Raw genomic sequence first — 71,819 nt, 5'->3', positions numbered from 1 at the left:
CCTTTGTGTATGGCCCATCAAATGCTCGTCGGAAAATGTCACACAAAAATTATACTGTAAATGAATCTTTAATATGCAATTTATCTTGGTCCATATACACACACACACACATTTTCTGAACCGCTTGTCCCATACAGGGTCGCGGGGAACCAGAGCCTACCCGGCAACACAGGGCGTAAGGCCAGAGGGGGAGGGGACACACCCAGGACGGGACTCCAGTCCGCCACAAGGCACCCCAAGCGGGACTCGAACCCCAGACCCACCGGAGAGCATTGCTGTTTTTTCTAATGTTCAGAAGCTAAGTGCTTCCCAATGGAATTTGTTTGGGTGCGATTATGTCTGCTGTCGTGAATACTGCGAGGGGAAAAAAAAAAAACACAGGGATGCCCTCTGAGCTTGTGCTTTTCTCTCACTGTCACTAAGTAGTTTTGTTTCTGTCTCTGCCTGCTGGTCACCATCAAAAGGTTAGAGAAATACATGTTATTCTTGAGACCTTTGCACTTTGCATGCTGCGTTTTAGCAGAACCTCATGCAAGAAAAAAATGCAATCAACCCACTCTGCTTTTACCATCTTCTTTCTTCATGCCCAGTTCTGTCAGATATAACAGAAAGGCTGAAACAAAATACAGACTTGTTTTGTTCTTTGTAACAAAATATAGTTGTTGGGTGGTCCCAGAGGAAATTTTAAAGTCTTGGGACAATGTGAGCTAGAGCCAGCTCATCCAAAGCAATCTGTGCATGAGGACCATTTGTGAAACTGAATGCTGTGTAATTTCATTCTTGCTCATAACACAGTGCCATCATCAAAGGTCTACAGCAGGTCTGAGCTGTTAGAGGAATTCTATCATGGCAGGGCTTTCAAATCTGCCAGCACCAAGGCCTGAATGAGGAGAAGTGATCCTTATTTTCTCCATAACACAGCTCACATTAGTGAGATTTTCCAGGGATAGATGGCAGAGATGATATGGGGCAGGAAACATGTTCTATTGTAATCCATCCAAGAAAGTGGAAAATAGTGCTGAGGTCTTAGTGTAGACTGATTGCATTAGGAGTGATCCACGATCGGGTTGCCGTAGATTCATTTAGTCAAACTGCTTCTTCATTCGTGTAAAATGATTTAAGTGGCCCTGATGTTGCAATTCATTGGACACAGCTGGTGTGTTGACGGCCATTTCACATATTCAGGGTATTGTCCTAGGGTCCAGAAGTGTGGTGCGCAAGCTCAAGGTAACAAAGTCTGATATAAGATGACAACAGAGAAGGCGCTGTCTCCTAAGCGAAAGAGATGAGTTCGCACTTGACATGGTTGACGGTGAAGATGAGTAAGAGGTAGGTGGGGAAGGCTGAGCTTTCTGCTGCCCTGTAACTGTCTTTTTGAAATCCCAGCAGCCTTTGAAGCCTAACATTTAGAGACAAGAAAGGGAATCCTCTCACAGACACCCTCCAGCCCAACCTTTAAAAATGAAACGGGTCATCTACCATATGGAACACCCCCCCAGTTATGACCTGAAGCCACATCTATTTGTGGGGTAATAAAGGTACCGGTACCGGGAGAGCTATAACTATCAATCAAACCCAGGCTGACACAAGGGGATTCCATAACTGTTTCAAAGCAGCTTCTGAAAGAAGATTAAAAAGTGGAGAGCTGAAAAGGAGCTCAGAAAAATGAAGAACAATTAAAAGCAGAGAATAAAATGTACCACCTAAATCCTTCAGCAATGCTGAGGACAGTGCAACTGTTTTATAGAACACAGCTGGCTTGTTGTATCATGTTATTGTAACATTTCAACAGTTTGCATATTTACTTGCATTTACTACAGTTCTTTCTACGACAAAACCCTATCACAGTAAAACTGAAGTTAACTTTTATGAACACAGCAGATGCATTAAACAAACACGTTTGTCTTACGTCTGTTGTGTGCATCTACTGTCCATCCTAAAGTTGCTTGTGCTAGTTGTTTTTAAATATATTTTTTACTGTTGTTTATTTATTTATTTTCTTCAGAGGATTTGTCTTTGGCTCTTGCACCCCATGAACACGACATATGAGAGCTTATCAGCGCTCACCAGATGGGTTTTCTCTCCAGTGAACCCCAACGCTGAGTAACTGGAGTACAGATCTTACACGATCCTGCAGGCAGCGTGGCTTCAATTACATCGATGGCATGTTCCTTGCTGGCAGCTGAGTAAATGCATACTGGTCATATGACCATGAAAGATAGAGGGACAATCTCTTAGAATATTTAAGAGCAATAAAAGGACACACAACGTAAACAAAAGAGCAGATTGATTTGCATCTGAACAAGCATATGACCAGACCTTCAAAATCTCAGAAGGGAGCTCTCTAAACGGAACTCTTCACCCATAAGTGTCGGCCGCAGGCGCAGTAGTGGCTGACCATTTTTTTTACACATGGACAAAAAAAATTGCATTTTGTTTAAGCCCCAAAACACTATTTTCCTCAGTCCTCATCCTCCTCGATTTGTCTGCAGCTTTCGACACTGTCAGTCACCGGATTCTACTCTCCTCTCTTAACCAGCTTGGATCAAAAGTGTAGCACTAAGATGGTTTGAGTCCTACCTCTCTGACAGATCCTATCAAGTGGTCTGGCGGAGCTCTCGTTCTTCTCCTCTGCCTCTCAACCGGTGTTCCGCAGGGCTCGGTATTGGGCCCTCTTCTTTTCTCCATCTACACCTTCTCCCTTGGTCCGGTCATAGACTCCCATGGATTCAAATACCACTGCTATGCTGATGATACCCAGCTTTTCCTCTCCTTTCCACCTGGTGCATCAGACATCTCCACACGAATTGCTGCCTGCCTATTGGACATCTCTTCATGGATGTATGATCACCACCTCCAACTCAACCTCTCCAAAACAGAGATTATTTACCTTCCAGCAGGCCTGTCCTCCTGTCATGACCTGTCGATCAAACTGGACAACTCACTCATTTTGCCTAGCTTCTTCGCTAAGAGTCTGGGAGTAACGATTGATGCAAGTCTGTCATTCTCTCAACATATCGAAGCCACAACCCGGTCCTGCAGATACATCCTGCATAATATTCATAGGATCTGTCCCTACCTCGCTACTGACTCTGCCCAACTACTTGTCCAGGCCATGGTGACTTCCTGTCTGGACTACTGCAACTCTCTCCTGTGTGGCCTTCCTGCTAATGCCATCAAACCTCTGCAGCTTCTACAGAATGCTGCTACACGAGTTGTGTTTGATTTGCCAAAGCGCTCCCATGTATCTCCTCTACTCATTTCTCTGCACTGGCTTCCTATAGCTGCCCGAATCAAATTCAAAACCCTGGTTACTGTGTACAAATGCATCAATAGAACTGCTCCCAACTATTTACAAGACTTAAACCCCAGCTAGGTCCCTCTGCTCGTCTACTTCCGCTCACTTGGTGGTCCCACGCACAAAAGGCAAAGCTCGAAGGTTCTCAGTTCTGGGTCCGGTGTGGTGGAATGACCTTCCCGTTACTCAGAACTGCGGAAACTCTTGTCTACTTTCAAGAAGAGTCTGAAAACTCATCTTTTCCAGATCCACTTCACCCAAGATCTCTCCAGATCATTTATGGTGTAACTGTTCACGCATCGTAATTCCATAAGCATCCCCAGATACAACCTTTATTCAGCCACTACTCTGGCATTGTACTTGCTTATTTGCGTATCTTATAATATTAAAAAAAAAAAAAATGGTGGGAGGGTATCGGGATTTGTCTATCCTGTGTTTTATGCACCTACTTGATCGATGAACCTCGGTGCAGCAAGTGGTAGGTAATGAATTAGGTTTGCCTGAGACTTTGTCTGCAGCTATGTCTCCTTCTCTTAATGTAATACATAAAATGTACTTTTGCTGAGATGTACATTGCTTTGGTCAAAAGCATCTGCTAAATGAATAAATGTAAATGTATTTAAAATTGAGGTAAATATTGAATGACATGATTCTGATGGACTGTAGATTGTCCACTAATGTTAATTCTTTGCATAGTATCAGAATTAGCATTTTACTCTGAGGTTGTTTACCCAAAAACCTATTTCTGTTTACAATTATTTTTAAATGTACTACATACACAATACTGTGTAAAAGTTTTAGGCACTTAGATCTTTCACAAAAATATTTGTTTTAGAGTGTTATTTAATGTCTTCTGCGTTGGTGTCAATAGGAAAGAGCATATTTTGGATTTCCAAGCACTCCTTTTGAAGAAAGTTACAGTATTACAGTAAGGGTTTTATATGTCGTTAAAGAAAGTACATACACACACTGACTGAAACCACTTATCCCAAGTGGGGGTCACGGCGAACCAGAGCTTAACCTGGCAACACAGGGCACAAGGCTGGAGTGGGAGGGGACACACCCAGGGCGGGACACCAGTCCATTGCAAGGCGCCCCAAGCAGGACTCAAACCCAAGACCCACTAGAGAGTGGGACCCAGCCAAACCTGCCGTGCCAAGCTGTTATTGACAATGCATGGTTACTATGCTTTGTAGGAAGTTTATTAATTAAGAGCATTATTTTTGGAAGCATTCTCACTTTACAGCTTTTTCCCCAAGTGCCTAAAACTTTTGCACAGTACTGTATGCATTGTTACATGAAGTTTTGTAACTTTTATTCCTCATGCTGGATTGCTAATTATGGTTAATAATCCTAAAGACTCAGTTTCTCCCAGGAGACAGCATGACTTTGCGTTGACTTAATTATATAGATGCAGTATAAGGGACTGTAAATTACTATTTATTAGAATACAGGAACCCAAAAGGAGTGTTGGATGCCTTAACTATGAAATATTAGTCGTTCGCCCTTGGACATTGGAAGTCCTCCACGGTATTTAAGGCCGATTTCCACTTTCTTATCAAGTACAATTATAATGGACAAGGAACATCTGATCTGATAAAAAGGTTTTTTTCTGCCTCCATCAATATACTGTGGCCCAGTATTACAGCAGGAAAATGTCTAGATGTGTGACTGCATCATTTACAATAATTAGCAAATGTATGTTGACATTTTGTCCAGTGAGAAGAACATGTCCTGTTCCAAGTCACGGTGTAATGCTATTACATTGCTGCCACTGAGGCTGATGCAGACTTCAAACATCCTAACTGCAAATCTCATCTGCGAGTTACCTTACCTCAGTTTGCAGTTCATAAACTCAAAATGTGCAAAAAAAAAAAATCTGTATCGTCCCTGAAGTGCAAAAATGTGAAAACTAATTTGCTTTTACAAATGAAAAACTGAAATGAAATGAAAAAATTTGTCAAAAATTTTTAACAGGAAAAAGTATCTGGGATATTTGTTTCCACTGCATTTTCTTCTCACTGACATCTTGTCAATGCAGTCATTTCAATATTAGCTGGTGATATAGGAAGCAAACTTTTAATGAAGCTAGATTATGATTACGATAATGACTATTATATTCAGCACTGAGTGTATTACTTGTTACTTCCAAAAAGTACTATAACTTTCTATGAAAAGCAATATCTCTCATACGTCCTTAAAAAAGAAATTTGGAAGACAATTGGTTTAATTATAAAAACATATAACAATATCAATAAGTATTTAGTTATTATTATTTACTGTGCAAGCAGTAACAAGAACAGAAACTAAATTTCATTTTTCAGTACACTGTGCTTTTGCCTGTAAAATATTAGATTTGCACTTTAAAACACATACACACACACATTGTCTGAACCTGCTTATCCTAAGGGGGGTTTGCAGCAAACCGGAGCCTAACCCGGCAACGCAGGGCACAAGGCTGGAGGGGGAGGGAACACACCCAGGATGGAACGCCAGTCCATCACAAGGCACCCCAAGCAGGACTCGAATCCCAGACCCGCCAGAGAGCAGGACATGGCCAAGCCCACCCTCCCCTTAAAAAAGAAGGGTAAGATTTTGGTATATGGATAAAAACATATAAAAAATACATACAAAAAAAAATGCTAAACTGAAATCAGTACTAACCAAGTTAATTATGTGGTTAAATCTGCATGCTGAGTAGTGTTTCAATATGTAATATGCTCCGATTCTATGAAAAGAACAGCCATAAGTTTTGACCGTATGATATAAAAACATCTCAGACACAAGTCTTGAGAGGGCAAAAAAAAAAATTCCTTACAAAATGTTTCTTGTCTATAGAAAATGTCCAGAAGACATGCTGTCCACTGATAATTAAAAAGAAGGACTTTGATGACTTCCCATGCTGTCTGGATAATAACAAATTACTGCGATTCCTCTACTGAAGTCGACAAAGTAGGCTCTCATTTCCCGTTGACAAAAATCTATGACTGAAGAGCTATGAGGTGGCCACATCACATTTTTCATGGTGGGCACTTCAAAGACATACAGTAAGAACAATCAATTATTCACCAGTCTTGGGCTCATCAGGGTTTAAAAATAGTCCTAGTAAAGACGCCCTGTAACTGTGTGTATGCAGGGGCCTCCATTTGGCAAGCTGCCAAATAAATGACGCTGTCTTCCTGTGTGCTGTTATCTTCAGTGGATTGGCTGGAGCAACGGTACCCTAAAGAAAAGCCCTTTTTGAAAGTGGATGCGCACAGATGGGGTAGGTGAGGAGAAGGGCTTTTCAGTGACAGTGTAGTGGCCGCTCTCTGGACCCCATCTCTGCGGATGATGAGTCCTCCAGTTCTCCTCCACTTACACTCATCAATCACTGCTAGACATCGGGACACTTGATGAAAATGGAAGGGAACGTTAAAAATGAGGCTCCCTGACGATCTGACACACCGAAACCCCTTGACCATACAGCTGTCCGGAAGCCGTTTTCCTCTGCTTTTAGGTGCTCAAAGTTGATTCTCCAATTTTCTATACATACAAAAGGCATAGCTATGTCATATTTCAGTGTGCTAATCACCATCAGCCGATCAACACTGGTTTGGAGACACACACAGTCTAAAGCCACTTGCCCCAAGCAGGGTTGCAGTGAACAGGAGCCTAACCCAGCAACACAGGGTGCAGGGCTGGAGGGGGGAGGGGACAGGACGGGACACAAGTCCGTCGCAGGGCACCCCAAGCAGGACTCAAACCCCAGACACACCGGAGAGCAGGACCTGGCAAAACCTGCTGCGCAACCATGCCCCCCTGGTTCAGACATGCTTTCCATTTATAGGACCAAAGCTATATTCCATACTGGTACAGTCTGGATACTTTAAAAGGCAGTTTTATTGTGAAAAATAACTGACCCAGTTGCAAGCTGGTCAATAATGAACAGTGTAGATCACCACTGATGTCCCTGTAGCAAATTAGTTCACCTGTTTCAGTTTTCAGTTAGACAAGATGTGGTGGAATAACCTTCCCCTCTCACTCAGAACTGCTGAAGCTCCGTCTACATTCAAGAAGGTCTGAAAACTCACCTTTTCCAGACTCACTTTGCCCAAGATCTCTCCAGCTCATGAATGATATAAATGTTCATGCATCATAACTTCATGAGCATCCCCAGATAAGCCTTTACAGAGACGCTACTCCGGCATTCTATGTGAATGTTTGTTTGTGTACCTTATTGTATAAAAAAAATGTAGGAAGGTTATTAGGATTCATCTATCCTGTGTTTTATGCACCTACTCAAGCAATGAACATCGGTGCATCAAGTGGAAGGTAACAAACTAGGTTTACTTAAGAATCACGTCTGCAACTATGTCTCTTTCTCCTAATGTAATGTACAAATTTCAAGTTCAAGTCGAGCTTTACTGTCATTCCACTACATGTGTGGACATACAGTGGGACGAAATGTTGTGTCTCGCAGGACCACGGCGCTGCATAAATAAGCATAAATATAAACATACAACACTAGACATAAGGACAGTTTTTAGACCTATATAGCTAACTTACTAAGTCGGTAATCTAAATATACATATACTATAAACAGTTATGGGGGTGCGGTGGCGCAGTGGGTTGGACCACAGTCTTGCTCTCCGGTGGGTCTGGGGCTCGAGTCCCGCTTGGGGTGCCTTGCGACGGACTGGCGTCCCGTCCTTGGTGTGTCCCCTCCCCCACCGGCCTTACGCCCTGTGTTACCGGGTTGGCTCTGGTTTCCCGTGACACTGTATGGGACAAGCGGTTCTGAAAATGTGTGTGTGTGTATAAATAGTTAACTATACATACACATAACCTAAGACAGACTATACAAGTACTTACATAATAACTGTACATGATATTGTGCAATAGAGGTATTTAAGAAGGAAGTAGTGCAATATGATTTGTAGTGCATTCACAAGTAAACATTTGTGTTATCTTATTAAGTCCTTGTAACATGGGGGGTTTTATAAGAAAGTGTCTGGTGCATATAGAGAGAAAAAAGTGTGTTTCTACAGGTGGTTTGCATATAGAGAGGAAAAGAGTGTGTTTCTACAGGAGGTTTCCAACAGTTTTCATGTGGTGCGTGTGGTGTGGTGGGATGGGGGGGAGAGAGGATCCTAGTTTCAGGAGCTAAGGTTGTGGATGAGATTTCAGAGGGGGTTAAGGTGATTGGAATTGAGGGCTCTCACAGCCTGGGGGGAAAAAGCTGTTGAGCAGTCTGGCAGAGCGGGCTCTGATGCTCCGATATCGTCTTCCTGATGGCAAGAGGAGACTGTGACAGGGATGAGTGGGGTCTTTCACGATACTGGTGGCTTTACTGGAGCATCGTGCAAGGAAAATGTCCAGAATGGAGGGGAGAGGGGCACTGATGATCTTTGCAGCTGTGTTCACTGTCCGCTGTAGGGTCTTGCGGTCTGCTGCAGTACAGTTCCCGTACCAGACAGTGATGCAGCTGGTTAGCACGCTCTCAATTGTTCCCCTATAGAATGTGGTGAGGATGGGAGGAGGGAGACTTGCTCTTTTAAGTCGGCGCAGGAAGTGGAGCCGCTGTTGCGCCTTCTTGGAGAGTGATGTAGTGTTGGTGGTCCAGGTGAGGTCTTCTGTAATGTGCACCCCCAGGAATTTAGTGCTGCTGACTCTCTCCACAGTCGAGCTGTCGATGGTCAGTGGGGGGTGGTCAACAGAGTTCTTCCTGAAGTCCATCACAACCTCCTTTGTCTTACTCACATTGAGGGACAGGTTGTTTGCACCACACCATTCAACCAGTTGTGCTACTTCCTCTCTGTAGGGTGTTTCATCATTGTTGCTGATGAGACCTACCACCGTTGTGTCATCAGCAAACTTGATGATGTGGTTGGAACTGAACTTGGCAGTGCAGTCGTGGGTCAGCAGCGTAAAGAGCAGCAGGCTGAGCACACAGCCTTGTGGGGCACCTGTGCTCAGTGTGGTAGTGCTGGAGGTGTTGTGGCCGACACGGACTGACTGAGGTCTTCCGGTTAGAAAGTCCAGGATCCAATTACAGAGGGAGGCATTTAGGCCCAGCAGGTTTAGTTTGCTGATGAGTTGTTGTGGGATTATTGTGTTGAATGCTGAGCTGAAGTCAATGAACAGCAATCTAACATAAGAGTCTTTGTTTTCCAAGTGGGTAAGAGCCAGGTGGAGAGTGGAGGAAATGGAATCGCCCGTAGAGCGGTTTAGACGGTATGCAAATTGGAGCGGGTCAAGTGTGTTGGGGAGATTGGATTTGATATGGTGCATGACTAACCTCTCAAAGCACTTCATCATGATTTGTATTTTTGTATATTTGTATTTTTGCTGGGTTGTACGTTGTTTTGGAGAAAAGCGTCTGCTAAATGAATAAATGTAAGATTTACAATCTTGATACTATTCATAAACCATGTTCAAAATCATGTCCTGCCTCAGGCTTTTAGATGCTTTGTCAATTTATTTTCTTATGCAACCTAGTATAATTATTCTTCATAGTGGTGGATGGTGCTATATGTACAACTTCACGAACAATGTAATCATATACAAGGTCTGATAATACATTTCCAAGATTTGATTTTTTTTATTTTGAAAAACAGGCAGAAATCACAGGAAGCGAGAATGGGTGAATATGGATGTGTGGTATCAAGGGAATGTTGTTTCTGTCAAAAATTCTTGTATGGAGACAGCGGTGTTGGAAGGAGCATTGTCCTATTGTACGTGTGGCTCCTCCATTCCATCCATTTTTATTATGACAGGGTCAGCAATATGTCTGTCTTTCAAGACACCTTTCTCAATACTGACACACTGGATGAAGTAATGGCTTCTTCCAGGGATCTGTTCATATTTCTGTGTTGTACACACCTCAGTGCAGCTCACTGCCTCCATATCGCCACCTGTAACAGAAAAGATCTGAATTTTTTTTGTGCAGGGCTTGTATTAATGTATCCTCTCCAGGTTTCAAATGACAAAAACTGTTATTGTCCCAAAGTGTATGTTTTAAGGGTCCCTAATTTTTGTCCTGGAGAGCTGCGGGGTATGAAGTCAACAACAATCTCAGTACTGGGGAAGAAGGCTTAATTACTTCAATTAAGGAAATAATTAGCCCGATCATAGGCTGAAGTGAAGTGGGACTTTACCCCACTGTGCTTCACAATAGCAGCTGCAGAGCTGAGAATTAAAAGACTTTTTATGCTTCTTCCTTTCTTTCCTTCTTTATACATGACTGAAGACACATGAAACAGTTGCATTAAAAGGAAGTTGCCGTATTGTAAGATTGTTCCTAACAGGGTCAAGGAAGGGCTCGTGAACAGTGACAGGGGAAAAAATATATTTTTGAATGCTCTGTGAAATTAAAAAAAAAAACCATTCAGTTTTGCCTTAGAGACTGTAGATAATATAATGAAATGTTTACTGAACAGAAAATAGATGTGCATCTATATTCCCTCTTCACACACCCTCCTGGCTCTGGAGGTATTTTTACAGTAAGGAAAAAGCACTGAGCCAATGATGTTAGAAAGTGAAAATTAGCAAAAAACAAACCATGTATCTGTTTACTCTGGTGAATAGCCCATTTGATCAAATACTAATATAAAATGTGCCAGGGGATTTAATACTGCAGCAGATGTAATGCCAGTTCAACTATACAGGTTACAAGACCTGTATTAATTCTTCATTTGAGAAGAAGGTCTTTGCCTTATTTATGTTCCTGTCATAACATCAGAAAACTCAAAAGGGGGACCTCCGACAGATGTGTCACTTTATTAAAAAGAAGGATATAGGTTGGCGAAATCTAAATGTCCAGATTGTCAGAAAGATTGTACCAGAAGTGTTAACAATAGAGCAGAGCAAAAGGCATTTGTGCAATTTTTTTGAAGAAAAGCCAATGGAGTGGAGGCTCACTTTGTATTTCTTGAACATTTCCTGCTGATAAAGACAGGATCCCTTCTTAACCTTTACTAAATCTGAACTCGAAACTTTTCTCAAAGTCATTGTGTAGGTTTTATCAGTTTTGTTTTATCTTATTGAACTTTTAGCATTATCTTTTTGTATACATGCAACTATATTGTGTTTAACAGAGATTTAGCTTTCCATTAATATTCAGTATTTAGCAATATTCTTATTGTTCTCTGGTGTGCAAAAATTGAGATATTAGGTTGAGATATAATTATATTTTATTTATTTATTTATTTTATTTTTTTAACTCATATTCCTAAACTATAAGACCTAAGCACTATACACCAGTGTGGCCAGATGTGTCCCCCAGGTGAGGATCTCATTCAATTCCAGCAGTTTTCCTTTCACTTGCTGTGATTTTGATTGCTCACACCACTCAGGACCTCAGTGGGGACATGCTGATGGCACCTCTGGCAGAGAAGAGTGAGAAAAGTGAAAGGAGACATTAAGACTGACAGCCGACCCCGTTCTTTTGTCTGATTTCTCATTTTTTTAACTGCTTCTTGAGGGGGAGAGTGGCACCTACCTTGGCCAATCTACTCAGTGAAAGTCCAGGATCCAGGATATTGAGCACACCCAGCTGCAATCCACATTGCATGGTGTTACATTTACATTTACTGATTTAGCAGACACTTTTTTTCCAAAGCACCGTACAATGTTAAGGTACTTATAGTTATTTACCCATTTATACAGCTGGGTAATTTTACTGGAACAACTTTTTATCGCAAGTACCTTGCTCAAGGGTACCACAGGGTGGAAATCAAACGGGTTGTGGAAAGCAACCTTTGGGGCCAACATAAAGTAGCACTAACCAGCATGCTACCAGCTGCCCAAGTTTTCCCCAGCCAGCACAGTAAGTAGTGCTGCTCTCTCACACCACCTGAGTAGTGCCAGAAGGCATGGGTTCAAGCCCTGCTCAGTCTGTGTGGAATTTGCATGTTTTCCCCATCTCTGTGTGGGTTTCCTCCCACAGTCTGAAGACATGGTGTTCAGCCATAGTGTGTGAGTGACAGAGAGAGCATGTGTTCCACTGATGTATAGATGAGTGACCCATTGTAAGTCATCTTGGTGAATAAGGTATGTGGGCTGATAACACTACATAGAGTTCATTGAAAGTCACACACATTGTCTGAAACCACTTGTCCCAAGCAGGGTTGCGGTGAACTAGAGCCTAACCCAGCAACACAGGGCACAAGGCTGGAGGGGAAGGGGACACACCCAGGATGGGACACCAGTCTGTCACAAGGCCCCCCAAGCAGGACTTGAACCCCAGACCCACCAGAGAGCAGGACCCAGTCAAACCTGCTGTGCTACTGCACACCCCTCATTGGAAGCTGCTTTGGACAAAAGTGTCTAAGTAAATGTGTTCTTCCTTACCTTCTGTTTGTGGACAGTGCACTGCAGACACCTGAGGATAACACTTCCACATTTCAGAGATCTAACAGGTAATAGCATCGCATTTACTTTTCATTTCTGCACAAAGTCTCTATAGGCACACGCTGCAGGATTTTGTAGCTGAGACTGAATATGGAGCTCAGCTCCTCAAAAGCATTCCATGTTGTCTGGGGTATAACATCCCTTCTGAAAGGGTCCCTTGGAAATACTGTGACTGTTCAACCAGTTCATTTCCCTGCTGACCTCCTGCAGACAGCAGCCTGTGCTGGAGAAGATCAGATCCCAGAGTTAATCCAAGATCCTTGAAAGTTCTCTTTAAATCACTCCACTTGAGCCACATATGTATTACATGGATGCCTGGTGCATGACACAAATGTGTTGTGGAAACTGGTGCTGGAACAATTCCCATATAATGCTGCAGGTAGAATAAAATGGAACCAGAAAGTGCAGATGGTGATTGTGCATCTGTGCTATCTTTCACTTAGACATCACAGGTTCTGGGCAATGTGTGGAATGAGACCAAAGAGGAATCTTGCGCAATTCCACGCTTTGAATGTTTCTTTATCCTGCTTATGCAAAATGTTTTACCACACACACACACATTTTCAGAACCGCTTGTCCCTTACGGGGTCACGGGGAACCGGAGCCTACCCGGCAACACAGGGCATAAGGCCGGAGGGGGAGGGGACACACCCAGGACGGGACGCCAGTCCGCCGCAAGGCACCCCAAGCGGGACTTGAACCCCAGACCCACCGGAGAGCAGGACTGCGGTCCAACCCACTGCGCCACCGCACCCCATGTTTTACCATATAAATAGAATAATAATGAGAATTTTTTGATCAGGCCATGTACTATTAATCAATAAAAATAATGTGAATATACATATGCAGTATGAACATACACATATGTGTGTGTATTCACATAATTTTATTAATTTTTTTCTAAGTAGTTTAATTTTGTAGAATAAACATGCAAAAAGTGATCCAGAAGCGTTTCTTAGCTTTTGTTTCTCTCTGTTTTTTGGTGTCTGTGTTTTATGTCTTATAAGTGAATTTGTTCACCACACCTATATCTTAACTGTAGGTATCTGTTAGTGTCAGTCAATCTAATTTATTGTGTGATTTTGATTAAAGTTGTTTGAAATACAATGTTAGTTCATTCCTTCTATAAATGCTTAACCAGGATCACTCTTGACATAGTTGTGACAGCACAGTTTTACTCTGTGAATTTATCTGGCAGTTGATCATTATGATATTCTAATAATACAAACCATGACGGTTCTTCAAGAAAGAAAAGACACGAAAAACCACAGGCAACAGGTTTACTTTTTTTAGTTTTTCTTTTCCAGGAATATAAATAATAAACTAGGATGGATTAGGAAATATTAAATGACTAATTTATTCTAATTTAGTAACAAGAAGAGAGGATATTTCAGTATTGCTCTGACAATATTATACTGCTGTTTTTATATACCTTTTATTGGGAGAGAATAAAGGAAGAAGGACAGAATGGATGGATTTAGACTGGGCACCTTCACAGATGACTGGCGCCCCCTGGTGGAAGAATCTATACATTTATGCTAAGGGCAGCATCCACACACACACTTTCAGAACCAGCTTGTTCCATATGGGGTTGCAGGGAACCAGAGCCTACCCGGTAACATAGGGCATAAGGCCAGAGAGGGAGGGGACACACCCAGGACAGGACGCCAGTCTGTCGCAAGGCACCCCAAGCAGGACTTGAACCCCAGACCCACCAGGGAGCAGGACTGTGGTCCAACCCACTGAGCCACCGCACCCCCTAGCATCCACACAATATTGTGGAAATAGCCTCAGTTAACATATCAGTCCATTGCAAATTGCACATCTGATCAGTTTCCAATTTTTTGATATCAAAAGGAAATATGATCATCCTTATTTTCACATTTGTAAGGTATATTAAAGATTTTTGTTTGAGGACTTGTCAGCTTGAATATCTCTCAGGGAACTGAAGAGTTAACTAGAAAAGAAGGATCCCAGATAATCTAATTTCTGGAGATGAATTAGGCCCACAATGAAACGGTAGGAGAAATGCGGTACTTGGACTCTTTGCCATGCAATTTGTTTAGCATTGATTGGGCTTGTTCTGTACATTCACATACATAATACTAAAAAGACAAAGCAGAAAACTTATAAAAAATTAAATGTTAAAAAAATCAACAGTGCTAAGCACCTGCCAAAATATGTGAAAACATTTAGAGAAAAGGACAATGTAAAAAAAAATTACTGGAAAAGAAGCGATTCTCACTTTATGAACCCAATATCGGAGCCAATGTCCAGTGAACTCCAAAAATTACAAAATATCAACCAACCAACTTCAACAACCGCTTTTCCTGAGCAGAGTCACGGTGAGCTGGAGCCTATCTCGGAAACAAAGGGTACAAGGCTGAGGGGGGAGAGAGGAAACACCCTGGATGGGGTGCCAGTCCATCGCAAGGCACCCCAAACATATATTCATTTAGTAGAACGTATGTAATGAATACTAAAGCAAGCTATGTCTTCATTTAATCATCACAATATTGTTTGTTATGTCTCAATTATTATTTTACTTATATTCACTGTAAATACTTACATAATTTGTTTATATTTATGGAGAGCGCAGTGGCACAGAAAGTACCCAAGAACCTCACTGCTCCTGTAACTTAGAATCCAAATCCAAACATGCAGTCTGCATGTTTTCCCTGTCTTCAGGTTCCCCCATAGTGTGTGAGTGACAGAGAGAGTGTGTTCCACTGTGTGGATGAGTGACCCATTGCAAGTAGTGTATCTAGCAGTGTAAGTCACCTTGCTGAATAAGGTGTGTGGGCTGATAACACTACATAAAGTTCACTGGTAGTCGCTTTGGAGAAAAGCATCTGCTTTTCAATCAATGTAAATGTAAATCTCTTTGCAGGGGTTTCTTCCACGGTGCTCCAGTTTTTTTCTGCAGTCCAAACATATGTGTTTCAAATGTGTGTGTGTACTGTTCTCCCTGCGTGTTATGCACATCCAGTACAACGCAGTTTACATCTCACGAGCCAGGATGAGCGTCTTGCTCCTTTGTCTCCAAATGACAAGTGAAAATGCGAGTGAAACTATAATAAACAGAAACAGTAAAAGAAACTTAGTCTAATTACAACAATCGTTATAATAACCAGTTAAACCCAGTTACTCATTTGCCGATAGCACACTTGACTTACTTAGCACGACACAGCGCGAACTCACACGCGTTTCACAGGACAGTAACGTGGAGTTACGGCTGAATAAACAGAGTTTACACTACAGAGATTAAACTTAAAAGCACGTAAACATTTTAACCAATGTCTGCAAGAACTTCACAACTTACAGTTATTGCTTCCACAGGCGTAGGAAAAACACACGGAGCACAGTCTCAGACGCTTCCACTATGCCTATCCCGACAGTAGTGCATCATGGAAATAGCGCACGTGCACAAATTGCGTATTAACTTATAGAAATAAAGGTTCCGCGCAACAAAGCAATTAAGCACATGAACTGAACAAAGCTGCGGGCAGAACAGTGTGTATGTGTGATTGAATTGGTGTATGCCCTGCGCTGGACTGCCATCATGGATGGATGGATGGATGGATTTTTTTCATGCAGCAGACAGTTTTTTTAAGCATTAATTCTTTGTTTTATACCTCCATTTTGTTTGCACATATTAAACATGTAGTTGCCTGTGAAATCTAGAATCTAAGACTTATAACAAATAGATCATGGCAAATGATGTGATAGATTTGTATGCAGCTTAACTTAGATTAGAGAAAAACAGTTTGAAAAGAGATGTATTCAGAATGTTGGAAGGGATACAGAATTTCTGAAGGAGAGAAATCATTCCACTATGCTGGACCTAATACCGAACCAATGGACTTTCACTTTTGGACGCCTATTCAATAGTGTCACTAAAAAGCAAAGACATGAGCCAGTAAAGTACTCTTACTTTGATGTAGGGAATGTTCAGGTCTGGTTCAGGGATCAGGGTTCCGATCCTTAGAGCTCACTTTGTAGGCTGTAACAACAGTTTAGAACTTAATGTAGGCAGCTGCAGAAAGCCAATGGAGAGATTAGGAGTGGAGACACATGAGAACTCTTTGGCGCACTGAACACAAATTTCAGCATTCTGGATGAGTTCTAGAGATCTAGCCGAATTGCAGCAGTCTGGGGTAAATTACCTTGTCCTGATTCACGAGCTATGCTGTGTGAGATAGGGCAAGATTCTAAGAATAGTGTAGAGGTGGTTTCTACAAGTTCATGGCTTCAGTGTGTTGGGAGTCAACTTGAGCCAACTGTTATTCTCAAGCTCTTGATAGATAGAAAGTGTAAGAGATGAGTGAGCTACCAAGTATAATAGAGAGTTTGTGGTGGATAGGTGGGATGTTGCAGCAGGTTCAGTTGGTGCCCACTGTGTGGCGGATCTGGGGTTTGAGCCCTGCTTCGGGTGCCGAGCAACGGGCTGGCATCCCACCCTGGGGGTGTCCCCTCCCCCTTTGGCCTGTGCCCTGTGTTGCCAGGTAATGCTCTGGCTTGCTGCGCCCCCGCTTGGGACAAGTGGTTGTTGACAAGGGATGGATGGTGGATGGGGAAACCGGATCATGAAGGTTGTCTGAATATTAGAAAGGTTGAGTTGAAGATGCTGATTGATCATCCAGGTCAGATAGGGGTCATAGAGCTATGCTACAAGGGTGGATAGATTTCTGTTGGTTAGGGGAAAACAGTAGAAGATCTGTGTGTCCTCAGCAGAAAAGGGGAAAAAAGCCTGTAAGAAGCAATGACACTTCATGTGGATGGAGAAAAGAAAGGGTCTGAGAACTGAACCTTGTGAAATACCAGTTAAGAACTACTTGATTATTTACATTAACATTCATTTAGCAAATGCTTTTCTCCAAAGTGACGTACATCTCAGCAAAAATATAATTTGTGCATCACATTAAGAGAAAGAGACATGGCTACAGACATGTAATTCTTAAGTAAACCTAGTTTGTTACTTTCCACTTTGTCATGCCCGATTCTGGAAGGAAGCGGCGAACCCAAGTGCAGAGGGGTATACGTGGTGTATTCGGGGAAATCCAAGAGAGGAGGTCAGAGAATAGGCGAATGGTCTTCGAGGTGCAAACGTTGTTACAGGGAGAATTCAAAAGGCGAGGTCGGTACACAGGCAAGAGGTCGATGATCATGAAGAGGTACTGGATCTTGGGAACAAGGGACGGGATCGGGGAACAGGCATTAGCTAGGAGGTCGCAAACAAGAAGGCTGAACAAGGTTCCGCATCAGCTGCTGGTCTGACGCAGCCTTTTATGCCCCAGTCTGCACTGCGTCCCAGGTGTTCCATGTCGGCTCGGAGGTGTGAGCATGGCAGTACCCCCCACCAGGAGTGGCCCCGAACACCCGAGAGCGACCAGGGGGACAGCCTTTAGGCCGGGGCGTGGGCCGATCCGGATGATTTCTGTGGAAGTTGGTGATGAGGCTCGGATCCAGGATGTCTCGTGCCGCCACCCAGCAACGTTCCTCCGGCCCATATCCTTCCCAATCTACCAGATACTGAAGGACCCCTCCAGGGCGCCGGGAATCCAGGAGTGCCAGTACAGCATAAGCGGGTGCGCCACCGTCAGGCAGGAGTATTGGGGCCGGTGGTGCGGTTGCTGGCTGGTGTAGTGAGGTGGCCAAGGGCTTGAGGAAGGACACATGGAACGTTGGATGTGTTCGTAGATGTTGGGGCAGTTGCAGGTGATACGAGACCAGGGTTACTCTGCGGGTGATCTTGAAGGGTCCGATGTACCTTGGGCTGAGTTTCTTCGACATGTAGGGTCCTTGGAGACCCCGGGTTGATAGCCATACCCTCTGTCCTGGTGTGAGGGAGAGAGGCCGCCGATGTCAATTGGCTTGATGCTTGATTCGGGTCTGAGATTCTAGGAGGTGTCGTCTGACAGCTGCCTATACCTCACTGCTGGTCCGGTACCAGGAGTCCACAACAGGCACATCGCTGGATCCTGGTTGCCATGGGAACAGTGGCAGCTGGTACCCTAAGATGCACTGGAATGGGGAGACACCTGTAGAGGTATGGGTGAGCGTATTGTGGGCATATTCTGCACACGGAAGATATCGAACCCAGTGATTTGAGTGTTCAAGACAGTAGCTTCTGAGGTACCGACTGATATCTTGCTGTAGCCGTTCTACCTGCCTATTGGCTTGAGGGTGGTATCCCGATGTCATACTCACCGCGACCCCGAGTTTTTTCTAAAAAGCCCTCCAGACACGCAATGTGAACTGAGGACCCCAGTCGGACACTATGTCTTCGGGTATACCATAGAGCCGAAATACATGATGAAACAGCAGCTCTGCTGTCTCCAAGGCGGAGGGGAGCTTGGGCAGAGGAATCAAGCGACAGCCCTTGGAAAATCAATCGATTACAGTTAATATGGTGGTCTTACCGTCGAATGGAGGGAGGTCCACCAAGAAATCTAACGCTATGTGCGTCCAGGGACGGTTGGGTACTGGCAGGGGTTCCAGGAGCTCTGCCGGACTCTGATTTGAAGCCTTGGACTGAGCACAGACTGGACACGCCCAGATGTAGTCCTGTACATCCTCCCGGAGGGATGGCCACCAGTAGAGCTGCTGTATTCTTGCCTGGGTCTTCCCAAACCCCGGGTGTCCCGCGGCTGGATGGTCATGGGCCCATTGTAGGAGTGTGGTTCTCAGACCTGGGGGAACATATTGTTTTCCGGAAGGTTTACCTGGTGGTTCGGGGTCTGCTTGTTGTGCTTGGGCGAGGTCCTTTTTTTTATAATAAGGTACACAAACAAACGATCACATACAATACCGAGTAGTTGCTGTATAAAGGCTTATCTGGGGATATTCATGAAGTTACAGTGGATGAACATTTACACCATACATGAGCTGGAGAGATCTTGGGTGAAATGGGTCCGGAAAAGGTGAATTTTGAGACCCTTCTTGAACGTAGACAGAGTTTCCACAGTTCTGAGTGAGAGGGGAAGGTCATTCCACCACAACGGACCCAGAACCGAGAACCTCCGTGCTTTACCTTTCGTGTGTGGGACCACCAAGCGAGCAGAAGTAGATGAGCAAAGGGGTCTGGTTGGGGTGTAGCAGTTGATCAAGTCTTGTAAATAGCTGGGAGCAGTTCTATTGATGCATTTGTAGACCATAACCAGGGTCTTGAATTTGATCTGGGCAGCTATGGGAAGCCAGTGCAGAGAGACGAGTAGAGGAGATACATGAGAATGCTTTGGCAAGTCAAACACAACTTGTGCAGTAGCATTCTATATCAGCTGTAGAGGTTTGATGGCAGTAGCAGGAAGGCCACACAAGAGAGAGTTACAGTAGTCCAGACAGGATGTCACCATAGCCTGGACAAGTAGTTGGGCAGAGTCAGTTGTGAGGTAGGGACGGATCCTATAAACATTATGCAGGATGTATCTGCAGGACTGGGTTGTGGCTTTGATGTGGTGAGAGAAAGACAGACTCAAGTCAATCGTTACTCCCAGACTCTTAGCTGAGGAGGTAGACGTGAGTGAGTTCTTCAGTTTGAGAAAGAATCAGCAAAGAATCTTTGGAGAGGTTGAGTTGGAGGTGGTGATCAGATATCCATGAAGAAATGTTCAACAGGCAGGCAGCAATGCGTGTGGAAATGTCTGACACTCCAGTTGGAAAGGAGAGGAAGAGCTCAGTATCATCAGCATAGCAGTGGTATTTGAATCCATGGGAGGCTATGACCGAACTGAGGGAGGAGGTATAGATCGAGAAGAGAAGAGGGCCCAATACCGAGCCTTGCGGGACACCGGTTGAGAGAGGCAGATATTTAAGAATTGAAAAATTTCTGCAACATTCATTTGAATGTTGTTGTTCTAGTGAGGCAAGTCTGATCAGGCATAGATGTTAATGAGAATGGGAACTGAGAAGAGGGAGGCAGCTACAGCAAAACTGAAAACTTCTGACACTGCAAGTAGGGCAGTCTCAGTGTTTTGACCTGTTTTGAATCCACACTGAAGAGATTATTCTGAATAAGGCTTGCAGATGTCTGACTAAACTGCACATTCAAGGGTTTTAGAAAAAAAAAACTGTAGGAGAAAAACTGGTCTGCAATTCTGTGTTGAGTCTGGGTTCAGAGCTTTCTTCACCAGTGGTGAGATGTGGGCAGTTTGGAAGGCAACTGGTTTTATTTGTTTATTTCTCAGAGCAGGTCATTCAAATTCATTGTGTTGTGTGGTAAAACTTTAAGAAGATAATTAAAGTAAACCTGTCAAAAAATTCTTTGCCTGAGCTAAGACTAAAAACCTTGAAACAGAGTAAAAGTTCAGCTCCTTGTAAACTGACATTTTTCTTTAGTATTTGTTTCACAAAAGTATATCATTTCTGCATGTTGAGGGTTCCAAAGTGACTAACTTAGCTGCATGAGAATTGTGTCTGCTGTGCATAGAGACCATAAACCTCTCGGTTTTTGGATCTATCATGCTCTCATGTCTCACTGGTGCTCTTTTGCTTAGTCTGTTATCAACATAACATGACATTGAGGACTTTATAAAAGCATGACCCAACAGCAGAAAGCATTACTTTGTGTTTTCCAGGTTCAGACCCTTAATGACCAGCCTGTACTGTGGCGAGGAATGACAGATGTCTGGCTCGGCCTCTACATTTATCATTATGTTGATGAGCTTCATCAGCTTCCTAGAGGGTACAGTATGGAGCTGGAGAATGAGGAGAGGACTCAGTCCTACACGTTTCTGGTGTCCTTTGGTTAATGAGAGCTGCATTTTTAGGACAGAAACACAATTATGCAAGTGAAATAACAGCACTAGTTTTGTCTTTTAGTGTCAGTAATTCATTCAAATCAATGAGAAGATTGTTTCCTTACCTTTGGGGATAGTTCAAGAATGTTCTAGTGGCATCCATAGGAACATAATTTTGATCCAATTTGTGTTAGAGACCAAAAACATACTGTATATTAGTATAAACTATTTTAAAAATTAGTCAGAGAAGGTCCATATGTAACTTAATTTTCTTGAATGCAAGATGAAAAAAACAATCCATCTGCATGAATCAGCAACCAGTGCTGGCAACACCACTGAGCCATTGTAGCTTTGGGCATCAATTTATCTGGTATCCACTTTTATTAGATGCACCAAAAGTTAAAATTTTAATCACACAAGAAAGCTTCCATTACCTAAGAAAGGCACCTTTGTCAACTCATTGACCCTTTAAGCAGATGAGCTAGAGTACGGGAAGAGAACTCCAGTTTCCACTCATCAGCTAAGAGCAAGAAGATGATGCTACAGTGGGAGCATGGTCACCAAAAGAGGTGTCTGAAGATTGGAAAAAATGTCACCTGATCTGATGAATCTTGATTTCTGTTGCAACACACTGATCATCCAGGAAGAAAGCATGATCAGCATTCATCATATCAGCAGTACTGTGTGGTGGTGGTGATCATTGTGGTGTAATCCATCCATCCCTCCAATTTAAATAACTGTTTGTTCTGAGCAAGGTTGAGGTGAACCAGAGCTTAACTCGGAAGCATTGGACGCACAAAGTTGAGGGACATATACTCTGGATGGGACAGCAGTTCAACGTAGAGTAGCCACACACACAGTCACCTATCCATTTGCACACTACAAATAATTTAGCATCACTAATCCATGGTAGTATAAGGATGTGGAAAATGTTTTCTTGACTCACATTACCCTCTTAATACCAAAGAAGCATCATTTGAACACCACAGCATACACAAGAACTGTTGCTGACAAGGTGCATCCCTTCATGGCCACAGTCTGCCCTTTTCAAGTCTTTCCAGGTGATCATGCACCAGAGCACAGAGCACACATCACCTCAGAGTTTTTCCAAAAACACAAAATTGTGGGAACTACATAGTCTCCAGCTCTCAAACCAATACAGTACCTTTGGGATGACATGGAAAAGAATGTGTAGCCTGAAAATCAGCAGGAACTATTATGCTTTCAAGTCAAAATGAATCATGGATCAAAATGCATGGGGAATTTTTTTATCACCTTGCTGAAGCCAAGCCTCAAAGAATTCAGATTATTTGGGAATAAAAGAGGGACTTAGTAGGTACTAGGTACTAGTTTGGTGTACCTCATGAAGTGACCCCTGAATATAAATGGTTATTGGCCATATTTTCTAGCAACTCAGTTACAGAATACATGCAGTTGTTCATTTCTTGCATATGTATGTGGCAGGGCAACAGGCCTTGCTCAATACTGATTCCATCCATCCACCCACCTTCCTCCGCTTATCCGGTACTGGGTCGGGGGGGCAGCAGTCCAAGCAGAGCCCCCCAGACTTCCCTCTCCCCGCACACCTCCTCCAGCTCCTCTGGGGGAATCCCAAGGCATTCCCAGGCCAGCTGGGAGACATAGTCTCTCCAACGTGTCCTGGGTCTGCCCCGAGGCCTCCTCCCAGTGGGACATGCCCGGAACACCTCCCCAGGGAGGCGTCCAGGAGGCATCCGGAACAGATGCCCGAGCCACCTCAACTGGCTCCTCTTGATGCGGAGGAGCAGTGGCTCTACTCCGAGCTCCTCCCAGGTGACTGAGCTCCTCACCGTATCCCTAAGGGTGTGCCCAGCCACTCTGCGGAGGAAACTCATTTCTGCCACTTGTATCCGCGATATCATTCTTTCGGTCATGATCCAGAGTTCATGACCATAGGTGAGGGTAGGAACGTAGATCAACCGGTAAATTGAAAGCTTTGCCTTACGACTCAGCTCCTTCTTCACCACAACAGACTGGTACAATGACCGCATTACTGCGGACGCCGCACCGATCCGTCTGTCGACCTGCCGCTCCATTTTTCCCTCACTCGTGAACAAGACCCCGAGATACTTAAACTCCTCCACTTGAGGGAGCAACTCCCCCCTAACCCAGAGGGGGCAATTCACCTTTTTCAGACTGAGAACCATGGCCTCGGATTTGGAGGTGCTGATTCTCATCCCCGCCGCTTCGCACTCGGCTGCAAACCTCTCCAGTGCACGCTGTAAGTCTTGATTCGATGAAGCCAACAGGACCACATCGTCTGCCAAAAGCAGAGACGAGATCCTGCGGCCACCAAAACAGACACCCTCCGTTCCCTGGCTGCGCCTAGAAATTCTGTCCATGAAGATAATGAACGGTATCGGTGACAAAGGGCAGCCCTGGCGGAGTCCAACATGCACCGGGAACAGGTCTGACTTACTGCCGGCAATGCGAACCAAGCTCCTACTCCGGTCATACAGGGAATGAATAGCCCGTAGCAGCGAGCGCTGAACCCCATAATCCCGAAGTACCTCCCACAGGATGCCACGAGAGACACGGTCGAATGCCTTCTCCAGTCCACAAAACACATATGGACTGGTTGGGCAAACTCCCATGAACCCTCCAACACCCTAGTGAGGGTATAGAGATGGTCCAGTGTTCCACAGCCAGGGCAAAAAACGGTTTTCAATACTGATTATGCTAGGAAATGCAATTATTATATTGTCAGATGGAATACTAGTGTGACATCACGGAGGTGCAGTCGGTGGCATTGCTGCCTCACAGCACCTAGGCTGCTCAGGCATAGGATGGAATCCAGCTCAGTTTGTGTGGATTTTGCTTGTTCTCCCTGTGTTTGCATGGGTTTCTTCCAGGTGCTCTGGTTTCCTCCCACAGTCCAAAGACATACATGTCTTGTTAATTTGTGACTCTAAACAACCCCCAACATGTGTAAGAGAGAGTGAGAGTGTGTGTGTTACAACTGTGTGATGGACTGGAATGCAGTCGAGGGTGTACCCCTAATGGCCAAGCACCCAGGCAATTCCAGGATAGACTCTGGACCACGGTGACCCTGATAACAAGTGGTTATCAAAAGGGAGTGAATGATTAGAAGGTAACATACGCACTGCTTATCATACCAAAAGATTTTCAGTGCAATCTTTTGCACTGAGCTAGGTACCAATAGAAACATTTTTTAAGAAATGTTTTGAAGCATGCATACTCATTGAAAAACTAATGTACCCAAATAATTTTTACATAACCACACACACACTTGTCCCACGGGGAACCAGAGCCTACCTGGTAACACAGGGCATAAGGCCAGAGGAGGAGAGGACACACCCAGGACAGAACACCAGTCCGTCGCAAGGCACCCCAAGCAGGACTCGAACCCCAGACCCACCGGAGAGCAAGACAGTGGTCCAACCCACTGCGCCACTGCACCACCGCACCACCGCACCCCCTCTTTACATAACCATTTTCCATTTATTCATTTAGCTGATGTTTTTCTCCAAAGCAACTTATAATGTTAAGGTATTTACAATTATTTACCCATTTATACAGCTGGGTAATTTTATTGGAGCAATTTAGAGGAAGTACCTTGCTCAAAGGTACTATAGCCAGAGGTGAGACTCAAACCTGCAACCTTTGGGTCCAAAAGTAGTAGCACTAACCACTACCCCCCATTGTCCCAACTGTACATTATTTTGAAATGCTGTATTAAAAGGACATCTGACCAAAGCTCAGTCAGCTGGATTTAGTGGGAAAAAAATCACATTCGGTGTTTTGTGAGATCAGTATTTTGTGTGAAAACACCACAGATGACTCAAAATTTTGCGTGGTACATCTTTTGTGTAGGTTTTTGGCATTGATTACTTCGAAAAATCTTTGACATAGATTTGCCAACTGAGAAAAAAAAGTAACTGCTCAGATCTTTTCCCTATTGATGATTACACTGCAGGGAGGTGTTATTTCAGATTTAGTGCAGAGGGGCCCTGCTATGGTGTGCTCAATTAAATTAATTTATTTTGTTTCAATGATATGTTGCCAGGGGGTGCAGTGGCGCAGTGGGTTGGACCGCAGTCCTGCTCTCCGGTGGGTCTGGGGTTCAAGTCCCGCTTGGGGTGCCTTGCGGCGGACTGGCGTCCCGTCCTGGGTGTGTCCCCTTCCCCCTCTGGCCTTACGCCCTGTGTTGCCGGGTAGGCTCCGGTTCCCCGTGACCCCGTAAGGGACAAGCGGTTCTGAAAATGTGTGTGTGTGTGTGTGTGTGTGTGTGTGTGTGTGTGTGTGTGTGAGATATGTTGCCACTTGTCAACATGTCTCACCATAGTGCACTTTTACTAGGGCAGAGAAGTTATTACTGTTGCATGCATTTTAACTCAAAATCAAATTTACATTAAAAAAATGTTTGGATGTTTAAAAAGTATTTTCTTTCATTGTAAATAATCCAGCCATCCAATTTCAATAACTGCTTTTCCTAAGCAGGGTCATGGTGATCCAGAGCCAATCCCAGAAGCATTGCATACAAGGGGGGTACAACCTGGATGAAAGGTTACATGAATACACACACACACACTTTCTGAACCGTTTGTCCCCTAGAGGGTCTCAGGGAACTGGAGCCTAACCTGGCAACTCAGGGCGTAAGGCTGGAAGGGGAGGGGACACACCCAGGACGGGACGCCAGTCCATCGCAAGGCACCCTAAGCAGGACTCGAACCCCAGACCCACTAGAGAGCAGGACCCGGTCCAACCCACTAACGCCACCACGCCCCCTCAGGTTACATGAATAGTGTTTTTGAAAACATACTGTAGTCATTCCTCCTATAACATGATAGATGCGTCCCTGTAAAACCTTATCAAAAATTGTACATTAAAAATAACAGGGTTCATGGGAAAAATAGGGTTGGGACAGTTCGCTCAGGACCTAAACAAATTTGTAACCAAAGCACTACTCATTTTAATAACAATCCTGATATGTGTCAACATAATTTAAAAACATAGTAAACCCATAGTAAATAAAGAAATACTATACTTATGTAGGAATTTACCTTGTGTTACAATGGAGGCTGGAAGTAGGACCCAGGTGTGGAAGCAAAGATCTCGAACAGTGGCGGGCAAGGCAGTACTCATATTCAGGGGCAGGCATGGGTCCAACGCGAGGCGCAAATCTGGTTACACTGTGGGATGAGGTCAATACCATGGGAGACTGGGTACAGGGAACAGGAGGTGGGCAAGGGAGCAGGATGGGGAGACACAGGGTAAGGAACAAATGAGGTCAAGGAGTAGCTCAAGAGCACAGGTGGAGACTACTGTCTCTAGGAGATTCCACAGTTTGACTGTGGTGGTGCGGCACCCTTTATACTCGTTCCTGCTGATTTGCGCTTGGTGCTGGTGCTCGGGGAGTGATCATGGGTGTAACAGTACTGCCTTCTCTATCACTGCATCCACTGGGCCAAGGCACCAGCTAGTCCAGGTGGTACCTATGAAAATCAGCAGTCAAAGAAAGGTATAGGATGTCCCTGCCCAGGACCCAGTTATGTTCTTCAGGCCCGTACCCCTCCCAGTTGACAAGATTGTAGTAGACCCCTCATCGTGCCTGGAGTCGAAGGAACAAACCATGTACGCCAGGGACCTATCAACCGCCAGGGGGCTGGTTCCGGGGGGCCCTGGAGGAGTGAGGTTTTACAGGGCTTCAACAGGGACACATGAAAGGTGGGACAAATATGAAAATGTGGAAACAACTGCAGGGGTACGTGACTAGAGTCACTGGCTGGACAATCTTGAAGGATCATATGCCAATGTCCCAGGTGAATAACCAGACCCTCTGTCCCTGCTGGAAGAACAAGGTGCGGCATTTTTTGACCACCTGCCACTTACTCTGTTGGCCATTCTAGAGGAGATGTTCCTGGACCGCTCTCCAGACCTCCCCACTCCATCAGTACCAGGCATCCACAGCCAGTAGTTCTTCGGGGCTGGGGTGCCAGGGAAACAGAGGGGGTTGATACCCTAGGAGACACTGGAAAGAGGACAGGCCTGTGGAAGAATGGATGAGAGCGTTGTGGGCATATTCTGCCCATGGCAGGAATTGCAACCATGTCTTCTGATCTTGACTTCAGTAACTCCGTAAAAAACAGCCCAGGTCCTGGTTTAGATGCTCTACCTGGCCGTTGGCCTATGGGTGGTACCTCGAGGTGAGGCTAATAGACACCCCAAGCTTCTGCCAGAAAGCCCTCCAGACCCACAAGGTCAACAGGGGCCCCCAGTTCAATTCAATTTATCTTTATAGAGCACTCTTCTCACGCAGTGACACAGAAAGACATGTTGGAAGACGAATTCTGCAGTCTCCAAGGCAGAGGGGAGTTAGGCTACGGGAATCAGACAGCATGCCTTGGAGAAGGGATCGAGGACCACCAGGATGACTGTGTTGTTGTTCGAGTTGTGCCACCCAGTGGAAGGCTTGTAACAAAGTCCAGGACCATGTGGGACCAAGGCCTGGAGGGCACCGGAAGGGGTTCTAACAGCCCGATGGGTTTCTGCCTTGGGGTCTTCGACTGGGCACAAACCTTACATGCATTCATGAATTCCTGGATGTCCTCACTGAGGGAAGGCCACCAGGGTCTTGGGGCAGCCTGGGTGCCCTGCAGCCAGGGAGTCGTGCGCCCAGTGCAGCAAGGAACGTCTTAACCTTACTGGGACGTAGTCTTTTCCCTCCGGTTTTCCTGCTGGTCCAGGTTTCTCCTCCTGGGCTTCTCTGATGTCCAGGAGGAACTGCCACTGGACTAGGGCAACAAAACAGGAGAAGGCAGGATAGGATCCGGTTCAGCCCGCTCTGGGTCTTTGTCATGCACCCTGGACAGGGTGTCAGTTTTGGTGTTCTTGGACCCAGCTTTATACATTTACATTTATTTATTTAGCAGACACTTTTCTCCAAAGCAACTTTCAATGAACTCTACGTAGTGTTATCAGCTCACACACCTTATTCACCAAGGTGACTTACAATGCAAGATACGCTACTTACAATTGGTCACTCATCCATACATCAGTGGAACACAATGTCTCTGTCACTCACACACTATGGGTGAACCTGAACAGCGTGTCTTTGGACTGTGGGAGGAAACCCACGCAGACACGAGAAGAACATGTAAACTCCACACAGACTGAGCAGGGATCCAATCCATCTCCTCTCACACCACCCAGGTGCTGTGAGACAGCAACGCTACTTGCTGTGCCACCCATTTATACGAGACCATGAACCTGAAACGGTTGAATAAAGCCCACCACGTCTGTTGGGGATTCAGACAGCAGGCTTTCTGCAAGTACTCCAGGTTGTGGTGGTCAGTTTATACTAACAAGGGGTAAGCAGCCCCCTCTAGCTAATGTCTCCATTCTTCTAGCACTAATTTAATCACCAGTAACTCCCAGTTCCCTATCTCAATTTCTCTTGGCAGAAGTCATTTTGCAGTGATGAGGTAGAAGAGTGACAGGAGGTGAAACACGAATTTGAACTGCTTCTTGAACAGAGTCACAGGTCATGGTGGAGGCACGCATCTTCCAAATTGTGTTCACTCAGTCCAAAGCAGGTCATGTCAGCAACAACACCATGTAGGTCACCCAGCTTTCGTCAATGCAATACACATGGGGAAGGTTGGAGAACAGCAGTTCGCACAGGAGGAGAAATCCCAGGCATGTCTCCAGAGAGCCATAGTATCTCATGGGAGTAACTAAACGCGGGTCCATCGCAGAAACCCATGCAACAGTAACTGGTGATAATACCCGGGGCAACACAGTGGTCGCAGCTGTGCTCGATGATTCTGGGGTTCTTTCCTGCTGTAGCTCCCGCAGGGATTCGGTCATCTGGAACAAAGTCTGCTTGTGGGTGTTTAGCCGGGTTTCCTGAATGGAAATTGCTGTCCAGAGCTTCTTATGATGGAAGCTGAAGGTGGGACCCAGGTGCAGAAGCCAGGGGCTCAAACAGTAACAGGCAAGGCGATACTCGTGGTTGGGAATGGGCATGGGTCCGAAGCAAGGCGAGAACGTATTTTCACAGATGATCCAAGGTTTCAGTTGAGGGAGCGAGGCAGAGGTCAATGCCATGGGAGACTGAGTACAAGGAGCAGGAGGTGGGCGAGGGAGCAAGGTGGGGAGACACAGGGCGAGGAACAGGCAAGGTCAAGGAAAAGTTCAAGAGCACAGGTGGGGATGGTTGTCTCTGGTGGTGTGGCACCCTTTATATTTGTCCCTGTTGATTAGCGCCAGATGCTGGTGCCTGGGGAGTGATGTGAGCCTAACACCTTGAAAAAAGTGAAGATTGCTTGAACATAATGTTGGGTCCTTTTTGCCAGTTGTGCCAAAAATATCACATTATCTTTTACTTTCTTCAAAAAGCTTTTCAACTTTTTATGAATCTTTTCTCAAGTCTTACAGCTTTTCTTTTATGCTCACTATACCTGAAATTTTATCACCAGCATGGTTTTCTTGTTACTTTTCACTTTGTGCTAATAAAACTGATTTTCTGAAAATAATAGGAAAACTGAGGAGAACCTTGCAATCAGCACTTCCAAAGAATGTGGGAGATCTGAGTATTCTGTGTATTCCTTTATGGCCCCCCTACATTCATCTGTGCTACTGATGTTCAGTTTATTTACTCAGTGATGCAAAATGTAAACACGTTCAGGATGAAATCGCATGTAACCCAAGGCAAGTTTCACATTATACTGACATCTTTTCTTTATTTACTAATCACACATGAGTCAATTTGTGTTATGAAAACTTGTGTAGTACCAAGAATGACTACTGTACTCATACATATTATCTTATAATACAGTTTTATATGGGTTTTCTACACTGACAAAATATGTTTGTTGTTTTCTCCTCCTCCTACAATGTTCAATTCATTGTCCAATGATTCTGAGTCTGTAAGAACAAAATCATGGGAGAGGAATATTAAACACACAGAGCTGTCAACCATGCATAACAGATATAAATGCCCACTAACCTCTGTGTCCCCAAATGCTGTTCTCCACAAACCATCACATGTTGAATGCTGTTACTTTCTTCCTAGTTTTCATCATCAGTGGTGTCTTACCTACCTTCTTTTATGACTAGCTCCTAACTTTGTTTTTATTGCACTTGTACATGCAGCGTGTGCTGTTTCATTTTGCACTTCATTTCACATTAGGTATGTACTTGGCTCACGGTTCCATGGCCAGTTCTTTCTGGTTTCATTTAGGTCACATGTACTTTCTCCACTACCCCACCCCTCTCTGGGACAACTCCATTTGCAGGTGCTGCTATGTGCATCTTTGTCATTGAGTTGCCCCACTCATGTTCTGATCCTTGCCAACCCCCCCTTTCCTGCCCCCCACTCCATCCAGACCATGCCTGGCTTCAGCAGCTCCTTTGACTGACACCTCTTGTTGTTCAGCATATCTCTATTGCAGGCTGCATCCAGTTTGTCTTTCCCCGCAATGCATCCTGTGTGACCCTCCCCTCATTCTGGGCCATCACCAGTTTCCCCACTTTTTTCCTTTTCTGTCCACTGGCCACAGACTTGCCTGCTAGCTCATTAGCCAGAGTACTCTTCCTCTTCTGCCCTGAGTTCTCTGCTGCACTGTGTTACCATCAGCTTGCACTACACCATTGCTCATTTTACATTGTGACTGTTTTATTCACTGCTGTATGCTCCCTGGTTTGCTCAGTCCTCATCTGCAGGACACCTTGTTTTGGGGGGCTTTTACACTACCATGTGCATAAAACCAACATCTAGTAGTAGTTACCTCATTTTGTAGAGTCTGTAATTTTTGACTAAGGTTCAAACCCAATGTCCAAATTAATTTGCAAGAATTCATTCCCAGAGCTCATTTCAGATATGTTCTATAACTCATGTCTGGATAATGATTTCCAGTTTCTTCACAATTCAGGCACCTGGTAAACACAGACTTTCTTCCCTTTTGGTCCATTGGTCAATTCAAGTCCCTGCTTATTCTAAAGACTGGCTGTTTGTTCAAGTGTTCGTTCCTTACTAAAGAGTATTTAGGTAAATAGCACAGATATTTGTTCCCTGAGTAATCCAGCTCCCTGCTGATAAAGTGAACAGTCCATAATACTGCTTTTCATTCCACACAATTTATCACATGCAAGCAACTTATATACGTGGCTATCACTTGTCATTTATCAGCTTGGTTCGTTTGCATGGCCATCAGTCTGTAACAAAACTTGCCACCACGGTTCTGGTCCACTCATCACCAATATTGGTACTGCCATGGGTTTTATACACTTGCTTATCAATGCTTCTGTCATTGACTTCTCACTGTTGTTCATCTCCTGCCCTCACATTGTCCACCCCCATACCCCACTGCCCACATTCTTTTTCTACACTGGATGGCTCATGACATCCTATCATATGGCTTTGGTTCCTGCCCCAGTTTGCTGATGCAGCTGTCTGGTTCACACTCAAGTTCTTTATCTTTGCTGCCATTCCACTCACCCACTAGTTTCTTGTTTATCAATGCTGTTGTTCGTTTCATGCCTTTATTCTATTCAGCCTACTCACTACTCACTATAAAAACATGTTTATCTTAGGGACTAGGAGTCATTTAATGCCTAGCCTTTTAATGCTATTTATTTTTGATCCAGCAATTTATTTCATATTGTAGTTTATTGACTGCACCTTGGTTTTAGGTCCACTCTTTCATTTCTTGCTGATATATCCATATTTGGTTCACATTCTTGGTTATCAACCCAGTTACTAGATTTGCACCTTGCCACTGATATGGTCGTTCAGTCATGTCAGTTCTACTGTGTGCCTTCTGCTAACGCTGCCACATGATCCATGTCGCTTCAAGTCTCTCCGTCAGCCTCCTCTCTCCAAATGCCTGTACATGGTCCCATGTTGCATCACACATCAGAGCCACTACATTCTCTACAGCTCTTGCCAAGCACCAAAGCTGCCTCACATCACCTTCTGTTCTTGACATATTTCATATGTCATATTTCCCTTTGGGGGGCGCTGTGGCACAGTGGGTTGGACTGGGTCCTGCTCTCCAGTGGGTCTGGGGTTCGAGTCCCGCTTGGGGTGCCTTGCGATGGACTGGCGTCCCGTCCTGGGTGTGTCCCCTCCCCCTCCGGCCTTACGCCCTGTGTTGCCGGGTAGGCTCCGGTTCCCCGCGACCCCGTATGGGACAAGCGGTTCAGAAAGTGTGTGTGTGTGTGTGTGTGTATTTCCCTTTGTCCTGATTGGGAGTTTCTTGTTCTCCTCTCCTCAGCTACCAGCCTGGCATACTTGTCCAACTCAGCACTACAACATTTTTGTTTCTATAACTGCCCAACCTATTTCTACTGCTCAGTGCTCTGCATCGCTCTGCTGACAAGAGTGCTCCATTAGAATTAATGGAATTGAATTAAAGTATCCCAGTTTGCATGATAAAGCAATTTACGATGTACATATTACGACAATTCCTGTACAATTTTTAACAGTCTCTCTGTACACACTACACTGTCATCCCATCCACCTTTGCAATAATCTGCTCAACTTTCCATAGATACAAGCACACAGTAACCTCTTCTCTATTCTCAAAGCACTTTACTTCTGTTCTGTTCAACCACTTGGAGTCCACCTGATCTTGGGATGCTCAGCAATCCTGTAAGTCTTCTTGTGGACTCGGAGTTTATATGGAAAGCATACCAAGCAATCCCTCATACAAGGTGGCAGTTCTAACTCCTGATTTGGAGTTTGTAAAAACAAAATTTCAGGAGACAAGTATTAGACCAGGCCACACCCAGCTGTCAAATGTTACAAAAGTCATCACTTTTAATTAAATAGATGATTATGCTTCAGCAAAATTAAAGAACTCAGATTATGTCTGGGAAAGTACAACTTTGCATCCTGGGAGCATCATACGTGCAGTTTTGTGTATTTCACAACACAACAAATATAGTGGTGCAACTGTAAAGCTGCATACTTTATACTTGTAGACACACCTGAACACACCTGAGGTCATCCTGAAAACATGTTCTCATATAATGACAGGCTTATTGTGTTGTGTACAACACAGCACAGAAAAAATATGAAGATTATATGTTGACATAAACATGGTACTTATTTTAAATCCAGTTATGTAGCATTAATTGGGGGTGGGGTGATATAGCAGGAAAAATTAGTGCCTCACAACTCCAGAGGTGGGTGTGGGGTTTGGGTCCTCAGTCTGTACGTTTCTCTTCATATTTGTGGCCCCAGGCACTGGGAATCGCTTCAATTCCTCTCTTGCCTTGGAAACCACGTGAGTGGTTGCTATGAGTTAAACTCGACTAGATGGCACTTTCATCATATAGCATTAACAACATGTAAATGGACAGGTTTATGATTTTCTAACCAAAGAAGCAATGAAATGTTCTTATTATTTTTAAGTAATGAAAAAGCAGTTTTCAGTTACTTACCTATTTATACAGCTGGATACTTCTGACTGGAACAATTTAGGATAACTACCTTTTTCAAGAGTACTACCGCAGGAGGTGGGATTTGAACCAAGGTCCTTCAAGGACAAGGTGGCAGTTCTGACCATCACCTTGCCTGTTTTCTGGATTGTGTTACTAAATATAGAAACAAAGTTAGTTGAATGAAGTAGAGTATAGAAACACAGAAAAAAGCTTTGACCTTCAGAAAGTGGGCAGCTGGTAGCATAGTAGTTAGCGCTGCTGCCTTTGGATCCAAAGGTTGCAGATTTGAGCCTAACTTCGAGCTCTAGAGCCTTTGAGCAAGGTACTTATTCTAAATTGCTCCAATGGAATTACCGAGTTGTATAAATGGGTGAACAATTGCAAGTTGTGTTGGAGAAAGGTGTCTGGTGAATATGACGTAACCCCCTGTAGTATTCATATAGTGGTTAGGGCTACTGCCTTTGGATCTAAAGGTTGTAGGTTCAATCCCCACTTCTGGCTGTAGTTCTCCTGAGCAAGGAATTTACCCTGAATTATTCCAGTTAAAAAAAAAAAAAAAAAACCCCCTATATAAAGGGGTAACTAATGGTAAGCTGATTGGGAGGGGGGTGTCAGATGAATTAACAAATGCAGAAAAAATGTGTTTGGATTGGACATGTATGTGTTTAATTTAATACCCTTATTTCTTCGTATTTTATTAGGGCCAACTCAGGATTTCACACACTTCTGAACATCGGAGCACAGCACAAGACATTTTGCAATTATTCATTTAGTAGATGGGGGGGTGCAGTGGCGTGGTGGGTTGGACCGCAGTCCTGCTCTCCGGTGGGTCTGGGGTTTGAGTCCCACTTGGGGTGCCTTGTGATGGACTGGCGTCCCGTCCTGGGTGTGTCCCCTCCCCCTACAGCCCTACACCCTGTGTTGCCGGGCTAGGCTCCGGTTCCCTGCGACCCTGCATAGGACAAGTGGTTCTGAAAGTGTGTGTGTGTGTGTGTGTGTGTGTGTGTGTGTGTGTGTGTGTGTGTGTGCGCGCGTGCGTGCACGCGCGCGCAGACATTTTTCTCCAAAGCTGCATATAGTGATTTTCATGTACTTTTATGTATTTATGTAGTGGCTGCCACCTTTATCTAAGGTAACAATGCTAAATACACTACAGTAAACTTCAAACAGTCATTTATACAACAGAACTATTAACAGACACAAAGTGACATTCAGAGTCACCAAAGAACGTGAAGCTCATGTCTATGGACTGTGGGAGGAAACCTACGTGGATATGAAGGAGGGGCATTTATATGTGCATTTATTCAGTCTATATTAGTGTTTTTATGATTTCTTCCTTACATTTTCAGGTAATTGCAATACATTTCTTCTAACATGTTTAGTATTGTAGCTACTGAAAGGTGCCGCCTAGGAGCAGGAATGGGCTATCGACTGTAAATAGTTGTTCAACTGCAGAGGGGGTCAGTGAAGGATCTTAAGTGTCTGTTGGTTGCTGGAAAAAGCTTAGTGCGAGGGTCCTAGCATATACGGGTTACTGGAACTAAAGGGGCAACATTTCCATGTAATTTTTTGTTACCAAGTATTCCAATAAACAGTTTATTACAGAGGTCTGCGTTGTGTCTATGCTTACCTCATTGAGGCTAAAATACATGCTTGTCACACATTTTATTAAATTTTTCTTAAGTGCCAGTTTATTGTAGCATGTCCTATAATATTTATGCGATGACAGGGTTAGACATGTTTTTGATTTTATGTGCAAGCTGCAGAGCAATGTAGCACACACAGAAATACACTCTTACATTTAGAGTCACTAACTCTCCTGAAACACATTGCTTTGGACTGTGAGAGGAAACTAGAGGAAACACATACTTTTGTACATGTGGGATATGCAACATCCCCAAAAGACATACTGTACAGTATGATACAGTAATTAACGAAATGAAACTGCTTTGTTCTTTAAGGCAAACACTGTGGTGTTTCTTTTCTCCTTATCAATGCCTGTTGTTACAGTATCATGTATGCTGCGTTTGTTATGTGTACCAAACTGAACAAGCAAAGGTAACAACCATAATTTAAGTATAACATACTAATTAATGAAGGGAAACTACCTCGTTTTGTTATGTCAATTATTGAAGCAACCATGTGCATTGGGATGATCATTAATACCAGAGGAAAAATCACTGTGGTTGCAGCAGCATACAATGTATAACATACATACACACATGTAACACATATGTACATACATACATAAGTAATCACACACATAAATAAGTAGAAAATTTTCCCAAGAACGACAGGGAGGCTCGTTTAGAAGGGAAAGGAAAAGGTGAGGAAATGATAAGTGAAGTGAGGTGTTGCAAGGTGTGCGGTGGGACACAGAAAAACGCTGAGCCCCCCCACCCACACACACACACCGTCCGCCAACCCCCATTTAGTGGTATCAATTATGGGATTTGATGGTATTTTAGCATAAATGCCAATGAATGGGTGCCAGTTTGGGCGCTTACGAAGCAGAAACGTTTACCATTTGAAACTAATGGTAATTCTTCGAGTTCACGAAGGGTTTTTCAGAAACCTTGAAGGGGAGGAAATTTCAATAAAATAACATGATGTACTGGGGCATTACGAGCGGTAGGAGCTGCTCAGTTAGTAAGGGGGTAGGGCGCGAACTGCTTCTTGAGCCAGGTAGAAAAGGTACAAAAGCCTTTCACCCCTCAGTTCGTGTTCGCAGTGGCAACACGGAGCAAGCGACCCGCTGAGAGCGGCCTCGAAGCACACACCCATGGGGCGGCGCGAGGCGGGGGAGCGCGAGGTGCCGCGACAAAGTGCGCTGAGAAGAGCCCGCCAGTTCAGCCGCTGGAAGAGCGATCGCTGGGCAGCAGAGAAAAGAGGGTGAACGCAGAGAATCTCACTGAATATCTGGAAAAGACTCATTCTTCCCGCGCTCTGTCGGACCGTTTGTGGTGCAGTGACAGAGAAAAGGGTAACGGGCAGAGCCCTGCTTGTTTCCCTCAGCAGGTAAGCCAGAGACGCCGCCGCGCCGGGAGTTATAAAATATAAAATTGGTGAAGAGAGGCACTGACTGAGCTTATATCTCCGAGGGTCTGAGAAGTTTCTTCCTTCACACACAAACACAAGAATGTCACTGTTGTGGTCGTGTATTTCTTTTAACGCCTAAGACTTACTAAGAAGACTAGAGTGTGTCTCCCTAGGATTTTCGTGCGTGTTTTCTCGTGTGCTTTTCTGTCACTCACACTGTGTGTCGTTTGCCAAGGCAACACTAGTAGAGTAGAGTCTATGCATTATTATTATTATTATTATTATTGTTATTATTAACAACAACAACTAGTCAGAGGGGTTCGTTTTTTTAATTTTTTACACTCTGCATACACAGCGCGAGGGCTGGAGGTTTATCTATTGTAACGTCAGAAACAGTTACTCTTACCAGTATTTTTAGTCACGCGACAATGCTGAATTCTTGTCGAAAGGTTAATGATTGAACGCACTATTGTTTTATGAATATGAAGGTCCGAATCTACAGCTTGCTTCATGGGACTGTCTGAAGTGCGAGCTGGGGCCTGCTGTGTGTGTGTGTGTGTGTGTGTGTGTGTGTGTGTGTGTGTGTGTGAGACAGGATACACTGTCCTGCACACTTCAATCATTTACTCAGACTCTGAAAGGGAGACCAGAGTATTTTCCACCACCGGCTTAAACTATTCGGACTGTATCAGTCAGTGAGGAGCTGTGTGATCTTCCCAATCTTGGCTCATACTGGGGATACGGAGGAGTTCACTTTGTCCTTCAGTGTTCCGAGGGCATGTCCAGTTAGAGCACTTAGAGCAGCCTCATAGAAAAGGCACACAAATTACTAATGGGGCCCATGGGGCAACTGACAGCATAAGCTACTGATGACCAGCGTGGTGATCAGGTGAGCTGTTTGGCACTGGTGATTGTTAGTGGACGGTTTGTTTTGTTTGTTACAATGTGGCCGAATTAAAAGAGACCTATGAAATGGAAGCCGGCCTTGTTTCCACAAAGAAGGAAGGGCAGTTCCGGGTGTATTCCCCAAGTGCTGTGGTGTAGGTCGCCTGCAAAGTAGATGTTGATAAACAACAGTGGGTCTCTCGCAGACACCTGATCCCTCAGTCCAACAGTGAGCAGCTCCACCCCTCTCCATAGTGAGCACACAGAGGAGCTCTTGTTGGCTTTTTTGCTTTTTTCAGGCTACCATGGCAACTCAGGTCTCTTTACTTGCAGCCTTGACTTTTGCTTCGTGATTTGAAAACAAAGGCAAGAAGTGTGTGTGTTTGAAAGAGGGGCATTTGTCAGAGTCGGGGAGGTTTATTGGGTTTTATTGAAGCCTAGGTAAGGACAGTTTTTGGAAGGTAATGATGGGCTGATGTGAATGGCTTCATGAAAATACACTTGTCTTTGCCAGGTTTTACTCTGTTTTTTGTGCCTTAACCTTCTCAGCCCATGGTTTGCTAGGAAAAAGAGCATCTATCATATAGGCCTTTGATAATAAATGTGTTGCAAAGTCAATAAGTGAAAAGAAAATCTGAATTTTCTACGTTTTTAACTTTTTTTGCTTTTTAATCTACTGTACTGCAATGTAAAGCTGTTGAAAAATACTACATATCTTTAAATGTGAAAAGAATTGGCTTAAGATGTAAAATCATATTTTAAAATTTATTTAATTTGCCCGTCTTTACAAATGGCATCCCAAAGCCTACAGGTGGCTTGGACAGAAACAACGTTCTATATTCTATTCTTTTATCTCTTCATTCTATTTATAAATGGAAAAGTAACTGAAATATCCTGAGTCATAGTTACAAATTTCAGTTTAACTATCAATATACAATTGCACAATCCAGGCATTGTGAGGCACCTGCACTACCTGCTGTTACACTGTGCCACCCATCTCAGTTTGTTATGGCAATCATTTTATTTTTTCATTTTTTTAATAGAAGTTTTTTTTAAGTGTTTCCTGTCTAGGATTATTTTCATTTATTGTTTATTCCGAAAAGCCAATGAGTGTTTCTGCAAGAATTTGACCTTTCATTTGTCTTTCATTTATCAGGACAGTAACCTCTTTTCACTAAAATAGTGACAAAATGTCTTGTATTCCTTTTTCAGCATAACAACACATATTACATTTTTGTTGAAAACACCCAACACTGGAAATAAGATGGTGTTGTCATAGTTGCATAACTTTGTTGATAGATTTATGTTTTTTTCTTCCAATTTGTAAAGAAAAATGCATTATTGAAAACTATAGCCATTTTTAGTAAAATTCCTGTATTGGCTTTGTTTGCTATATCACTTTTTTAAGACAAAATTTGTTTCTATGGCACACAATGGACTTTAGTATTTAAACAATTGTATGTTTGGACAAAACAAGGGTAACTCCCATAGTCTGACTAACCCATGAACAGCAGCTGTGTGGTGTTAGTTGATTCCTGGTACTGACATCTCCATGCTGTCCTTCACTTTGCTTCACAGTATTCAAATTGTAATTTAGAGAAATCGTGACCCTGAAAAAAGCATATTAAATAACATTATACATGATATATTTCTAGAGATCTATTTATAGTTGCAATTTTTTAGTACAATATTATTTTAAGAAAGAGTTATGTAAATGGACCACAGTCAGTTCAGGAAAAACTACACCAAAATTCCTTTGAAAACCTTGATCTCCTCTGAAGCTTTTGGAAGTCATTTGTAGACATTTGTCATGGCTGCTGTGATTGTTGATGAGAACAGGTTCTTAAGTCTCCTATGTGCAAAGTGTTAAATAGCTTGAATCATTAAAAGACAGAAATCTGATCGTGCAATTTTTCTCTGGTGTTGCTTCATAATAATATATATCATTTGTTTAAAACTGAGTGAAGGCAATTTGTTTTATAAAATTATTACACTGCAAATCAGTCTAAGTCTTTCTGGAGTTATCACAGTAAAATATAAACAATTAGCAGTCGTGATATTTTTCACACCTTACACCAGAGGGTTCTGAGGAACCACTGTGTCTGAAATTCATCACAGATATGAAAGTTGTTACCGTGTAATACTGCCTCTAAAACAAATTGGGCCTTAATCTTCTGAAAAGGATTGCTTCATTTGGAAACATGTAACATTCCTTGCTTTTTTCTCCAGGTCTCCGTGAACCATGTTTGAAAAGCAGAGATATGACAGTCCCCCCATGTACAGCCCACCGTACAGTCCTCCGTCCAATGGTTTTGGGCCTCCTGGGAGTTTTCATGACCCACGAAGCGAGTTTGACCCTTACCCCCCTGCACCTGGCTCCTTTTACATTGAGGAGAAGCCTCAACACTTCTATAAGTGGTCTTCTCCACCTGGCATTGTGAGAATTATGGAAGGCATCATTGTGGTTTTATGCATTGGGATCTTTGCCTGTGTGGCTTCCACGTTGGTATGGGATATGCAATATGGTTACGGCTATGGAATGGGCTTGGGAGGATATGGCCTTGGCACCGGTACTGGAATGCTCGGCAGTTACGGCTCTGGCTATTATGGAGGGAGCTATTACAACTCCTATCCCACACCTTACTCTGCAAAAACAAGTATGATTGCCATGGCAGCCATCAACTTCCTTGCCTCCTTGGGCTTCTTTGTGGCCAGCTTCTCCAAGACAGGGAGCATGCGAAGCCGCAAGTTCTACCTGGCTGTGCTTATAGTCAGTGCAATTATGGCCTTCCTGCAGGGTATTATTAACATTGTGTACATTATTGGTGTAAACCCAATGGCCCAGAGCTCTCAGAGTATGTTTTACAATCCCATGTTGATGATGTGCCATAATATGTATGGCAGTGGATATGGAGGAGGAATGGGAGCAGGAGCTTTCCCCATGTATAACCAGTACCTTTACCACTACTGCTATGTGGACCCGCAGGAGGTATAGTAACCATTTACACTTACTGAGGGTTGGTTGGGTTTCACTGACTGATGGCGTAGTATTGTTAAAAATATAGTAAGGCCTTTGATTAATGTCTTAATTATTCTGTAAATAGTATACAGATACTGATTGTTTAAATTATACTGTTGCATTGGAATGTGTTTACAGTGGACCTAACAAGTGTACCTTAACCATGTTTTAGGCTGTAGCTATGGTGTGTGGCTTCCTGGTTGTCACTGCACTGGTGATTGCAGCTTATTTTGCCCACAAAACACGCAGCAAGATCTGGCGGTATGGAAAACCCAACATCTACTGGGACGAACCACTTACTGCAGCTCCTGAAGGCCGAGATGTGGAGGATTGGGTAAGTGGAAACTGGGCAATGTTGCAGGAAGCACAAATATTTCCTCTGTCAAAGCCAATAATTGCTGAAAAGTAATATTCTTTGGTATAAAATCATGCATATTCTTTTCAAATAGTCATTTATACCAAATTGGGATTTTCATAATTTTACAGTGTGCTGCACTTTGAAAGCGTAAATCTCACATCAAATGTAACAGAGTAAGAAACCCTGCTCAAATGCACCCATTCCGCTGTTTACTAATGTAACTTGTTCCTGGAAATCCAGTCATTAGGTGAAAATGAAATACCTTATGGTGAAAATTCTAGCTCGTTCCAAGCTGGACATAAGTACAAGCAAAAATTATTGAAAAACTCAAGTACGATAAGAGCTGTTATTCCTCACCAGAGAATACATTTATATCAAAATAGCCTACAACTGTTATTAAACAATAAAAAAATATAAAATGCACTACTGTACATGCATACATATACATACATACATACATATACCTATCTATGAATTTAGGTATCGTGTGTATTTATATGTGTTGTGTATGCATGTTGAAGAGAAAGGAAGAAATATTAGGAAAAATGTTTTATGATGAAAAATATTTAATATTTTTATTACCTTAAACATAATAACAGCAAAAAATCAAGTTCACTAGTTAGCTGGTTAAAAAAAACAGAGGTGAGAAGGTGACAAGCCTAGTGAACTATTAGATGAGTTTTTAATTTTGAACAGTTATTAATTGCAATGAACAGCACAAGAGGCTGGCCTGAGGGAACAAACAAATTAATATGATTTTCATTCCCACAATGCTCAGTCCCAGAGACCTGTAAACAGTAGACTTCTTGGTGCAAATTCAGAATAGTGTGCTGCCTGGAAAAAAATGCTAAAGTTTGCCTCTTATGTGAATGGAAATGTTCCTATATGCAGAAATACTGATGGTAAAACAGATTTAAAGGTATGAATTCAGTGGGCTCTCAAAAGTGTAAAAATTCATCACTGAAATGTTCACAAATCACGAAATCAGCATGGTATGTAAAATAAAAGCTAACACGAATGATCAAATACATTTTGTGGTGCTAACTTGTCACACAGATCAACAGCATGTGTAAATATGTTGTATAACTGTTGTATAAATACGTTGATAAACATCAAGGATGTCTGGCTCAGAACTCCATGTTCAATTACTGCAACAGCAATTGTACATTTCTAGTTTCAGCATATCTGTAGGGGTTCAAACCATAATTCAAAATAATATTAAAAATATTAAATCCATTAACATCAGGAGTTAAAGACACATACTTATGTATCTAAAATACTCTATCAGTGATCTCTCTGATATTGAAAGACTGGGATTCTCATTCGCTTAAAAATTTTTAGTTCACTGCTAGGAAGAAGTTCTAAAGTTAAGAATGTTACATAATCTTTTATTTTTTATTTTGTCAATTGCAAAAAAATCATATTTGTGTTTTATGTCAAACTTGAAAGCATACATCTTAGGAAAAGGATTCCCTGAGCACTTTGAGACAGTAGCTTTTGTGTAAATATTTTTTATATGATTTTTACTTACACAAACAGAAACAGCTCAGTCTAGTACTTTTGAATCAAATTACAGATTACGTATTGGTTATAGGTTATGGTATGCTGCAGAAAATTAAAAATCAGGAGTTAGCAGGATTAATTTTTGGTGGATTTATGGAATTTTTTGACTATCATCAAAAATATCTTTATGCTAAATGTTTTTGGCCATATTGCCCAGTCCTAGGAATATTAGAGGGGGGGCATGGTGGCACAGTGGCACAGTGGGTTGGACTGGGTCCTGCTCTCCCGTGGGTCTGGGGTTTGAATCCCGCTTTGGGTGTCTTGTGATGGATGTGTGTCCCCTCCAGCCTTATGCCCTGTGTTGCTGGGTTAGGCTCTGGTTCCTCATGACCCCTGTAGGGGGCAAGCAGTACTGACTGTGTGTGTAGGATTATTAGTCTGATTAAGTTTAAAAAAAAAAAAAAAAACTTCTCATAACACAAATGATTACTCTGTAAAATTATTTCTTTGTACAGTAGGAACCGTTGCTTATTCCTTGGTGGTTTGTGAAATGGTTTATTGACCATTTCTTCAAAAACAGTTAAAAGCAGGTATAACTACAAATTATACATCTTTTAAAGAATTTGGATAATCTACTATTAAAGTGAATTGCTTCCATTTATACATATAACCTCAGATTTAAAACACGTTTTTTCAGTCTTATTTGAACATGAGATCTGACAGCAGCAAACAGTCTTTACTGGTGTGAAATGGTTCTCCCCTTCAGCTGAATGCTATCTAAACAGGGAGCACATGAAAGAGCCAAATGCACCTGTACAAATATTAATTTGAATTTTGCACCATCCCACCCCTAAAGAATAACCATTCTAACATTTTAAGGACAAAAAACATTTGAATTCTGTACATAAATAACCAATTGTTCTTCTGTATATTTTTCTCTTTCTAAAACGGGATGTAGAGCAAACAATAGCAATCTCTCTCAACGGGAAGCCTTTGCTTTTTTTTATGGTGCAGGACTAAGTCCAGTTGGTTTGTCCTTATTTCATCTTTTTACGATAGAACATGTCAAAGATGAGGAAGCAGACAGTGTATGTTGTCTGGAAGCATGATTTGCAGCTAAGATTACTTTTCTCTGTCATTCTTAATCTGGGCAAAGCAACCAAAAAACTCATATTAAACATCTAAACATGTTGTCTAACTTACACATAAGGGGCCACACAGTTCACGATTTAATAATACATTCTTTGCTCTAATTACTATACTTAAGAATAGTTATGTATTATATGTAATTATATATACTGTATGTGCAAATGAACATAGCTACTCTTTAGAAAAGCTATTTTATGCCCCAATAAAGTTTATCGTTACAAGAAATAATTGTATTCATGGCACATTAAAGAGGCACAAATGACTCCACAGAAGTCGTGTGAAGATCAAGTGGACTGATATCTAGAATGGCCTGTGTATGATGTGGTGCATGAAATAGCCAGTGTTCTTTTCATAGAAGTGTAGAAGGTGAAAAGAAGTGTAAATGACTAACAGCCTCCAGATTGACCAAGTCCAGTGAGTGTAAATATCCAGTCATGTGACAGGCTTCAGAGCTGATACCAGTTGTTTGTTTATGATACACCTAGTTTCACTCTGTGTGATCATTAACTAGTTGATAGCAGAGTTTAATGTGTTGTGTTTTATATTGAGTGTAGTTGTTAAAATCAATATTTTTTTCGTATTTATTTTCTGCATAACACTAACATAGTTACCTGGTCACTCTGTCTGTAGGATCCCTCAAAGTTTAAAGACTTTTAATTTACAAAAAATGCTCCTCATATAATTTATTGGTTATTGTTTTTTTTTCACAATTGTTGAACTAAGCCAAGAGTTTGAAATGTTCACTGTTCACATTTAGAGACTTACAAATTCAGAGGACATCTGAATGGCAAAGCTTACCTGTGTATGCACTTTTTTGAGACTCCATATATTTAACTTAAGCTGTTAACAGCTGGGGTGATAAGGCAGCGCAGAGGGTAGTACTGCTGTCTCACAGTGCATGGGCTGTTCAGGCATAAGTTTGAATCTGGTTCAGTCAGTGTGATGTTTTCTTTGGGTGATCTGGTTTTCTCCCACAGTCCAAAGACATGCATTTCAGGTTAACAGGTAACTCTAAACCGCCTGTAACATATGACTGAGTGAATGCGTCCGTGACTATGTATTCGGGGATGGATTGGTGACCCTTCTACAGTGTATCCTGTTTAGGCTCATGTTCTGTGCTAACACGGTGGGCTCTAGACCACAGTGACCCTCATTTGGGCAAGCAGTTACAGTGAGTATTACTAGCAGAACAAGTGCAAAGACTTGTTAAAATTGTAAAAATAACATATCAGAAGTATCTTTTTTCATGCATAAAAGTTTTGTAATACAGAAAAAAATTATCTCAAGTTGTCATCTGTAATAGCTAAAGCAGGAAAAAAAAATACCGGTGAGTCTTACTAGTTTTTTTTTTTTCAGTCAAAGATTTTTGTTCTTTGTTATGCCCTTTTAGAGCAAGGACCTACTTAATTCTGATAATGTGTTTAGTAACCAGTTTATTAATCAAATTCTGTTTTTTGTGCCAAAATTAAATGTTTAATTAGTTTGTGTCACATCACAAAGCTTGTAGTCAGTGATACTGTGTGTTGTCAGTGTGATGAGTAATGTGAAGTGATGTGTCACCTAAGAATTGCTTGACAAAGCTACACAGAACTCATTGTACAGTCATGTGCAGGAAGGTTATGCGTGCAACCTCTGGGACCGTGACCTGTCTCCGCATGACATATGCAGACACACACCCTGTGTATCAGTCGGCTCTGTGCTGTCCTTGAAACCACCTGCTTATACAGTATAATGTTTGGATTTTAAGCATTCTCTTAAGTTAATCTTTTTTGCTTGTCGTATATTATCCTCAAATAATCTAGTTTCAAACTTCTTATGAAGTGGATGAGAAATCCCAAAGGAGTGTGAAATTTTTACACACTTCTGTGCTCGTTTTTGATGCCCTGTGTAGGAGAAATTCCCCTTCTCGTGTTCCTAAGAGGGCGTTTGATATACTGATATAAACATGATTGTATCCTCAGTGGTTTGTTTGTTTCAGTCCTGGTGTAAATTTCTGGACTTGGTTGAATTAATGTGGATAAATAAGATACCATGTGGTGTAGTGGTTAAAATGTTGATCATATAACCAATAAGTGGCTAACAACCATCAGAAAAGCAGAAATGCATTGTCATCTTGTTCAGGGGACATGTTAGTTTACTAAATACCCATCTTCTTAGTCGACAAGAGTAAAATTATTACTTTCTGGAATGTAAATGTAAAACAATTTGCATTTTAATATTAATTTTTAAATCATATTTATAGGAAAATATTGTAGCTTGACATTTAGCTGGTCTTTTTTCAGTGTTGAAAATAACTTGAAGGAAGGGGTTTCAGAATCCAAAAGTCTGTTTTTACCCTTTTAACTGTGAGGAGTCTGCCACTTGCAGTTCTTCTGCCCCATGTCCTCCAGTCACAGACATTCCTTCCCTGCTTACTTCGGCTGCCCTCAGTTCCCTGCAGAGGGCCCATTGTTGGAATTCCTAGATGACTTGCATTCTTCAAAGGAAGGAGAACTGGAGCTGCAGGAAAATACACTCCACCCTGTAGCTGTTGTTCCTTGCAGGACATCTGTTGTTTCCGATGAACATTCCCTGCTGTGGACTGGAGTTCCAGCTTGCGCTGCAAGTGCAGTTACTACACCAGTAAATCAGTGTATTTTTTGCCATCTGTTTAGATTTAGATTTTATGGGAGTTTAGATTTGGTGGCATTTGCATATGTAGTTATCAAGTATTGAAGTACTGACAGTGATAACATGTGTTTTTGGCAGTAAATATCTCCCGCAAATAGTGTCCTCTGAGGTTATGTCTTTAAAAAACAGATTTGAAACTGAGACTGACCAACATGGCTGTACATGCATTGGTGACGTACCTTGTCTGATTGTTACACACAGGTTAACTCTACATTTAAAAAAATCAACGTGAAAGTGAGCTAAAATTTGTAGCTCCTCTCAGGCTGCAATTTGTTTCGCCACTAAAGATTTGCCTTTTGATAAGGCCAGTGATCATGGTACACTGGTGAGCACATTAACCAAGAGGGTAATCCAAATCACTTTGATGGCCATGCTGTCCAATTTCACGCTTCACTGTTTCTCCAGACATCTCAGTCTGTGGCTCAGCACTCATGTAGTGATGGGGCTGATCTTTTTGTACCAGTTGTGCAGAGGTCATGCAGGGTCTCAGCGAAAAGCTGCCCGCATGATTCACCACAAATTTAGGATAATCACCTTCCAGTCTCATGTAAGTGTAATACTCCACTTCCACTCTGCTGTTCTGCAGTTTTTACTTTCAGGTTGGGAAATCAAAGTTTTCATGCTTGTTTACTCACTGGTATCAGTTAAGAAGCTTAGTGAATCAGAAAGCTGCTGTCTCTTTTAAGCCTTTTTGATATTACAGCCCAATCAGAACTTTGTGTTCTTGTTAAAGTATTTCTCTGTGCTCCATGTTGATTAGAAGTTGAATTCGTTGCATTAAAACAAAATTTAGTGATGTGAAAAAGAAAGTACACCCTCTTTTAGTTCTGTGGTTTTGCATATCAGGACTTTTCCAACCCTCATGTAGTCCTCACCAAGTCTTATCAATAGATTTTAAAAAGACCTTGCACTTAACACTACAGACCAGATTAGGTTCCAGAGCTTATTCCAAATGGAAAGGGCATGAAGCAGAATATACTGAGACCCTCAGACCCGCTGAGACCCTGCATGACCTCTGCACAACTGGTACAAAAAGATCAGCCCCATCACTACATGAGTGCTGAGCCACAGATGGGATGACAGTCAATCGCAAGGCAATCACACGCATTCATTCAGTCACACATAGACACACTACAGGTAATTTAGAGTCACAAATTCACCCAAAAAACATTTTTGAACTGTGGCAGGAAATTGGAGGATCCAGAGGACAAGCCAACTATATCCAGGCAAATGTGAACCTTCATCTTAACCCACAGCCCAGGAGCTATGAGATGCTAGTGCTACTCACTGTACCACTATATCTTCAATGCAAATGTCCAGATAAAACATATGTGACTGAATTACCAGGATGGGGGGCGTGGTGGGTTTGGCCGCGTCCTGCTTTCTGGTGGGTCTGAGGTTTGAGTCCTGCTTGGGGTGCCTTGCGACGGACTGGTGTCCCGTCCAGGGTGTGTCCCCACCCCCTCCAGCCTTTCACCCTGTGTTGCCAGGTTAGGCTTCCGTTCACCATGACCCCACTCTGGACAAGCGGTTTCAGCCTCTGTGTATCGGCTCCTGTTTTTTCGCAGGTGAACAATGTAGAGAATCCTCAGAGTGTTCAGGAGGCCCCGACAGTGGTGCTGTCTGAGAAAGCCACGCCTCCTCTGAATGCAGTCAACAGCATCACCTCATACCCAGTAAAGTCAGACAGCATCAGTGCTGGAACCTACAATGACAACATGTGAGTGATGTGTTCTAATAGTTCTTAAAATGTCAGCTCATTTCCTGATTAAAACTGGTAGCTGAAAACCTTACTTAAAAAAAAAAAAAAAAAAAGTGTTTACAGTACATATACGCAAACTTTTGACTGACTTTAAATTTCTGAAATGTACTATTTATTAATTATTTTAATATATACTGTATATATATTTAAATTTGGCAACCAAAAAACTTATTTATGAAAATTCATGTGTTTGATGAAAATTAAGTCATTTAAAACACTCAGATTACAAAGAACTGCAGATGTACACCGTGTCTTGTTAAGAAGGAAAAACCCGAGGTTCAGGCGTACAAGGCAATATTTTTTCAGGGAACTGAACTGTGTCCACAATCCAGGTCTTAAACGGGATCTGGAGTTGTTGACATTCTTCTTGATCATTGTAAATAGTCTGATCCAGACCAATGTTGCTGACAGGAATGCTTAGCAACATGCACCAAAAATGAGAACTTTTGTGTCAGCTGTGATCACTTTCTCAAAGCAAAACTTGCAAAATCAGTTAGGTTGTCAAATTCAGAATTCTCATTGCATGTGATTAAATGATTTTTTTTTTTTTATAAATTATGAGCACTGTGTTGAATTTCTAAGACTTCAGTATTGTGAAATTTCTAAGGAAAGCAAGGTTGTGAGAGAATAACCCTTTCTTATTAACTGATCTTCATAAAATCCTTATTCTCAAATGAAAGATAGAACAGGAATGCTATGTACTTTCACTGAGTTCACTAAAATTTGACTCAGTAGGACTAAAGCTGATAGTGAAAATGAAAATAACTGATAAAGCATAAACATTTTCTTTCTGTTCTGGCTTTGACCTTTCTATATTGCATTTAAGTTTCGAAAGAATGGCAAAGTTATTGAGATTTTCATAAGGGATACAAGAATGTTTTAAAACTAAAATACCCCCAATCTGTTTATTAATATATCTACATATAAACAGTTCTGGGAGGAAATGAGCTGCATTAAGGTAATTTAGCTTTTTATTATGGTTTAGCTTTGTGTGGCACTCTTTTGAATTCCTTGGGATGTAATAAGTGTAAAATAAAGTAAACTATGGATATAATACATTAAATGTATCCGTGCATTTAAAGAAAACTGCAGAAACAGTAGTACCATGATGATTTCATATTTATTTTTACAATTTGTTTAAAGTTAAAATGAATTCATAAGGGCGCAGTGGGTTGGACCGGGTCCTGCTCTCCAGTGGGTCTGGGGTTCGAGTCCCGCTTGGGGTGCCTTGCGACGGACTGGCGTCCCGTCCTGGGTGTGTCCCCTCCCCCTCCAGCCTTACGCCCTGTGTTGCCGGGTAGGCTCCGGTTTCCTGTGACCCCGTATGGGACAAGCAGTTCTGAAAATGTGTGTGAATTCATAAGGGTGTATGGTTAGTAATCCTTTGCAAATATGTTTTCTTAGTGGAAAGAATAAGGGTACAATGTTTAGATATTTAATAAAATGCTAATGGCAAAGTGTAGTGGAAAAGTGTATCAGTGAAATGGTGGAACATTTCACATCCACTATGGGATGTATAACAGGCATCAAACATTTTAAATTTAATTCACCTTCTAATTTTAGGTATAACTGCTTTCATGTTTCCATTTTGATGGTTTCATTGTTATCATTTGTTTAAATTCTTGGAGACGTATACAGAAACACAGCTGCTAAAAGGATTAGTGTTGTGATACATAACTAGGAGACTAAATAATTCAATAGGGAGCAGAGTCTATGAGGCTGTGAAATCGGTACTTTTCTATGACTGTGCTCTTTGAAAGCAGTCACATTCACTATCCCATAATATTCTCAGCTACACAGAGCACCCCGTCAGTCGTCCAACTGAGCAGCCGACCCGCACTGGGGGAGCCAGTTCCAGCCCCTCAGAGGAGGCAGGGGGGTTCCGGCAGCCTGCTGCCCGCAGGGGGAAGAGGTATAGGCGAAACCCTGAACTGGATGAGTCACAGTATGAGACAGAGTATACAACCGGTGGAGAGACAAGCACAGAACTGGACCGGGACCACTGGCTAAGGTGAGGCCTGTGCACTACACTGCTGCTGGAGGGGAGATTTCACCCATCTTTTTTTTTAATCTCCATCTCTGGAATGGAGCAAATAAGCACTGCAGCAGTCTGTCTGTCCCAGGGGTTTGAGATCAGAGAAGTGGGTCAGTGTTCAGTAGGAGAGGCCAGTCATGAACAGGAAACTACTTGGGTTTTTCTCATTTTCACAAACACTCCTTTGTCGGCCCCCCGAGAGCCCTTGAGTCTCAAAGTTTGGTTATAGTTCTGAACACCTGTCTTGGTCCTTGCAACTTAATGTGATGTCTATCTGGTACACAAACCTTCTCAGCCTCAAATTAAACTGAAAGGGTGACAAACAGGCTGTAGCATGCGGGGAGAGTGTTTGTCTGACTGGGAGTGTAAAGGCACATCATCTGACAGGTTATAAACTAAATTAAACATTCAGCAGCATAAACTGTGTATGCTTATGACACTTTTTTCTTCAGTATCTACTCAGAAATCACTTCAGATGCACAGCGTCAAGAGTACAAGAGGGAATTTGATTCTGACCTGAAGAGTTATAAGCAACTATGTGCAGAAATGGACAATATTCATGACCAGATGAATGAATTAAGCCGGGAACTGGATACCTTAGAGGAAGGGACATCCAAATACCAGGTGAGAGAGAAGCGGCTCTTTAGCGTAAGGAGGGTCTCAGCATTAAGCCCAGAGAATGTAGCTGACAAACAGTCAAAACTGCAGAAACTTGTTTGTTGGAAATTAATTTAGAACTAAATTCTGTTCCATTTCTGTCTGAGATCTTAATCTGATTTTGTAAGCAGAGGCATTCCCAGCATTAGCCCAACAAAACATGTGCGCACATGCACAGCTTGTCCCAAGTAGGGTCACAGCAAGCCGAAGTCTAACTCGGTAGCACAGGGCATAAGGCTGGAGGAGGAGACACACCCAGGACAGGACACCAGTCCGTCACAAGGCACCCCAAGCAGGACTCAAACCCCAGACCCACCAGAGAGCAGAACCTGGCCAAACCCGCTGCACCACTGTATCCCCAACAAAATAGCTAGTACTACATAAGTACTGTGTTTCTGTAGTTGCTGGTGTATCGTTACTCTGAATTCCAGCCTATACTGTGTTTAGAGACATTAGGGAATGTCGAGGGAGATACTTGTGATTTGTAAAGCACTTCAGCGGGTCTTCTGCCAAAGGGTTTTCCCAGAGAGGAAGATGCATTATTTCCTGTTTGTCTAACTTACTGATTTTGTTGTGACTGTTTAACTCTCCTCTTCCCCTGTGTAATCAGGCCGTAGCAGAGGAGTATAACCGACTGAAGGACCTGAAACGGGTGAGTTCTGTGGTTCTCAGTGGGTTTTTGTGGGCTCACGTGATGCACACTAGTGGACATTTATTAAATTTTAACTTTCAGCCTTATATCTAGGGACTTTTTTTTTTTAATTCTCTTAACAGGAAGGTATAGTTTTCCCTAAATAGCTTCCCTAACAAAATGTCACATGCCACAGCCCCTGTGTTTGGGAAAGATTAAACTTTTCTTATTCATTTAGCTTTTCTTTTTTATTTATAATATTCCCAGAGTCCCGAGTATCGGATCAAGAAGCTCCAGTGTCGAGAGCTGCGGCATAAGCTTTTTCACATAAAGCGAATGGTGAAGATGTATGACAAGGGTTGCTCTTAAAGTATCTTGTACCTCAGCCATGGACAATGCCTCGGAAACGTGACACTGGATGGCCCATGTGAACTCCCAGGGGATTTTTGGACCAGAAATGACCCAGAGGCTCTCCCCATACACATACACACTCCACTTACATATGATTAATTGATGAGTAATGAGGTCTAGGGAGGCAAGGACACCTGTGATCATTCTTCTTCCTCCCATTGATCCATCTTCCTCTTGTGTTCCTTTGGTCTTTCTTTTCCAAATAACAATCTTTTTTCAGTACGTAACACTATTATAAATGGGAGTGGATGGGTGTAGCTGGAGAAGGGTGATGGAAAGTAATTTTCAGTCGATAAGCATATCTGGGGATTTGTTCAGCACTGTTTGCTTCTGGTACAGCAAATGAACATTGACTCAGTGGCTTGAGATTAAAGCAGCGACAATGAGAGAAGAACATAATGTGACTTGTGTTCCTGTGAAATGTCCTGAATTTGCATCTTTTTGTTACCGTAAAGCAACAAAGTATATTCCTTCAAATATCCAAAGTCAGCACATATATCTGAAGAAAATATGTATGTGTGTCATAAGAACAACACTCTGTACAGATGAATTAACAGATATGTTTTATGAGCTTTTATGTTTCTGTTTCAACATGAGGGATCAAATGGAATCTAAGCAGAAATGCTACAGAAATGATTCCAAGTATTTTTTGAATTCTATATTATTAATCCGTTTGTATCACTTAGTAAACATTTGTTCTAAGACTAATATTAAGAAATGCTTGTAATGAACTGATTTTGTGCAGAACTTCAGTTAAAACAGTAATACATGTATAAAGTTGTTGAAGCTGTTTCAGTTAAACAAAAAAAAAAAAAAGTCACCAAAACTATGAAGAGGTGAGATACTTCTCAGTCCAGCTAGACCAGCGAGAAATAAATTGAGAGCATTAAACCTCACAAAAATGCTAACCAAGCATTCTTCACAAAAAATGAAAAGGTAACTTTGTTGTCGACTATTTTATTGCACATTCTGTGACCTTTGTACATGAAAAGTGTAATACAAATAGATTTTTACCTTTACGATTTCTTCCGGGGCACCAATTTTTGATTGCTCGTGAAGAATGCCTCATTAGCCTTCACTTTTATTTCTTTTTCTTACAAATACTTCACTATTTAAAAAGTATTTTTTCACACTTAAGTGACACTTGTAATCAAACATAATGCCATATTTCTTTATCAGCAACAGGACTGTTAAAATATCTTACATTTATGTCTTATTCACTTCTGTCATTGATTCTCTGGTTAATGTCTTTTATGTTTTACTAATAACATAACTGTTACAGGAATCAAGTATCTGCAGGAAAATTTGTAAATTGTGCAAGACATGATAAATGCTTCTCTTTGATCTGCATTTTAATTTTTGCTTTTTCAATATTAATTATTTTAATGTGCAAAGAATGAAATGCCATGTGTACACTTACCATTTAATAAGCAAAAGTAATGATTTCTGTTTTTTCTTACCTTTTTAAAGAAAGGTATAATGAGGAAAGTGCTATCTACTTTTGTTTTATAAAAAAGGTTCTTTTTTTAATCTGTACTATGTTTTCAGAGACAAGTCTAGATTTCAGTGTTTTTGTTAGAATGATGCAACATTGTTAAAAATAATTCAGCAATAAAAACATTAATAATAAAAAAAACATGATTTATAATGAATTTCAGAATATTTCAAGCCCAGTGCAGTCTGCTAGGTCTGAAAAGGTATAAAAGCTTTTAAATGGTCAAAGCGCCAATTTAATGCAATGCTTGAAGTTCATGTTCCTCTCAGGTCACACTCGCAGCCTACTTCGAGTGCTTTGCGTTGATACCGCTGGATCCCTTTCTCCTGAAAGAGGTGAGCAGCATGAAAGAGCTGCTGTCCTCCTGGAGAGGGTAAAAAGATGTTTTCACACCATGAAGCAGGGTGCACACCTCACTCAGCAGGTACTGTGGGCTTGGCTCTTCAGACTGTTCTTTGGTTTGGTATGCTTGGTTAGTTTTACACACCCAGAGCTTTAGTTTATTTCTGTGACAAATTCCCTAAACTGCCTTGTCATGTCATTGAATGTTTGCACCTGCAATGCTGTATTTCCTCCATCCTACTGTAATATTGGACATAGGTGTCTACAGTGTCTGCCACACCATTCAGTTATGTCCAGATGTTATATCACCAATAAGACCTCTTAAACCCTGTAGGTCATGTAGTGTTAATAAATGCATCTCTCAGCCTGTAGACTCCACAGGTTGAGGGAAGACTGATGCAGTGATGAGCCAAGATAGGCAGTCATCTACAGTGGAACTCTGAGCAAAAGTTGGCAGTATGCATTCATTGGTGAGTCCATGTATTCCATATACACTGATGTGGACAAGTTACATCCAATGTTGGAAGACAGCACCAAACCTGAAAGGGAAGATACCATTAAGAAGTGCAAAAAATTGAGGCCTAGGAAGTAGAGATGGTTGAGCCCGTGTGGACCGGTGCCTCCTGATGTTCTAGAGAGGAATGTGTGCATCAGCTCGCCATGTGCCCATTCCACTTAGAAGCTCAAAAGAACCATGGTGAAGAGTTGATAATAACATCTAAAAACACAGAACTTTAACAATGCAAACATCTTGGTTTCCAGGGAGGGCCTGATGGCCCCCAGCAGCAGGCTGGGATAGTTCTTTGCTGAAACTCTTTGGGTCTATTAAGCTAGATATCCAGACCTCTGAAGGTGCTACTTGTGGTTCCATGAGACTGAGGCAACCTGCAGCATGGTGCCTTGGTTCCTGGGGTGGTGGAAGTGTCTGACTTGACTTTTGGGTGACTCTCTGACTGGCCCATGGCTTCCCTCGTGGGAGGGGTTACAGCTAACTGACATCTGCGTTACAGCATTTGCCTCCTTGAATGCTGCTTTGAATCCCGTGTCCTGACCAGTTAACTTCTGGTAGGTGACACAAGGACCTTTACCACATGGAAGGTAGTATAATGTTTCCTGGGGTGTGAGGATGGAAGGTAAACACAATGATGACTTGCTGTTGTTGTCTAATTTGAAGTTTTTGCGACTCTTGTTTAGTAACTCTTTTTATTCTGATATGTGTCTTTATTTCTTGCCTGTCTGTTGCCTACCCCCAGAAGCCTGTGTCAGGTTCAAGTCTCGGCTTATGGCCACAAGGTGGTCCGTGAATTATCACCCCAATACCTACAGAACCTCATAAATCCCAAAAGGTATTGCGCTCCTCCACCTCTGGATGCTTTTTTTTATCCCACACACAAAGGGCCTAAAACCAAAATCTGTCAGTAGTTAGTTTTGGCTTTAATGTGGTGAAGCAGTTTATCTCCAGATCTGTAGACAGCTTCATAGCTCATCTCTTTATGCATCTTTTATTGTTTTTGTTACTTATCCCACTTCTACAACCAGCTGCTGGAGTGATGCATACCAGCAAAATGACATATCTAACAAGTCAACTTTAGTATTTGTGTGTCTATATCTAAAGCCGGAGGTGGAATTGAACCTTTCAACTTTGGGGTCCAAGGTAGCAACCCTAACCACTACACTACCAGCTTCTTAAAGCAATATACAGTTGACCCTTGAACAACACAGGTTTGAACTGTGTGGGTCCATATATATATGGATTTTTTTTTTTCCAGTAAATATATTGGAAAATTTTCTGGAGATTTTGGGGCAGTATGGTAGCACAGTGAGTAGTGCTGTTGTCTCATAGCACCTGGGTGGTGCAAGAGGATGTGGGTTCAATCCTTGCTCAGTCTGTGTAGAGTTTGCATGTTCTTCCCGTGAGTGTGTGAGAGACAGAGAGAGTATGTTCCACTGATGTATGAATAAGTGACCCATTGTAAGTAGTGTATCTAGCAGTGTAAGTCACCTTAGTGAATAAGGTGTGTGGGCTGATACCACATAGAGTTCATTGGCAGTTGCATTGGACAAAGGTGTCTGCTAAATAAATGTAAGATTTGCAACAATTTGAAAAAACTTGCTGACAAATCACGCAGCCTAGAAATATCAAAAAGTTAGGTATGTCGTGAATGCATGAAATTTATGTTCATACTAGTTTATCATTTACTACCATAAAATATACACATAATACGTATAACATCTACAGTATTTTGTCTCATATAAGACAATATTGATGTAGGTACTGATAAACGATATAAACTTATCATCAATAAATACAGTACTGTAAATATTTTTCTCTTATTTTCTTAACATTTTCTTTTCTCTAGCTTACTTTATTGTAAGAATACGGTACGCAATACATTAAACATACGAAATACGTGCTAATCGACTTTGTCATCAGTAAGGTCAACAGTAGGCTATGAGTTATTCAGTTTTTGGGGAGTCAAAAGTTATATGCGGATTTTCGACTGTGCAGGGGGTTGGCGCCCCTTATCCTTGTGTTGTTCAAGGGTCACCTGTATTTTGCATATACGTATGTGTGTACATATGTCCGTTTGTATATATTGTTTTAAAATATGAGTAAACTACAGCTTTATTGAAATAGTAGCTTGGCCACACACACTCAGAATTTCAGGCAGCTCTGCTATTCCTTACACATTAATTATATAACATGTAACAGACTCATAATAAGTATTCTTTATTCTACCAGATGCTTCACTGGTATATGACTCCACCCACAATAACACCTTACCAGTAGAAAAGAAGTCAGGTACAAGAAACACTCATTTCAGTTTTACTTGGTTCAAATTAAGTTTGAATAAATAACACAAAGCTGAGATTTGTTGGTTAAAGGGTCAGAAACAGGAAACCCCAAACAGATTTAAAAGTAACGTATTTAATTCAGCAGTTTCTAGACCTCTCCTTGGGTTGAATGTTTGTTTGCAATGAGAATCTGGGGGGAAAAATGTATGTGTATTTCCTTACTGGTGTTGTGAACTTGTGTTCTGTGTGTGACTTGATTCTTTTGATTTATGTAAATACTTTCGACAATTTCATGTGTGTGAAATAATTTCTTCATGTTTTTAATTTGTTGATTTATTTTGCAGTCACCCACATAGGCTATTAAAGCTAAACCACAACCAAACCACTGTGATCTTAATAAGTTTATAATTTAACAGAAAGTTAAGGGCTCTGAAGAAGGCCTGGACATGAGGTAAATCCTAGTGAATTCTAGGTGGGGTATCAAAGTCCCATTTGGCCTCTCCTGGGTTTCAGCAGTTCTTTCATCGCCCCCTGCAGGATGGGAGGCTGCATTGCAGGTTGGACACAAGGCCAGAGAGCAGCCCAAGGCATTGCTTCCAGCATTGCTCCCAGTGCAGCACCACTGATACACCTAACTGTGAAGGGGGGTATTTCTGGGTCATCACAAATATGCAAGTACAAAACGCTGCCTTCTGTTGCATTGCAGTAATGTGCAGTAAAGGACATTCAAGGTAAATAAGAAATGTTACAATATTTGTGTGTCCAAAGATTGCTGGAGGTATTTTCTCTTTTACAGGAAAAACGTTGGAAACTGTGAGGTCATCTTTTTGGGTTAAGCAAAGTCTTATTTGCTAAACATTTCACTGAAATCTTGGCTCACATTAATTCAGATGAAAGTAAGACAGAGCATAACCTGTTATTACGAAAGTCATGTTCTATTTTTGTATCGTGTTAAGCATTAATGTACAAGTTAAATTATGTCACTAACCAAGCCTGCTATCACACATTTTTGTATTTTAAGTAACACTACAATGTATATTCTAATGATTTAGACTGACGTTGGTTTTTAGAACATTTCTTAGTGAAAAATTTTGGATTCAATACTAGTTTTTGCAGACAGAAACAGTCAAAACAGATCTTTGGCATTTTGATTTGGTAAATATAGGTCATAAGGAATATCATCTAATATAGGACAGGGAAATATATTCTCACTGAGACAGGTATGGAAGAAAATGCCAGCACATTCTCTTAACTTGAAAATGTCTATTGTGAATGTTTCAGTTGTCCTGCTGGGCAACATTTCAAATGAGTATTTTACGTGAGCTTGTCGCTAAAGTGATGTAACCCATGTGCAATGACCAGCTTGTTCTGTCCTTCAGTTCCCTAAAAGGAAGATCTTTGACTATATTTAGTTTCCAAAAGAGGAGACACGCAATGCTCCTTGTAGTGTAACTTCTGACAGCATATCATTTGCGTGCTTGGTTATAAACTGTAAGGTACGGTTGCAGTATGAAACAGAAGTTACAAAGATCAGTAGGAGCAGCCAACATGCCAAGCCCAGCATTAGGCAGATCCAGCGATGAGGTCAAGGCAGGGCCAGCAGCAGGTCACTGCCCGGGCACGTAAGGCCAGCTGATGGAGCTGCCCGACAGCTGCATGTCGCGGATGAGTGTCTCAATGGGTGTCTTGCCAACCAGGCGCATGAAGAAGAGCTGAGAAATGAGTGAGGAAGGCACAGCCCGGAGGGCAGGCAGCCGCAGGAGCAGACGGCCAAAGCGTTGCGGCTGACCGGGGTATTGCAGCCGCTCATACTCCGTCAGTGCCACCTGCGCCTTCTCTTGCAAGCTCTCCACGTGGACCGGGTCCGTCAGGCCACAGGCGTCTGAGGGAAGTAAGCAGGAAGGGAGCGTTTCAGTACATCTCCATACATACATACATACACAAGCCAATCCATTCATCTGTCCCTCCACACATCATCAGGCCTTGGATTTTCACTAACGTCTCAACCAATTATAGTTAAGGAATAAAAGATTTCATTTATAAATAACTTGTCAGTTGCACATACAGGGAAAATAACAGCCCGATTATTTTAATTCTATCTTTGGACCCAAAGGTTGCAGGTTCGAATCCTACCTCTAGCAGTAGTACCTTTGAGCAAGGTACTAACCCTAATTTGAGCCGGTAATATTACTCAGCTGCATAAATGGATAAATAGTTGTAAGTAGCTTAACACTGTAAGTTGCTTTGGAGAAAAGAATCAGATAAATAAATTTAAAGCACATGTAAATGTAATTCTGCATGTCTTTATTTTAAATTACTTGTCCCAAAGACTATGTGTGCTGGTTCCAGTTCATCTGTATTTTAAATAATGTGGCTTACTCAGCTGTCTGGCATTTACATTTTCATGATGAACGCAACTGGTCTGGACGAGCATTTTAGAAAAAACAAATGTTATAAGCTTTTGAAATTCTTAGTGTTCGGTGTCAGGTTTTTCAGCAGGTGAAAACACAACAGACTTTTTAAAAAGAGAATCCCATTCTGGTTTATTTGTGTCTGATTAGTATACCTTTTACACTGCTGTTTTTACCAGTGTAAGTTTCCTCTTAGATCCCCTTTAAAGTAAAAGCAAATCTAATTGTGGTAAAAATTGTTTCAACACACAGCTTGCAATTGCACGTACTGTCCAGGCGAGAGCGCTAAACACTATAAAGTCCATCGTTGTCAATAATAATTACTGTACAGTTATAATTGTACAATCCTATTTTCATGTAACAAATTGTAATACTCTTACCACTTAGTATTTAACAGTCAATATATGGCACAGGAAGCAAAAAGGTTCCATTTTATCTTTTCTTTGCTTGATAAGCATTTGCACTTTGGGTATTTTACTCTCTGGCAATATTCTAAGAGGGGACAGTTGTAGCTGTATTACATCCAAACTGTATAACAGCCATGCAGAGCAGTCCTCTCCAGTCTTTCGCAGCTGTGTTTGGGAATTCACTGTAAACCACGTCCTGCCCAAAGAGGAAACCAGCATGCGTGCAGAGCGGCATGTGGATGAGTGTTTTGCGATGACAGCAAATGTGTGATGTGTGGTCAGCCTGATGCTGGAAGGATGCTCACCAGGGGAGAACAAGGCGATGGCTTTGAGGCAGCTGTATTCAGCCGAGTCCACCTGCAGACGTGTGAGCTTGTCCACCTGGTCCTGGAAGACCCGCACCTGGTCCATGAACGAGACAACTCGCTCAGCTGACATGGGCGAGGAGTGGAAGCCGGCGGCAGCCAGCAGCGGGGCGGTGTGCAGTGGCAGGGCGGACTGTGCCGCGTTCAGGATGAAGAGCTCGCTCCAGCTGAGCCGCAGCAGGGCCACCTGCTCCGACACAGGCAGCTCAGGAAAGTAGGGGATGTTGCGGGCCCACTCGATGGTGCTGAAGAGGAGTCGCGCTGCCAGCTCGCAAATGCTGTCAATGCCCATAGCACCTCCAGGACCCTGCTGCTGCTGGGGGCCATACTGAGGCCCGTAGCGACTGGGCGGGTAAGGCTCGGCGCGCAGCAGCTGCGAGATGAGCTCCGACACTGGCTGCCCATTGAAGAAGTCCCCGGAGCCTGCAGGGCCCCCACTGCCTACCCCCGCCATGGACGTGGGGCTAATTCCTGAGTGCGATGGTGGAATGCGTCCACGTTGGACTGCTGGAGGGAGGAGGCCGACACCACGTTACACATCTCTTCTCACAAGTACAAGTCAAGCAGCGTGAGCATTAAGGAGAGGCACCCACATGCAAGCCAGTGATGCTTTTTACCTGGAGTCCCAGAAGTGGTCTGCTCTTGAATTCTTTGGCCATGAATTATTTTAGTAAAATACACAGATTTGCAGCAACTGAGTTTGGATAGAGAACGCTGAAAAGGCGGAGAAGCAATTGAAACAACTGGTAACGTTCCCATTGCGCAAGCATGTCGGAAAGAGCAGTACTAGTACTCTTCCACCAGCTAACGCTGTCAGGTTGCGTTCTCTCGAGTGGGCAAGCATTCTCAACATATCGCAGTCTCTAGTGACACTTCTGAAAACAAAGCCATTAGCCAGCCGGCCGTGGTGTACCAGCCATTCTGAGAAACGAGGGAAACAATTGAGACCTTTGTTTAGTGGCACTGAACCGGCACAACATTAACTAGGCTACCCAGATAAAACTAATGCGCCGTGATTACGTGCCAGGCCTATGCAAAGCATACTGCTGACTGTGGGATGTGACCTTAGCAAAAGGAACTACCTCAGGCGTACAGAATGTCCTTGCTCAGAACACGGAGGGAGGGAGGGAGGGAGCCTTGATGAAAATGGGTTGTGAGACTCTGCGACTCACAAAGTAGTATTTAACTGAGGGATTACTGTATGTACTGGGTCACTAGAAATTCACCTTCGTCAGCACTGGGGGTAAATTGTTCACAGGTTGCACTCAAGGAAATGATTGCTATAAACTCTGTTGCCTTGGGAAGCTAAGAGTGTACAGCGCAGTACTGACTGACCAAGTAGTACTCTGCTGTTGCGGACTTGCATTACAAAACATTTTCCTGTGTCAGAAATGTGTGTTCACGGCTGTGGATTGAAAATTAGGGTCATTGTAAGTGAGATTATTTATTTTTATCATTATTTTATTATTTTCTTTGTTTCTGGTAACAGGAAATTCCTTTATTCCTCTTGAATTTACAGAGGCATCCCATAACTGCGGCTGTCTCGTTTACACCATCACAGAACATGATGGGTGTGAGCACGTGAACCCAGTGTGGGAACAGGAAGTGATCGTGCCATAGGGTGCAGAGCAGCCCCATTTGTGGCACATGCTATTGCAGCGTGGCTCTCTTGTCGAAAAAGGCGTCGGACTAACCCACATAGCACACGCACACCAGTGCTGACGGAGGCTGGGACAAATCGGGACAGCGTGATGGGGATCAAGAGAGCAGAGGTTCTGTGAACTGCTCTGCATCTGTGAGTGTGATGCACATTTTTTTTCCACACACATTAGTATAAATGCCCAGGGAGCTTTGGCTTGTAAACAAAGTGAGTGTGGCCACAGCAGCAGAAGTGTGACGAACCCATCTGGTCTTGTACACAAAAGCATTGTGCAGGTGTGTGTGAGGCCTGCAGCGGGCAGTCGAAACAAAAGCAATGGGGTCAGGTGGGGCGTGCGCTGCAGGTGGAGCAAGGCTCTCCGCCTCGCCTCAGGGTGCTCAGTATTTACCTTCTTTGCGCATGCCCACACGGAAGCACTTCTTCAGGCGGCAGTACTGGCACTGGTTGCGATGGTGCTGGTCAATCTGGCACTCGCGGTTTGACCTGCGTTGGAGACCAGCAGAACATTAGTGCAACACTATAATCCCTTTGCTCAAATTGCCACATAATCCCAACCAAAAGTCTTAACTCGTTACTAAACCACACAGCACATCCCGTTGTCACAGACGTGTGTGTGTGTGTCTCTTCGCGGAAGCTGATTCTACGAACTCTATGGGAGATTGTCCTTGAAACATAAAGTACAGACTGGACTTCTGTGAAGCATCAACATATATGTCCTATGAATATTGACTACACATAGGACCAGCCAGTCACGTCAAAGGATGCTCTCAGTTCACTAAAACTAGTAAATTCAGCGACTGGAAGCAGAGAAGTGCGTTAACTTCCGGACACTAGCGTAAGTGCAACAGAAGGACTATACAGCCTCCTCCAAGACCACTTTGTCTAAAAAGTGTTGTTAGAGTTGTGCTGTACAAATACATATTGGTAATCAGTCAGGCTACAGGGAAGATCATTAAGAAAAGTTTGATGCAGTAAAGGGACAGCTGGTAGTGTAGTGGATAGCGCTACTGCCTTTGGACCCACATGTTGCAAAGTCAAGCCTTACCTCTGGCTGTAGTACCCTTGAACTAGGTACTTACCCTGTAAAATTGTTCCCATAAAATTACCCAGCTTATTTACCATTTATACAATGGGTAAATAATTGTAACCTCAACACTGTGAGATGTTTTGGAGAAAAGTGTCAGCTAAATGAATAAATGTAAATATAACCTGACTGAGCGACTTGCACACAGTTCTGGACTTATTGTCTACTGTTATGTGGAATGGCAATTTATCTGAGATGCCCATTTGCAGCGGGGCTCCATGTTTTGATGGAGGAGGTGCAGCGTGGTGCTGAGGCCGGGCCTTGCCTGCAGGTGTAGCTCAAGTTTCGGCGGATGCTCCTCTTGAAGAAGCTCTTGCAGCCCTCACAGGTGAACACACCGTAGTGCTTGCCGCTCGACTTGTCCCCGCACACCACGCAGTCCACAGAGCAGGCCTTGTCGTCCTCCCCCGCTTCCACATCACTGCTGCCTGCCTGGGGAGAACCGTCTTCCTCGTCTCCTCGCAGGTAACTCTTGTCCCCGAGTCCGTTGGTGTCCCCATTGGGATCGCCCCAACCCCCGCTCACCATGGCCATAGCTGAGCCCCCAGGCCACACTAGAAACGGCTGAGCCAACGCCTACCCTCCCCTCAAAAGGGCTGGGATCACTGATATCACCACTTCGATTAGACTGTGTGCAAAGCCCAACTGCTAACACAACAGTTTAAAGTGAAATCGCATTTAAAAAAATTTTTTAAAAAAAGTTCTGCAACAACTTAGCCACAGGTTTTGTATATGGATCTAAAATTACTGAACAGTTCGAAACGTTTTAGGAAGTCGTGGATTTTATGCCACCACACACTCCGTTGTCCTGCTAATGTCTGAGCACCGCTGTGTTTTGTGGCCAGCGCACCGGCCCTGTTCAGCCCACCGTCTTTCTCTCCTTCACCCCTTCACTCGCCTGTCTCTGTTAACATCCTTCACTCCTCCTGTCTTCTGAGCTCTTCAAGTTCACCATACACTTGGGCCAAACCACAGCTCTCCATCTGTCCTTGTCACAGGAAACAAAACATTACTCCGGGACCCGCGCGCCTTCGGAAAAACAAACTTGTTAATCCCCACAGAGCTCTGGGAGGGAAACTGGAGCGCGTACAAATAGCGCCGTGGCGTGTTCCCGGCCCAAAGAAGGAGCCAGGCGCCTGGAGAGCAGACAGGCGAAAAGCACCTTCCCTAAACCCACCAAACCAGTTCTCACTGTGTGCAGAACACGCCAGTCTAAGGCAGGAGGTACGGCTCTCATGCAGCCGTCCTTTCACCAGCCTCTTTGAGAAATAAAACAACAGTGGAAAGAAAAACTAAACACGTTCAGTGATCTGACACACATGCATCTCACATGTAACTTCAGTAAAGGTGAGCAGTCTCCAGGCGCTTGCCGCATCCGCAGTATCGGGAAGTTCAGAAGTTCAGAATTATTTGCACAGGTGCTGTGGGGTTAGAAGCAGCAACCTAGAGAGTACTGCAGACCAGGATCCGCGGCACATGTGAGCTTCCCAGACTTCCTGTGGGCAACGGCCCTTTTCCTTCTCGCCACAATAATCTTCCAGGTCAGCAGAAGGCAAACAACATTTCGACGTCCGGGCTACGGATGTGCCCTGAGCAGTGGGGGTGCCGGCTGTGCTCTGCGCCCTTCGCCGGGGGCTTCGCTGGAGGAAACACACAAAGGGGAGTGCAGAGCTCCCTCTGTCGCTTTCTCAATTCTCACCCGGCAGAGCAGGACCAAAGTTCAAGGAAGTACCTGCTCCGTTCTTTGTTGTGAGCAATGCCCCCAGTGCCGCAGTTCCCCTTCCGCTCAGCTCCCTGGTCCCGGCTTCTCTGCGAGAGGAAGTGGAAAGCGTGGGGGTCCGGGAGAAAGGAGAGCGCTGTGCTGGGTCTGTGTCCCCCGTGTCCCCCTGCGTCTCTCTCCTTATTCGTTCAACGCTTGCCTGTTGTGCACTACCGGCGTGAGGCCTGCGTGCTCCTGCCTTCCCATGAGCCGCTCTTGGGGAGGAACTGCGTCTTATTTCTTTGATTGCTTCTTCTTTTGGCTCGGGCAAGTGTTCACTAAATACACCATGCGAAAACAAGGCACGGCACAAGGCTGGGCTGGCTGCTGGTGCGAGCAGTAGAGGAGCCTCCTCTTCACTGTCTCCGTCCCCCCCCTCGTCTCTCTCTTGCTCTGTCTCTCCCTCTCTCTCTCTCGCTCGCTCGCTCTCTCCCCCTCCCTCGCCTTGTGTGCGTGAGTGTATGTGTGTGTGTCTGTGTGAGAGAGAGAAAGAGAGAGAGCATGTGTCTGTCTGCTCAGGGATTTGACACTGCTATTCAAGCTCTTCGGTTGCCATGGCGATCCCTTCCTTATATGGACATTGGAGTCAAAGAGCAGAGTGGGCTGCTGGGCTGCACCGCCGGGCTGCTCATATCCACAAAGAATGTTCTCTGAGCCCTAACCCCAGCACGGCGAGAGTCGGTTAACCCCCACCATGCCGAAACACACACACACTCGGTTGTGCATACATGTGTAAACACCTTGTGTTGCTCCCCAGACCACTTAAAGTTCTCCAAACTTTTGTCCCCAAGCAGATCTTTTTAACAATTTCATTCATTAGTTTCGCATGTGAGTTTTTGAATAAGAAGCTATTTCCACAGAAAACACCAAGTTTTCTCATTTCTGTGATGCTAAACATCTCTGCACGTTTGCTTATCTCGAGCAGAGCAAGCAGCATCGTGGTCGTTTTCCACTTCCTGAACTCGGTCTTCCGTCCAGCAAAGACTGGCTTGATGGAGAGCCAGGGAGACCAAGATGCCTTTAATACCTAACTAGTGTGATTGTCGTGACAGCTGCTGGAACTGCATTACAGCTGAGAGAAAAAAATAAACAATACAGAAACCGGAGTGCAGGAAAAGTCTCGTAAGAGGCACTGAGAAACCATCGGCTGTTGCTTCGCGGCAGAGGGCTCCCCAGCGACTCTGAGACGCGTATCTGCGTTCGCTGCTCAAAAAGCTCCTTTTATACGTAGGAAAACAAACAACAATGTTTTAAGAGATGAAAAAAACAGCAGTAATGAGTTGGAGAGTTAAACTACATATTTGTACAGCAGATTTAATAATTCTGTTATACAGCACTGTTATACCCACTTTAGTACCTTTTTCAAAGGATAGGACTGTGAACCATTTGACCATATGCCTCAACACCCTAAACTGACACTTTATCATCCAGTAAACAATAAAGATATGGAGTGACTAAAACTATTAAAAGGAGGAGGAAAGTACATTTTCTGAATATGTATATGATCCACGGCCAAAACTGGATTGAAAACAGACATCACATCTTTCATCATCTCTCTGTTTTCTCTTATGCTTCAGTTCAGTCCTTCAGTCTCTGCATGGAAGGGCAATGTGTGTTTTAACAGAGCTCTGTCCCACCCACCCCCAGCCTCTTATGTACATACACACCCACTCACACACACACGCACGCATACACACTCGTGCCCCCTCACGCACCCACAGACACTCACACAATGCTTCCATTTTTAAGCGGTGGATAGTTAGATTGAGGAATGTGTGATACTGTACAATCCCCTTTTGTATGAACAGTGAAAAAATTAAATATAAGTACTCGCATACAAATTATAACTATACATTTAACAGCTGATGTCGCTGGAAAGTGAGTTACATACAACTGACTTAGGTTTAAAAAAATGATCATTCCTTTTCTACAGCCCTCATTATAGCCAATCACTCACATTGCCAGTAGAAATTAGAGCTGCGTCTATTTTTACTGTTGTTTTTCCCTGCTTCTCGCAGAGCTGCAAGAGAGCTTGGCAGGGGAGTGTGTGTTGCTGGAAAGGGGCGGGTTGACCTTTGAACTGCTGGTCAGGAATGCAGCTCTTCTGCGGTCTGCAGAGTCTGGCCTACAGATTCCCATTCGGCCTGCGGCTCGTCACTGTCAGGGAGGGGGGGGTGTCACTGCAGGCCTGTCACCCCTGCTGACACTGAGCTGACACCGAGTCTGACCCCGCTCACTGCACGCACGGAGCGCTCAACGCGCTCGACCGGCCGCTGCCTCATCCCTGCCAGCATCCCTGTGCGTCAGCCACTTATCGGTGCGAATTAGATTACATCTCCTTTCATAGCTCACTTTATTTCAAGAATTTTCCCCTTAGTTCCATTGACACATGGCAAGAGCAAAAGTCCACCACTACTTGCTGTCACAATAATTGCAATTTTGGTTTCTGCTGCAAGCTTTTCTAATGGCGCGCATTGCCAAAGTGCCTGGCCGAGATGTCTAATATTCATTTTTTTCCCCTAAAAAGGATTTAGCTCCTTCAACAGCGTTTGTTAAAACTCTGGGAAGTATGTGTCATGATGCAAATCTCTGGGAAGTGTGTGTCATAGTGCAGAGGAATTTGGTGTAAGGGTTTAAACTTTAACCACTGATGGGACTTTCTCCTTTGTGGTTGAACACATGACTTCCAGCAGCCCCTATTCATCATGCTGCCCTTTGACCCTGATGCAGCCATTCTCCAGGACCTTGGAGACCTTTGACCTTCCAAGCAAGGTAAAATAAACAGGGTCCTGGAACCTGTTAAAGACAAACATCTGTGAGGGAGGAAGAGCACAAACCAAGCTCAGCCAGAGAATGGCAGCCATGTCCTCATTGGAGAGGGAAGCTCAGAGAAACCCTGGATTTTGTTCTTTGGAAGCCTATAATTGTTGCTTTGGAGATTTGATTTAAATATTATATGATCAATAATAATTGATATATTGATCATTGATTTTATATTATATTTTATAATAGGAAAAATTTGTATCTCTATTGTCTTTTTGGAATTGTTAATAATAACAGAAAAATTCTTATCTCTATTGTCTATTTGGAATTATTAAAAGTAAATTAGTAAGAGATGGAAACGTTATATTGATGTAGCTTTTAAACAGTTTAACCTGATAAATTTTGTTCATTTACACAGAGCTTGCACTGTAAAATTTTCAAGAGTGTAAAATCATAAATAAACAAAAAGAGTAAGAAACAATCATGAGTTCTATTAGCCATCATACATATATTTCCATAAATCAAAGTGAGTATATTATTTGTACAAATCGGTTTACTGGATTTTTGCACTCCAGTATATTGCTCTTGAAGAATTTCTTTTAAAAATACCACTGATATTTTTGTGAGAACATATTCAAATGTATTACGCTTTCTCAGTAGATCTCTTTGCATTAACTACAATAAGGCACTTTAACTGTCATTAGACTTTTGCTGAAATCATGAAGTATATAAAAATATTAGATGTATTTATGTCCTTTAAAAAACATCGCCTGGGCATCCACTTATTAGCATTTAACAGTCACTGAGTTGTGATTCATATGCATTTGGTTAATATTCTGTTCATGAAACAAACAATTTTTCAAGATGTCTAAAAAAGTTGTGTTTACTGTGTATACAGTAAAGATAAAGTTCAGCTGCATTTTCAGATTTAACAGACTAGTAGAGAAGAACTTATATTTTACTTTTTATTAACTACAGCTTTTTTATGGCGGAACCAAACATTCTCAGGCTTGTCGGTTCCTGTCTGTCCATGTTCCTTCCTTAAACCTGAGAGCACAATATGTTGCCCAGGATTAGCTTAAGTTGGTTCGACAGAGAGGAGGATTCTTAAGAAGGCACAATTAGGCCATAATAAGCTCAGTTATTTCCCAGAGTAAGTAGATTAGAAACCTCCTTCATCCGAACCCCTCCTGTCTGAGGCCTTTTCTGTTAAGGACCTTATCATTTTAATCATTCGCGTAACAGGAAGCCTTACATGGCTCACTAGTTGAAGGACATAAATGGATGACTGTGACTTGTGCCTGTCGCCAGTCATGATATCCAAAAGATTACTGCTGCATCCCATAAAGAAAAGCTTCACTATTTGACTCTGCAGTATCTGTATTCGTGGACTTCATCAGTGTTGCCTGTAGGTATCTTAGGTAGGTAGTGGGAATTTTACATATCCACAAAACCATGGGCATTAAATTCACATTTCCAGTACATTGGATGTATTGCACAGCTGAAACACAGCCTGCTCTCAGGAAACAAGCTAACGCTGCAGCCTCATCCGCCTCGGCCCTGGGAGACTTAGCCCTGTAATGGCACTGGGGGTGCAAGGGACGGGTCAGAGAGCGAGTGCCTGATCCTCCTGAAAGAAGGGAGGGCAGAGGCCATGATCCCTTCACACAGCTCATCGCAGCACCAAATTTGAATGAGAATAGGATTTTGAAAATATACGAAGTAACCTTAACCTCTGAGGGTCATGGTGCTATGTGCATGTTGGTGGGGGGGGGGAGTAGCATCTACACTATAACCCCCCCCCCAGCCCAGGCTCGTAATTACCAGCTGGTGTCATAATCTGATTAAGGTTGCTGCGCTTTTCCTCCTACTTTCCCATGGTGGCTATTTTATTGTTTATTTTGTCTTTTTGGTTTCCACCTTAACTTGACAGGTATGTTTAGCAGGTACACGAAAAGAAGCGTACATCCTAGCAAAACTGAAAAATTTTTAAATGTAAGCATTAATACATTGCTGTTGTCATTTAATTTGAACCATTATACTGCGGTTACCATTACTTTATGTCATGATCCCTTAAAACATGCCATCGATTTGCAACAATTTATAAATGCATAGGTTTTTTCCACATGATTTTGACTGGAAATGCTATTTTTCTAAATTTCACATTTGCAAGCTTTCCCTAGAAACACGCAAAACCTTAGAGACTGGGGGCAGGTCTGGGTCAGTATTAGATCATTTAGGTCCTCAAAGAATAGTCTGGCCTTCTGAACCCGCTTTTCAAACTTCTGAACAACAGCTAGGGCGTCTTCTGACCCTCGTGGGTGTGACACTTGACCTTTCCCAATACCCTACGGCAAGAAAGCACAGCTGCCAATAGCAAGCTGGGGAAGAGCAAGGGGCACAGTGTCCCCTCATGGGAGACGAGAGCTCAGAAACAGGGAGACCGACTGTGAGGGCAGGGATTTTCTCCACTTTTTCATCGTGTGCTCGGATCTGCCCTCATCGTACTGGCAGGTGGTTTTTTATGTAAATGCTATTCTGTAGGTGTTTTTCATTTATTCACATTCTTTTGCGTGTACACACAAGGCTGTGATGAAACAGCCTGATTCTCTGATATGTTACAGTTCTAAGCTTCCATGTCTTCCCCAGAAGGTGTTTGTGTAGGCAATGTTTGTTCTTCCCTACTTCAAAGTCAACATGAATTATTAATGAGTGAGTTTGAATGGATTTGTTTTGTAAACATAACCTTTGCACAGAAAAGTAAAGTCACTGTTACTTTATTGATTTCATTATTTTCCCAAAAAAGGAAAACATTATTTTCCATGTCTTTTTAGCTCACAACAGAGGTTTGAATATGGTACTGCATTAAAAAAAACTTAAAATATTTTATTGATTTCACTTGTGCTATGTTAAGAGTAAACATTATTGAAGAAAACCAAATATTTTCTTTTACTTTGCTGTAGTATATGTTTATATTACTTGTATATCAATTTTCATGCAGTCATCTAACATGTTTCCAAGTACAGAGTATATTCACAAGAGCCCGTGTTTCATGAAACCGAGCAGTCTAAATCCCTCTCCGAACTGGCCATGTGGAACAACACAGAAGAGCATAGTTTATGTTCACAATTTTCCACTGGATCTTGCCTTTGCTCTGCATCTGATCAGAGCACTGTCTCCTCCCTCCTCTCCTCCAGGACCTCCAGCTTAGCCTTCAGGCCAGCAATCTGGGTCACGTGACGCTCACACAAGGCCACCATCCTACGTTGCAGCCGCCACAGCTGCTCGTGGTACTTCTTGCGTGTGCTCCTGAACATATCAGCTGTTTTCCTGTGTGCCACAGCAGAGAAGAAGTTGTTTTATAAGGCTTTACTATTAAATGCACCAGTGGGTCACAGAAAAAATGGACAGCAGAGAGCGTTGCCGCTAAGAACAGCAACTGCAACCTGAAAGCTGCTAGTACCAGTGCTAGGAAGAGCCTTTTCAGCAAAATATACTTCTGTATAAAAGTGTTTAAGTCCAAGGAGATCCCTCACTTTTTTACCTTTGAGCTACTTCTATATCTACCCTTAGGACGCGGTAGCACAGCGGGTTTGGCCGGGTCCTGCTCTCTGGTGGGTCTGGGGTTTAAGTCCACTTGGGGTGCCCTGCGATGGACTGGCATCCCATCCTCAGTGTGTCCCTTCCCCCTCCAGCCTTGCACCCAGTGTTGCCGGGTTAGGCTCCAGTTCGCCGCGACCCCACTTGGGACAAGCAGTTTTGGACAATGTGCGTGTGTGTATATATACCCATAAAATCCACAATGCACGAAAGTGTCAGCCATGCAGAAAAGCCAAAGAACAAAATGACATACAGTTTTGGCATGATGAGCAGTACATTTTTCACGTATCCATCTGTTAGAATTAGTCAGCATGTAATAAACAACTGCAGAACGGTCTGAAATCAGGAGGCTACTATGGGCAGTGCTGCACATACAATACTGTACCTGTGCATCAGAGCAAACTGAGCCATTTCCTTCTCGCTGTATCTCCTGCGGGTGGCGCTGTCTGTGAGCGCATTGTCCAGGGACTCCCAAAGGGCTGTCATTTGCCTCTTCAACATCTGCTCACTATGCACACACAACACATACCAATCCATGCATACATTTAAATAATTATTTGTGATATAAGTTTCAAATACCTGTTTTAGTGTAATAGTTTTACCATGTTGTTACTATGCTATGCCTTCACCAAGGTTAGTAGTGACCAGTAAGTGCATAACAGTAAGACAATAGTGTGCTGCAGAAACAGTATGTACTGTGTTATTAGTGGCTGGTTTCCAAGCAACCATTTAAAGCTAGGCAACAGGCATCTGAAATGGTTGCTTGTACTGTCTGAGGCAACTGTGATCAGGCTTCTTAGTACAAACACTGCCTGGAGGCCTCAGGGTATTTTACTCAATGTAACACATGAGGTCATGAGTCAGATTAATACACAACAGTCACCATTTGTAATGGGTGGCAAGCAAGTGGCATCTCAAATAATTTCATATATCTAAATACGCATTTCTTCGTCTTTCTCACCGTTGCAAAGCGGCTTGGATTTTGTGTAGGATGATCCGATTTCGGGGAATAGAAATCCCTCCACCACTGGGAATCCCAGCTGCAGTAATGGGGTGCTTCAGAAATTGAAAATCAGGCAAGGAGAAGACAGCATTAGCTTAGACAACCAGCAAACATTCATTACATCTCTCCCATCTGA

General features: G+C 43.0%; 3 protein-coding genes across 7 annotated transcripts in view; 1 reads left to right on the top strand and 2 right to left on the bottom strand.

Moving 5' to 3' along the window:
• Nucleotides 1–36,661: 36,661 nt before the first annotated feature.
• Nucleotides 36,662–53,203, top strand: LOC108930510 (occludin-like). Its single transcript, XM_018745792.2, has 8 exons — nt 36,662–36,897; nt 40,033–40,792; nt 40,995–41,156; nt 48,071–48,222; nt 50,057–50,275; nt 50,752–50,923; nt 51,567–51,608; nt 51,855–53,203. Exons 2-8 carry the CDS (start codon nt 40,046–40,048, stop codon nt 51,954–51,956), a joined length of 1,596 nt encoding a protein of 531 aa, XP_018601308.1. The 5' UTR covers nt 36,662–36,897; nt 40,033–40,045; the 3' UTR covers nt 51,957–53,203.
• A 3,193-nt stretch (nt 53,204–56,396) lies between these two features.
• Nucleotides 56,397–64,733, bottom strand: nr2f6b (nuclear receptor subfamily 2, group F, member 6b). 5 transcript variants are annotated; one of them, XM_018745953.2, is made up of 6 exons: nt 63,878–64,733; nt 63,457–63,541; nt 62,824–62,986; nt 61,863–61,957; nt 59,755–60,321; nt 56,397–58,513 (listed from the first exon to the last, which is right to left on the bottom strand). In XM_018745953.2, the coding sequence occupies exons 2-6, from the start codon at nt 63,470–63,472 to the stop codon at nt 58,239–58,241; spliced, it is 1,116 nt and encodes a 371-aa protein (XP_018601469.1). In that variant the 5' UTR covers nt 63,473–63,541; nt 63,878–64,733; the 3' UTR covers nt 56,397–58,238. The 5 variants fall into 5 exon arrangements, with proteins under 5 accessions (XP_018601469.1, XP_018601465.1, XP_018601468.1 ...); XM_018745949.2 differs by having other exon boundaries at nt 62,824–63,541; nt 63,889–64,733; XM_018745952.1 differs by lacking the exon at nt 63,878–64,733 and having other exon boundaries at nt 63,457–63,867.
• A 5,190-nt stretch (nt 64,734–69,923) lies between these two features.
• The window catches only part of ushbp1 (Usher syndrome 1C binding protein 1), a 6,371-nt gene continuing 4,475 nt past the window's right edge, over nt 69,924–71,819 (bottom strand). Inside the window, exons 11-13 of the mRNA XM_018745811.1 lie at nt 71,642–71,736; nt 71,066–71,188; nt 69,924–70,410 (exon numbers count right to left, since the gene is read on the bottom strand). Of these exons, the coding sequence (XP_018601327.1) occupies nt 70,245–70,410; nt 71,066–71,188; nt 71,642–71,736 (384 nt within the window). The 3' untranslated portion in view covers nt 69,924–70,244. The remainder of the gene's footprint in view (nt 70,411–71,065; nt 71,189–71,641; nt 71,737–71,819) is intronic.

The sequence above is a fragment of the Scleropages formosus genome, chromosome 9 (genome assembly GCF_900964775.1).
Source record: "Scleropages formosus chromosome 9, fSclFor1.1, whole genome shotgun sequence".
In the NCBI taxonomy this organism is placed as follows: domain Eukaryota; kingdom Metazoa; phylum Chordata; class Actinopteri; order Osteoglossiformes; family Osteoglossidae; genus Scleropages; species Scleropages formosus.
This window is presented reverse-complemented; position numbering and strand designations above follow the sequence as displayed.

Excerpts from the sequence above, each read along its gene's own strand:
- LOC108930510 (XM_018745792.2), top strand. The coding sequence starts at position 40,046 with ATGTTTGAAAAGCAGAGATATGACAGTCCCCCCATGTACAGCCCACCG. Across the intron at positions 40,793-40,994 it reads GCTATGTGGACCCGCAGGAG|GCTGTAGCTATGGTGTGTGG; the intron begins GTATAGTAACCA and ends ACCATGTTTTAG. Across the intron at positions 50,276-50,751 it reads GACCGGGACCACTGGCTAAG|TATCTACTCAGAAATCACTT; the intron begins GTGAGGCCTGTG and ends TTTTTTCTTCAG.
- nr2f6b (XM_018745949.2), bottom strand. The coding sequence starts at position 63,092 with ATGGCCATGGTGAGCGGGGGTTGGGGCGATCCCAATGGGGACACCAAC. Across the intron at positions 60,322-61,862 it reads TGTGGGCATGCGCAAAGAAG|CAGTCCAACGTGGACGCATT; the intron begins GTAAATACTGAG and ends TCCTCCCTCCAG. Across the intron at positions 58,514-59,754 it reads CATCGCCTTGTTCTCCCCTG|ACGCCTGTGGCCTGACGGAC; the intron begins GTGAGCATCCTT and ends TACTTCCCTCAG.